The sequence below is a fragment of the Rhea pennata genome, chromosome 6 (assembly GCF_028389875.1).
Source record: "Rhea pennata isolate bPtePen1 chromosome 6, bPtePen1.pri, whole genome shotgun sequence".
Taxonomy (NCBI): Eukaryota; Metazoa; Chordata; class Aves; order Rheiformes; family Rheidae; genus Rhea; species Rhea pennata.
Window position 1 is genome coordinate 33,668,824 of NC_084668.1, and position 57,439 is coordinate 33,726,262.

Consider the following 57,439-nt stretch of genomic DNA (forward strand, 5'->3'; position numbering starts at 1 on the left):
CCCAGGGCCAAGTGTCTGCCCCTGCCTGGGGGCTCTGGGGGCCGGGCTGGAAACTCACTGTGGCCCCACTTCTCTCTCAGGGTCAGCAGAGGAGCGTGTGGAAGAGAAACCCCAGCGCTGTGGTGGCCAGGGCTCTCCAGAGCACTCCATCGACTGGCCCTCTGCTCGCGATGAACCGAAAGGCTCCTGACTCGCAGGAGAAGGGTGAGGGCGCCATGTCAATGCCCACAGCTTCCTGCAGCCTGCAGCCCGGCACAGGTGGTGTCACAGCGGTCTGTGAGCGGTGGCAGGGGCAGGCAGGAGCTCCCCTAGGTCCTGCTGCAGAGTTTGTTCTCTCCTGAGCCAGGAGTGCCCAAGTTGGGCACAGGCGCCTGCTCAGACCCCCCGCCTGGCCTTCTCCCCATCTTCTGCAAACTCCAGAGCATCATTGCAGCAGCTCTGGCCCTGACTGCTCTGCCAGCAAGGCTGAGATAGATCAAGGCCTTGGGGATTGCTCAGGGGTGTGTCCCCAGGCCCTGGCACGGTGCTTCAGTGGTGGTGGCATTTGCTCTGTCCTCTCCAGCATGCATGCAGTGCTGCGGACATCTGTGGGTCGAAGCACGAGCAAAGAGAGCTCTGTGTCCATGAGAACAGCCTGGTGAGTGTCCCTTGGGCTGCCTCCAGATTTCCTGCCCCCCACCCCCAGCAGTAGTCCCTGCCCCACCCACCTACTGAGCTCCTGCACTTCTTTTGTGTTTTCCAGTTTCTCACCAGCTCCCTGTTCCAGCGTGGCAGCAAAGAAGAAGTCTGCGGGTTCATGCCCATGGACATCAAATGGAAAATAAAGAGTGCAACGCAGAAGGTGACAATGTGCCACAGATGGGAGGTTTGTGCGTGGAGAGGCTCAGGGCAGCTTAGCCTGTGGAATGAGCAAGAACCACCAGCATTTCCAACCAGCTCTGGGCAATGCTGCTGCTCCCAGGAGCTCCCTGGCAGCTCCAGTGGAGGCAGCAACCTCGTGGGGAGGGGGCTGTGCGGGATGGGAGCTGGCCTTTGCAGGAGGTGTGGGGCTGGCCGTGCAGACACAGGGCCTACGCCTGACGGCTCTGCTGTGCTCTCTGCAGCACTGCTTTGCTTGCGGGAGCGGGGCGCCGCCATCAGCTGCCAGGCCAAGGGCTGCAGCCGCACTTTCCACCTGCCGTGCGCTTCCAAGCACAGCTGCATCACCCAGTTCTTTGGGCCCTACAGGTAAGGGCTGCCGGCCCCGGCGCCACAGCCGCCCTGCTGCGACGCCCCCATGCCAGCGCTGGCCAAGCAGCCGAGCAAGCTGCATGCCTTCCCCGCTGCAACGCCTGCGAGCGGCTGCCAGGGCCAGGCTGCGCAGGGCTCCATGGCACCCTTTTGCCCTCCTCTGTGGCAGCGTGCGAGGCCTTGGTGCTTCCTGGCCTCGACCCTGACTTCCTTGCTCCCCCAGGTCCTTCTGCTGGGAGCACCACCTGGAGCACACAGCGCTGGCGCATCCCCAAGCAGAAACAACATGCATCATCTCCCTGAAGCCCATGGATGACTAAATCTCCTACAGCACCATGGTGTGCCTGGCCTGCAAAGGGGCCTGGTTCCACCTGGTCTGCATGCAGATTGGAGGCCCTTCCTTGGCTCTGTGGTGGCCAGCTGCAGCACTCTGCTAACACTGCGTGCGTCTCCTGCAGGGACACAGTGTGCATGCCAGCTTTTCCTGCTTCCGGTGCCCACTGTATAAAAACTGCAGGAAATTTCTGCCCAAGATGTTTGAAATGGGCATCCCAATCCCCTTCAGGTTGGTTTTCTGCTGCCCATGTGCCCCACTCCTGAGACAGAAGGGTGCCAGCGTGGTGCTGCCCCAAGGACTCCTGAGGCAAGTGCAGCCCACGGGTCTGCAGCGAGCCCTGGGCCCTGCTTCCCCAGGGAGTTTGCAGTGGGACGGGGGGCCAGGAGAGCCCCTGCGCATGCCTGACACCAGGGCAGGGGAGCCTCACGACTTTCCCTTGCTTCCCCTGCAGAAGATCAGCGGCGGAGGAAGGCAGCACTACCGGGACTTGTACCAGCTGTGCAGCCGCAGCGATGCCGGCCAGTGCCTTTGCCTGCGAGGCAGGGAGCAGACAGAGCCAAGCGGGTACGTCAGCCACGCAGCAGTTTTGCAGTGGCTAGTGCGGCACAGCTGCCGTCCTCTCGGTGTCCGCAGGTTATGCAAGGAGGTGGAGGGACGCCCTGGTGGGAACGGGGCAGAGGGAAAGGGACAGCCCTTTGGCAGGGGGCTGCCAGGGCAGGGGCTGCCCACACCAGTGCTGTTGCCCAAGGGGTCCTGCAGGCAGTGGTGGGTGTTGCTGGGGCTCTGCATGGGCTCTTGGTCTCCCCAAGGGCGCTGGGAACAGGGACGTGGCACTAGAGCTGTGCCAGGCACTGCCCTGCTCTGGTCCCGTGGTGCCTTCCCAGCACCAGTGCCTGCCCCAGCTGCCACCACAACCCACCAACCTGTTTGCTTTGCCAGGCCGTGGGAGCTGCTGCTGTGCTCCTCCTGCACCTCCGAAGGGGCCCATCGGCGCTGCTCAGGCCTGGCAAATGCCACTGCGAGCTGGGAATGCGACAAGTGTGTCGGCCTGGGCCCCAGTAAGAGGCAAAGCAGACAGGAGCCTGCGGGCTGGGGCCAGGGACCAGGCCAGGCCTGGAAGCAGGTGCTCAGGGCAGCACTGGCCAACTGTCTCTGCCCGCCGGAGGGCTGGGGGCACCGCTCAGGGCTCTCCAGCCCCGGGGGCCTGGGGCCCTGCTCCAGACCTTCCTGCCTCCCTTCACAGCCTGCAGCGCGCAGCCAGAGCTGGTCGGACCCAGCACAAGCAGCCAGGCAGAACTGGCAGCGACCTCCAGCTCCACAGCTCCCGAGACCCGCAGCCCGTCAGCTGGGATGGGGCCAGAGAGAAGACCAGGTCACTCCAGGCTATTCCGCCGGTCCCCAAATCCCTACCGCTGGCCCTAAAGACTCCACTGGACAAGCCGTGTGCCAGCTCCAAGCAACAACAGAGCCCCAGACAATAAAATTGTCAGCTGCTCTTTACTGCACTGGGAGCTGCGTTATGTCTCCCTTGGCTTGCTCCTGCTTTGCCTTTCTGCGAGGGCTATTTTGGGGGAGGGGAGCAGTGGGGCTGTGTTGGCGGTGACTGTTGGCAAGACCTTGCCCAAGACCTTCCATGCTCTGGGCGGACTGTGGCCAAGTGGCAAGCAGCTTGGCCACACGCGTCTGGCCTGGTGGCCGCAACAGGCAGAACGGGCTGGGAGAGAGGGAAGGCCATTGAGGAGGCAAGGCACTTTGGTGCCTTTGGAAGGGGAAGGCCTGAGAGTGCTGGAGCTGAGGCCTCTCATTTCTCTGGCCAATCTCTCTGGCCGCAAGGCACCTTTCTCTTGGGAGGGTGGGGAGAAAATCTGGAGAAAGGAAGACGTTCCTGGGCTGTAGAAGGATGTGGTAAGCGATCACTTAAACAAACTGCACATCCACAGTCCATGGCCCCTGCTAGGATACAGCCATGAGTGCTGAGGGAGCTGGCAGAGAGCATTGCAAGGCTACTCGGAATCATCTTGGAAAGGTCCTGGCAATGAGGAGCTGAGGTGCCTGAGGCCAGGAAGAAAGCAACGGTCACTGCAGTCTTCCAAAAGGGCAAGCAGAAGGCCCCAGGAAACTAGAGGCCGGACAGCCTCTCCACCATGCCTGCAGAGGTGCTGAACAGCTCCTCTGGGAGACCATCCCCAAGCATGTGAAGAGGAAGGAGGTGATAAGTGGCAGTCAGCCTGGGTTCACCAAGCGGAAATCATGCTTAAGCAACCTGAGAGCCTTCTCTGTTGTAATGCTTGGCTGAGTAACTGAGGGGAGAGCATTGGATGTGGTCTCCCTTGCCTTCAGGAGAGCTTTGGACAGTGTTTCCTAGTGTTTCCTCCTAGGCGCACAGAGGAAGTGTAGGCTAGATGAGCAGGCAGTGAGCTGCACTGAAAATTAGTGGAATGGTAGAGCTCAGAGGGCTGTGATCAGTGGTGCAAGGTCTTGTTGGAGGCCTGTAGCTAGTGGTGTAACGCAGGCATCAATACTAGCTCCAAAGCTGTCCAACTTACTCCTCAGTTACCCCGAGTTTGCTGATGGTTGACAATTGGAAGGAGGGGCTGAGGCTCCAGAGGGTTGTGCTGCCCTTCAGCATTTGTTTCAGCATTCAGATTTAACCCTTCAGCACTGTTTTCAAGTGAAGACTGTGGAGACATTAACTGAGCACTGCTACCTCTACTACACCTAACAATGGTTTGGGGAGAGCTCAGGCAGAGCTCAGAGGGTTGTGATCAGTGGTGCAGAGTCTAGTTGGAGGCCTGTAGTTAGTGGAGTTCTGCAGGGGTCAGTACTAGGGCCAGTCTTGTTCAGCTTATTCATCAATGACCTGCATAAGGGGACAGAGTGCCTCCTCAGCAAGTCTCATGATGATACCAAGCTGGGAGGAGTGGCTGATACACCAGAAGGCTGTGCTGCCATTCAGAGAGACCTGGACAGGCTAGAGAGCTGGGTGGAAAAGGACCTTGTGAAGTTCAAGAAGGGCAAGTGCAAGGTCCTACACCTGGGGAGAAATAACCCCAGGTACCAGTACAGGCTAGGGGCTGACTTGCTGAAAAACAGCTCTGCAGAGAAGGATCTGGGAGTTTTGGTGGACAAGTTTACCATGAGCCACCAATGTGCCCTTGTGGCCAAGGCCAGTGGTATCCTAGGCTGCATGAGGAAGAGTGGTGCCAGCAGGTTGAGGGAAGTGATCCTGCTCCTCTACTCAGCCTTGATAAGGCTGCATCTGGAGTGTTGTGCCTGATTCTGGGCTCCCCAGTACAAGAGAGAGGGAACTACTGGGGAGAGTCCAGCGTAGAGCTACAAAGATGATTAGAGGACTGGAGCATCTCTCTTATGAGGAAAGGCTGCAAGAACTGGGTCTGTTTAGCTTGAAGAAGACTCAGAGAGGATCTTATCAATATCTACAAATACCTTAAGGGAAGGTGTCAAGGGGATGGGGCCAGGTTCTTTTCAGTGGTGCCAAGCAACAGGGCAAGAGGCAACATGCACGAACTGAAACACAGGAAGTTCCGCCTGAATACGAGGAAGAACTCTCCTGTGAGAGTGACGGACCACTGGAACAGGTTGCCCACAGAGGTTGTGGAGTTTCCTTCTCTGGAGATACTCAAAAGCTGCCTGGATGCAAACCTGTCTTAATATGCTCTAGGAAAGCCTGCTTGAACAGGGTGGTTGGACTAGATGATCTCCAGAGGTCCCTTCCAACCTCAACTATTCTTTGATGGCAGTGGTCTGGCAGCTGCACTAGCTCCTCACAGCACCATCGCAGTGCCAAAGGCAAGAAGAGCACATATGACCCCAGCTGTGTGAGCTGCCTGAAGGGATGTTGCTGCACAGAGCCACAGTGAAGGAGAAGTAAAAGGAGGCTTTAAGATGCCCAGGCTGCCCTACAATTCGGTCCTGACAGAACCGAGGGAGAAGAGACGCCGCGCTCCCAATCCCCCACCCGCCACACGAGCCTAATGGTCGCTGCTTCCCGCCGCGCTCCTTTTAAAGGCGCCCGTTTGACGTCACGGCTGAAGCAGGCGGCCGTTAGGCGCGCGCTGCCCCGCCCCCGAGCGGTTGGTCGCCGCGCGGCGAGCACGTGCCCCGCCCCCCGCCACCGCTCCCCCCTCCCCCCCGCCGGGTGCGAGGGCGCCGATAGGCAGAGGCGGCGCAGGCGGTTGGCGGGGGCGGTTGGCGCGCAGGCGCGTTGCGGCGCGGCGCTGGCGGCTTCCATGAGCAGGCGCTGCCCGCCGGGCGCCGCCTGGCTGCTGCGGGGGCTCGCCGGCCCCGCCGCCCGCTGCCTGGGCAGGAGCATGAGCCTCTGCGGCGCTCCGGCCGCCTGCGCCGCGGGGCCTGCGGCCGGCGGCGGCGGCGGCGCGGGCTTCTCGTCGCGGCGGAGCCCGCCGTGGCTGCGGCTGCCCGAGGTGCCGGGCGCCGAGGCGCACCGCGCCAACGAGCTGCTGCTGCTGCTGCCGCCGGCGCGGCGCGGCCCCGAGCCGCCGCAGCACCACGTCGTCTACTTCCCGGGGGACGTGCAGGTACGGGGGCCTCCGCGAGCCGGCGGCCGCGCCTCAGAAAGCTCGTGGCGGGGGGGGCCGCTGCGGCCGCTGGGGGTAGCGGGGCTCGGCCGCTCCTGGCCTCGGGAGCGGCCCCCCCCCCGTGCGCCGATAGCGCAGACCGGCGTTCCCGCCCGTGCTGGCGTGTTCAAATCTCGTCAAAGGCAATCCAAGGCGCGAAGGTGATAAAATGGCACGATTGAAAGGCTGGGGCTGTCCGTGCAGCCGCTCCGCCGCCATCCCGGCCTCTCCGCCCCTCCAGGCGGCTTGCGGGGGCGCTGCCCCCGGGTGACAGCGCTGAGCGCTGCCCCAGGCGCGTAGCCAGCCTCTGTGCGTCTGCCTGCTCCGAGCCGTCAGTCCGTATCAACAGCCAGCGCCCCTCGAAGGCGGAGGTGCTGTCTTCTTGTTCGCGGGAAAGGCTTCCCTTCTCTGTAACCTAAAAATGCAGAGCCTCGTGGGGTTTTCCTTTATAGGTTATGATGGTCTAAAAAACCTTAAAAAAAAAAAAAAAAAGAAAGAAAAAAAACACTTTTTTTATTATTATTCCTGGGTATGGCTTGTCAAGAGCCTGCATTGTGCTTAGCAAAAGACACTAATGAATATTCTATGCCATGATGAATTCAGTGTTGAGGATCATTAGTGATTCGGAGATTAGTTTTTTTTCTGCCTGTGTCCAGTATGGATGTGAGCAAGAGGAATAAACACTCCCTAAGGCTGAATGAGAGAAATATTTTTCTGTATATAGAAGAAAGCTAATTACTGAAGTCTTAAATCCATTATTTGTAATAAATCAATCAATATTTCTGTAGATGGAAAAAATGCAGCAAAATTATGTATTTTTGTCATTTTAAGCTGAATAATGCTTTTCCTTTGGAGTGAAGGCAACAAGAAATGATGAATAACTCCATTTGCTTATTTTTATTGTGGTGATTTTATGTGATCAAAATTATTAAGCTAGAATAAGTAGTCTAAATATGCCAGTAATTAAACAAACTGTTTCTTGTTCTGGGAGCCTAGCAAGCAAGTGCCTCTGTAATATGGAGTGTTTCTCTGTTAGTCAGCCACAGCCCTTCCATATGAATATTCCTGTCTAGTGTGTGTATAAATATATATACCTACACCACACACACACAGTTGATGTGTTTTCACAATGTACTAATGCATTTTTTTTAATTTTTCAGAACTATCATGATGTCATGTCATGCCACCCAGAAAACTTTCAGTGGGAGCACTGGAGTTTTGAAAATGTTGCTACCATACTTGCTCATCGATTTCCTAATAGCTTCATTTGGGTTGTAAAGTGTTCTCGAATGCACCTGCACAAATTCAGTTGTTATGACAACTTTGTGGCAAGCAACATGTTTGGAGCACCAGAGCATAGCACCGACTTTGGAGCTTTCAGGCATCTTCATGCATTGCTAGTTAATGCATTCAGACTTGCTCAGAACATGCTGTTGTCGCAGAAGAGCACGTATGGTTTCAACAAGGATGCAAAGATAGCTGCTTGTAAATCGCAGCCGCAGTCTGATCCTACAACGAATGACTGTTTGTCCACAGAAAGAGAGAGAGACTATGAATACTCTAATAATTCTGCTGTGAACTTCATTATACCATCTGCTGTAGATGCAGTGTCATTTACTTTGATTGGCTTCAGTAAAGGTTGTGTGGTTTTGAACCAGCTGCTGTATGAGCTGAAGGAAGCTAAAAAAGACAAGAATACAGATGCCTTCTTAAAAAACATAAAAGCAATCTACTGGTTGGATGGTGGTCACTCTGGAGGAAGCAATACTTGGGTTAATTACCCTGAAGTGCTGAAAGAACTTGCACAAACAGGAATTGAAGTTCATGCTCACGTTACACCGTACCAGGTGTTTGATACAATGAGATCATGGATTGGGAGAGAGCATGAGAAATTTGTACAGATACTTGAAGAATTGGGTGTAGAAATAGATGATCAACTACATTTTGCAGATGAAGTTCCCTCCTTAGATAACCATTTCAGAGTTCATGAAGTATTTTGAGACTGTATATATCTCTGTATTCATTGCAAAAGCACTTTTGACGCTGTAAAATCTTGATCTTACAACTTTGAACGGACACTCTCTGAAGAGTAATACTGAATCAGTCTTGTGTTCTTAGTAGATACTGTATATAAATTTCAGTGGCTTAAAAGGGGGGATGGAAATCCCATATCTAGAGCAGATGAAGTCATTTGCTTCCTGGCAAAACTGTTATGAAGAATTATGTGAACATTTATCTCAAACTGTTGGCAAAATTTTTAGCCCTGGATGTCCGAAGTAATATACTGCCTTTAACAGGAGTTAAAAAGTACTGAAGATTTTCAGATGTCTGTATACTTCTATTAACAAGCTTCCAGGTCTGAAAAACTTGGTTTTTGTCAGTAACAGAAAAAGCAGTAGTTTTTTGGCTTAGAGAAAATGATGATTGTTGGAGCAATCTTAGTTATACATTGTTGAAAAGTGTTTTAATTAGGTAACTTAATCTTCTAGTTTTGTAACATTTCTTCTATTAAAAGAAGGTCACCAATATTTACTTTTGGAATAATAGTGCCAATTTGCTTTTGTTCCCTGTTAAAACTTTGCTTTTTCTGTGGCTATAAAATTTCATTAACTCATTGCTTAGTATCTGATAATGAATAGCCTTTTTATCTGGAACTTGAAAATTTTGATATAGCTATGAAGTCACCAAGAATATTCATAAGGGTGTAGTTTATTGCTGTTTCAGCATATTGCTCTTGCTTTGACTAACTTCTGTAAGGACTGGAAGTAATTACATGTATTTGCAATTTGAAGTGTGTTTATTCCTTCTCTTCTGGAACTGGTGAGGATTTTTTTTTTTTTTTTTTTTTTTTTTTTTTTTTTTTGCAAACTGCAGCATTGGTGTTCATCTAAATCGAGCCATAAGTATATGGCATATTACAAACTACATAAAATGTTTTAAATATGTTGACTGTAGGTGTTTCAAAATGCTTCAGATTGTAGAACTATGATAGCTTTTAAATGTATTGCAGTAGTTGCTTCTAGAGCCACCCAAAAATCTATTTTCAGAGCATAATATTTGATACAGGAAAAAAAAATACCATCTAATTAAATGCAAGGCAAGACAAATCAGATACAGAAGATGTCATCTAGTTCAGGCTCAAAACCTGAATGTACTTCAAAAAAAAGTTACTGCAAGGTGGACACAAGAGGGAAATACTGGAACTCTTCTACTGTTGTATGTTTTTCCTTTTATCTACAAACCAATCTTGGAGAATGACTCTTAAAGACAACTGCAGCTATTAATGGTTATCCAGTAGTTTAATAGTTTTGGATTTCCTGAAAGATAGAAAAACAGAATTTAGCAGAACAGTGTGACAAATATAGCTCTAGTCTGAAGAAAAAAAGTTTACTCAACTTAATTCGAATGTTTGATTGCTTAGCAACACCTTTTCCCTGCTTCTAGCTTCCTGTTCCTTTTGTACTGTGGAAGATGGATCTGGGTCATCTTTCCTCTCTTGGCATCATTAAAACTTCCAAGGTTCACTGGAGACAGTGTTTTTGCAACTCTTGCAGAGGATGTGCACATGTTAATGATCACTGAAGAATAAGAAAAGCCCAATGATCTCTTAAAACCTTTTTTTTTATACTCCACATAAAAGTATTACGGGTGATGGAAAGGAATCAGCATACAAAAAGTAGCTTTTACAATGTGAAAATGAATTCTGTAGCTAGTAATAAGCTAATGTAACTATCTTTCAAAAGTAGAAATCTATTTTAAATTATGGAGAAAAGTACAACCTACAAACTAACTGCAATTTTATAAAATAATCTGAAATACAGTTCTATCTGCTTTTATTAAAATCTTTCTTGGAGACTCTGTTCAACCCTCTATTGATTACCTCCTTAATCGACTTTCAACAACTTACGTGTTTCAGGGAAGGGTATTTCTCTCTTTCTCTCTCTCTCTCTCTCTTTCTCTCTCTCTCTCTCTCTCTCTCTCTCTCTTTTTTTTTTTTTTTTTTGTCCTTTTGATATCACAAGCAATAGATGTGAAGACTGCCTTCTGCAAAGGAAATGTGGGTCACCTAACATAGTGTTTTTAATAGAGCACCTATAAATTGCTTAAAATATCTTTAATTATCCATTGTTAAATTTAAAAAAGTTTGTTCTTGCTGCCTCTCAGTTCAGTGCCAATGTTCTCAAAATTAACCAGAGCAACACTAAAATTTGCCCTGTCCAATAATAATGCACATTATTATGTACAGACCAATGTCAAAACAATTCAGTGCCAGCCAAAACAGTAGGAGTTGTTGCAAGCTTTTGAAAATAACTATTAAAATACTGACATTGTCTTCAAAGGTTTCTGGATGGCTCTCCTATGAAAATATTAAGCTATTCGGTGGAGGTGGTTTGCAATAGATGTTAAATAAAATCAGCTCAAGTTTTGCTGCATTACTTTGAAGAATAAGCACTTTCTTGTAAAACTAATCTTGTTGTAAGACTTGGTATTTCAGAGGGAAAACAGGCTGGTTGGTTTTTATTCTTGAAACAGTTGTAATACTGTGTTGGAATGTGCCTCTGTCATTCACTACAATGCATGCTAAAAATAAAATATGCAGACAGTGTAGAAAATAGTGTTTCACATGGGTGAAACCACTCCAATATGAATGTAAAATTGTTAAATGAGGAATGTACAGTTAAGGTTTGTGAATTATGGTTTAGTGGGTGTTTGTGAAGACCTAGGTTTAAAAAAAAAAGTATCAACACCTATTTCATAGCAGCTTTTCTTCAAGGCACGCTTTGTATTTATGTAGTCAGCATCTACTGTTGTAAAACAGCTTACTGGGATCTCGCCTATGAGGGAAAGCTGGCAGGAAGTAAGTGAAGGTGTGAACATTCCTGTTAGGATGAAATGAATCATGGTTTGGAGCGGCCGGTTTCTTTCCCTTAACTATAAAGGCAATTTATAATAAAACTTAGATGTTAATGCCTGAAGTTAAGTGGGATGAGTTCCTGTTCTCATGCCCACTTAGTGGCTTAGTGCAAGACGCTATTCTATTTTGGAATGGAGTAAGCAACGTTATACCTTGTGTCCTTAGTAAAAGCTAGTATGTATTAGCTGGTATAGTCTATATTACGTGCTTGTTCCATGTATGTTAGACAAGTCATTGTTCATACAAAAAATGTCAGCTTCTCTGTCTAAAAGGTTTTAAGCTGCTTCTATTAAAAATCCATTTAAAACAAGGCTTTCTGTGAAATTGTCCAGTCCATACAGCTTAAATGATACTACTTTGTGTTTATCTTAAATACTAACAACTTAGTTAACCTTCTTCTTATCTATATCTAACATAATCATATCTCTGTAACTGCTTCTGCATAAATCAGTATCAGACACTAATTTTGAAAGGTAATTATGGATAGAAGCTGAAAAGAACATTTTTTTTGTCCTCACCCTGATGATGTCCTGTTCCTCCGTTATGTTAGCACTAGCACTTTATGGTAAGCTGTTCTAGCTTGCTAAAATAGCATTATTACTGATAAAGAAAGATGACTAATAAGTGCTATGTATTTAAATGTTCATAGATCTTATTTTAAATATGACTGCAAAGTCAGTCATTCAGAAGTTAGGATGCTACAATTGCGGATATTCACAGATAAAAGTAATACATGTCATGTTATGTTTTCCCAACAGATCCTTTTTGATTTGCAGAAAGAAAATGTCACCTTTTCTCTCATCCAGCACTTCTCATAGTGTTGTCTTTTCTAGTCTTACCTAATGTTGTCTTTTCTAATTCTATTTTTTCTAATCTAATCTTGACATCTCTGCAGATAAATAATATTTGTTCTATGCAGGTGGAAAGTTGAAGCACTGAGATGAAAGTACAACTGTTCATTTGCTCTGAATGTTTATTTTAAATTATACAAGGCCTTATTTTTCATATGCTCAGTGCACAGATGGAACTGTGTATCCACTGTTTCTTGAGATCTGGTTCTAGGGTGCTAAAGTGGGCACCCATGAAATAAGCAAAATAACTAAAAGCTCTGTTAAAAAGATGACTGGACATATTTGACATCACATGGGAACACAGCAGGAAAGACTTGTGAAGTCAGGTTCTCCAAGGTATCATTAAACATGGTCAGAAGATGATTGCTTTTCCCCTTCTCATCTATGTTGGTGTCTATGTCTCTGTCTCATCCCTGTCAAGTAGCCTTGTTTTTATTATTATTATTTCATACTTTTGAGGGTAATCCTCTTCTATATGGCCACTTTGAAAAGACTTCGTGAAGTTATAAAACTAATTTTGACCTGTATAGCATTTTATATCCAGGTAATTTAAACTGCTTTGCAAATGTGATTCTGCAGTAACAGATTCTGCAAAGATAGGCTCATGTTTCGTGGTATTGGAAAAGTCATGGGACGAGTCAACAGGTTTTGTATTTTTTAAATCAGTTTACATATTGTGTTGGCATAACTAATATATCATTCTATAGTACTGACTATGGTGTTTGTTACACTGTGTCTTGATAATACTGAAATAAGCTATAGTGCTATATGTGTTCTAATAAATGTAACATTACTCATTGTGTCGCATGCTGACTTAATGCTAAGTTAGAGACCAACATAGTTGCATCAGCATAAAACCTGTGTAGACCAGTTCTTCAATTCCCCTTACAATAGGAGCCAAGAGCCTCACAATCCTTAACGTTAACATACTCACCTGTACCAGTCCTAGGTAATGTAAGAAATACTGTCCTTATTTTCTAGTGAGCTGAAACAGAGAAGCTAAAGGATAGCACAGAAGAATTTTGGCATTTGCATGTGCTTTTCTGCACCGGCCTCTTAGCTACATCGCTGCCTCAAAGAGCCTGAATTGTCTGGTACCCCCATACAGGACAAAAGCAGAGGTGGATGCCTCAGACTGCAATCTGCAAGAGAGCTTCAAATCGTCTCTGGAGTTGACTTCAGAATCCTTTTAATCTTACAATAATGCTTCCTTTTTATAAGGATGGCAGATGAAAAAGTTACTTCCGATGGCTTTGTCTGTCTTACTGAGCTCTTGACTTTGTTAATCAATATAAGATGCAAGGTGAGCATCTTATTTGAGTAAAATAATCCTAAGTTATTAAGCAAATTGTCAAAGATCATCTAATATCTATGTGACAGGGCCAGGCACTGTGCTTCTCCCAGTGCTAGACATACTGTTTCCGACCAGATTAATTCTAACTGTATTAAAGTAGCAGAACTTACTCAGTATTAGCAACATAATAGCTATGTTAGATATACGTAATACCTACCCAGTAGTGGCTATTGTACATCACTAAGAGTCACAAGGAGAAACTGCTTGAGGCAGTCGTTAAGCTCGACTTAAGGAGCCTTAAGTTAAACCTAGCCTGAGTGATAAAGCAGTGATGGCTTTGTGGTCATTCCGAGTTACTAGGGCTTAATTCAGTTTGTTTCTAAGAGAACCCAGGAAGTGTCAAGTTCTGTTTAAGCAAATGACTTGAAAAGCATTCGTTACAGCAAAAGGGAAAAACATTCTCATCTGCATTTTCTTCATGTGAATGGACATCTCAGGTATTTGAAAAGCCAAACGCATCACTTCAAGCTTTGGAATAGATTTTGCGTCTTTCAGCAGGCTTTCTGAGGACACTTCGTCGTGACTGTTAGCTTCCCCGAATAAACTTGACACTTGAGAGCCAAGTTGTTTCTAGTAGAAGATACAGAAAGACTGCAAAATACAGAAAACAGTCGAGATATACTAGTGTTGGAGAAGAACAAAGCAAGGTTCTTCACATCCCTCGCACCAACAATTTATACTACGAGGAATTCAATTTATAGGCATCAGATGAAGCGATTGCTTCCCTTACAGGCTACCTGCATAGCTCTTCTTTCCCATTTATCATCACGAGGAAAACATTGAGTTTGTATGATGGAAGTTTTAAGCAATTCATATATTCCTTGACATTTGAAGTAAAATGCTTTCACAGCAAAAAAATGTGCATTACTATGATCTATCTTACTATTGCAAGCAATAGCCTCCGAACATGTTTGTCCAAACACATAGAGCAGCACATTTTATATGGTTGAGCAGTCCTTTTAATGTTTTCAATCTGCTCTTAGAAATGTTGACTAGGACCATATCCGAACAACTGAAAAGGAAGTAAGCTGGTCTCTTTGCTCTCAGGAACCACCACATATGGAGATCAGAATCTATCCTCAGTCCTAGAGTCCAACCCAAACAAAATAGGAAAACTTAACGTGCAACTTCTGCTGCAAACTTGTACAGCTATTTAAATGAATTAAGATTTCATCTTTCCTTTTACTAATACTGGAATTTTGGTTCCTACATCTGACAGTAGTTTCCATAGATTGTCTTGTAAAAGTTGCTGTCTCTGAAGATGCATTTTCAACACTAGTGATTCCTTCGTGGAAACATCTAAACACCTCAGGTTGTGATAAACACATTTTGGGCAGAGGAAAAACAAATCAAGTCTGCACAGGAAGCTGTAAGTATATTGGGATCATGCCACATGTAATATAATCTCTACTCTCAATAAAATCATCCTGGAATCAGTAGTCTCATTGCAGGACTATCAGCATGAACGAACTAAGTAGTTTCAATCCTGCATATTTAAAAGAGACTGCAAATATATTCTGCTGCTTCATGACCAACTCAAATCCCTTCACATTAGGCATTTAACTTGATGCCTATATTAATTTAGGCTAAGGTGTTCCTGGAGAGAAGCACATCAGAGCGCACCAGTCTTTAGTACAGGTATTAATGTGAATATTCTCTGAATGTTGAATTGCACTTGTGTTTTCTGGCATTCTCTCTCAATTTGGTCAATAAGCCATTGAAATACTGACACTAAAAGATAGGCATATGGGATTAATATTTTTGTCTTTTAGATATTCACTTGCCAGAAATCTTTACTTCATTTTTTCATACTGTTTGGCCAATTTAGTACTCCTTAATGGACAGATTTTTGATGGCCTGCTTAAGAGCTTGACAGGAGAATATTTTGACATCAATGTTTTCCTTTGATTTCTTTCCACAGCAACCATGCTAAGAAAAATATAAAATATATACTTTCTGAAATCAACTTGTCCTTTGTATTTCACTCAACCAAGAATAAATACCGAATTCTTTCCAGATGTTGGTTTGCAATGAACTTGATTACATTTAAAAGCATCAGTCACAAGTAATAAAAAGCTAGGGGCTAGCCAAGCTTAAACTACCGATTTCAGATACTGTCGATGTTTAATGCTATCTTAACTGAGCTTTCTGTCCTGGACAGTCTACATCACCTAACCGCTCTGTTGAATAAACTGTTTGAAGTGATGGCTTTGAATGCTTAAGACTGTCAGTAGGTGCCTGTTCCCACAGCTTCATCTGTTTTCCGTGATCCCATTGTGATCCCATTTTGCTTTAAGTCATCTCTAAAGGACAAATTCCCACGGAATATCAGTGTCTCTAACTTTGTGTTATTCTAGTAATATATTTCAAGTATGGCTACAACTATTCTCTCACTGTGTTAGCTCAAAGGTAGTCTTTCAATGATTTCACCATTCATTCATCATTGCGCTGCTCCAGTTCCACACCATGTTGCACAGTGGCATGAAAGGGCCAATTAAATTTTTTACATAGTAACTTCAAGATTTGTATCACTAATAACATCATGCCCAAGTTTAAAAAATAGTTTGAAACGTGTTTGCTTGTCGTCTTCTTTGATAGCATGTCAGAACATGTTTTATAACAGTTATTAAATAAAAAATTGAAGAGATTGGCTCAAAGTGTAATGAATAGCACTGACAAAAAACTACTATGCTGTTCTCACTGACCTGCAGGGAATACTTCCTGTTGCTCTTTCTAGAAGATGCATTTACATCACCTCTAGTGGGTTTGCTGACATCTTCTCAGAGAAATTTAAAACTGAAAGGGCAATGGAGAGGGAACAAGTATTACTGCAGAGTTTTCCCATGGGACACTAGAAGGGGAGCATGAACAGGGTTGAGTTATCACCATCTGACTATGGTGAGATGCCCATATTTACTGTCATCTAAAAATGAAATAAAAGCCTTATTTTAAAGCCAGTGATGTGAAAAGCAAATAGATCCACTCCTATAGCACTTGGCTTACAGACTAGTTCATTCAGCGTGGCCTTCTTCCACCCAACACTTCTTACACTTTCTAATCCAAACTTCACTAGTTTAAACAAGAGAATTATTGCAGCTTTCCTACTGGGCTACCTCAACACTTACCTTGCAACTGAGCAATGAGAGGGCTTCATTTGGTCTAAGGTGTTTAATAGTCTCTCTTACAAAAAAGGAGATTCAAAAATAATCAGCACAGCATTCTGGATTCTTGTGGGTTGGCAGGTGCAACCTGGGATCTTATTTGTGGTTTTTACATATATGCTATGGAACAAGTAATATTGAAAATCTTAATGGCACTAACAGGTCACACAGCATTGAAATGCATTTGTTCCACAAGATTTTCCTCCTTTTAGTTTCTCTTGTCCCCTGGTATCCCAAACAGCTTCTTTCCTCTCCCTCTGAAGCACAGCAGGCACTCCTCACCAGTGGAGACACAGGCAGATCACTCCTACACTGCTTGCTGCTCCATAAAGCTTTTCCTTATTTATATCTAAGTGTTGGGGGGGAGGGAACAACACCTGAGAACACCAAGCTGGTGCCTCCTCTTTTGGGAATGAAGGATCTAGAAATGGCAGAATGAGGGATGAGCACAGTACTGCCTCCGTGCTAGCATAGTAAGCTGCCCGTGGTTAGAGTTAACAGAGAAAGCCACGCTGGCACAATGCAGTAACGTGGTTCTGCGTAGCCCTGCAGACTCTCTGAGCCTCCCTGTTCACTCCTAGCACCCAAAGAATATGCTCTGTACACCTCTACAAAACAACTCATAGGCAGCCCTCTGCATTGCCTATCTGACAAAGACAAGACACTTCCCCAGCTTAACGCTAGGGCTCACAGTCCCTGTCTCTGCAGTACACACAAGCAATCCTTAATCACAGAAGAAATTTCGAGAGACCCATTTGTGTTCCCAGATTTAAATTCTGCCCTCAGAACGTACAATGATGCCCATCAGGATCGCTTGGCTGGTTACATTCATGCCTATTCATTAAGATGGCATGATGCCTGCTCACATGGCAGCAGACTATTTTCACTGTGTTAAACTGCCAAGAATAGGTTTAGAAGAATAACTTGCACAGTGTTGCAAGCCCCTGCTTGTCTGGAGCGTAACATTTTTCTGTGCTTTATTAACACAACCTATCTATCCAGTCTAGCAGCCTTTGACAAGTTACAGTTCTCCAAAAACGCTGCTGGAAGCAGCAGACTGACCTAAGTGACAGGAACCTACTGCTGAGATTGTGCATTCTCCAAGCAGCACAAGTCACAACATCATAAAAATTTTAAATGGAGTACAACAGCCTTATTTGTGAGATGCCCAGCTTTACTTTTACAAGACTTCTGTAAGCACCACAATCTGCCAAAAAACAACCATTAGCATATAGGCTCCATCTTGAAAGACACCCGTTCATACGGCACACAATGCATCTCAAATACTGCTCCCAATAGATTCTGCATCTACTCCAACATTATTAAGAACTTACATTCAGAATCTACAACTGTAGCCTGCTGGATTTGCAGGTACATCAATTGCAAATACTGGACAGCTGCAGTTACAGTGATGCTGCCTGCCTGTATTGTGGCAGCCACGGTGGTTGTGACAAGCAAGGTTTCCTGCTCAACACCTTAATCAACTAGGAAAATGGTGATCATTTCCCCTGTGGCCAAGCAGCTGCACAATTCTAAACTTTAATCTTGAATGATCTAACCTTTGCTGTTCTTCATGTCTGCCGCTGCTCTGCAGTTTCACCACAAGAGGGAGCTGATTCCCCCCCCAGCTGTTACTCAAAAAACAACAAACCATTAGTACTACCACTAACCCCCAACTCGGACCTCCACAGAGCCCACCCTGACTTTGCTAAGCTTTAGTAAACCAGGTGGCATTCAGGAAGATGTGAAGTTACTTCTAAGCATACACTCTGTCAGACCGGTCCACCTGTCAAAATTCTTATTCAGAACTATTTAAGCAAAGCACTCCAAAAAGAGTGCAGATACTGCAAACATAGGACTGCAAACTTACCCTATAGGAAACAGATCTTTGGATCAACAAGATCACACAATGCATGTGAAGAAAAATAAGAAGAAATATCTACAAGATAAATATTCACCTACATGATAAATATTCACCTAAACAAAGTTTATCAACAATGTTTTTATTAGTCTTACAGAAAGTGTATTTATGTACACATGGGCAGTATCCATATAGCACATGTTTCTTTAATTTCAGCATTCTAATTTTGGTGACTTGCAATGTGTTATTTTACTTATAATCAGTCCTATAGGCTTTTTCTTGGATACGTAATACCATTCTCCGAGCATAAAAATCCCGGTATTCCTCAGGGAGTTCTTCAAGTGTTTTCAAGGCCCTGTCCAAGATTTGCATAGCTCTAGAGGCTACTATGGGATCTTTATTTCCGTAAGTGTCATTTTTATCATAGCACTCAGAGGGAAGATGCTTCCAAAAGACATTCAGTCCCACTCCAAATTCCTCAGAAATTACATTATGGAACCACAAAGCTGTAGAGAGAAAAATGTCTAAAATGAAAATTAATACAAAAAACTTCCATGTGATTCATAACAAGCATCAGAATCAGCCAAACTAAATCTAGTTGAGGAAAAGCTTCAACAACCTTCTTTTTTTGTTTATTTGCAGAAAATCATTTCCCTTAAAAGATCACACTGTACCAAATTTAAAAAGTTCTCAAAGATGTTTATATCCATCCGTAACTTTATGCAAAAATAACACTCACTGAAGTCTAAAGTAATACTCAGATGTAAGCATATAAGTGAGTGTAAGATGAAAGGGACAAATGTTCCTTGTTCACCTCATTCATCTCCTACTCTACACCAACATATGTATTCTTATAGAATTAGTCCCTTACCTTGCACAGATTGCCCAAACCTTAATGTAAACCACCAGTATCAGTCAGGTCACCCATGCAGAGTTGCTAACTATTTGATGGTAAAGCCATGAGGCTTTCATCTGAATCACCACCACTGTGGTAAGAATGCAAAGATATCTTTGCCTCACTTAGTACATTTTCATAATAAATTTATCATGAAGATATCTACCCTATTTCAATTTTATGCTGAAAGACAGAACACTGCTTGTTGCAGCTTGTTGCTTTTATATGCTGATGACATCTGAAAGGCCTATTCTGAAAAATGAACAAGTAGTTTCTTTCAGGTAGAAAGAGGATCTGCTTCTACCTTCTCAATAATAACCACATTCAGTTCTCAAAGAGCATCTCCTTTTCCATTGATACATGTCCTAGAACACTGACAAAGCTAACACTGTTCTCTGGACTAGTATCTCTATATCACTCAGTAATTTTTAGTATGTTAAGTGTTTCAAACTTCGGACCAGTACCCCTACTGACAAAGTCAAATGAGTATCTGTGCTACACAGAAGAACATTATGTATGCTGACATTGACGTGACATACACAAACTGTACCAAAATGTTTCTTGAAAAAGAAAACCAATGGCAAGCTCAAATAAGTAACAAGTTTGAGCCTAAGACTCTATTTTAAATTATCCTAAAAAGCTACTGCCTTCTTGCTTACTAGCCTGTTTATAATGCCCAAATAATATGAACAGAGTAGGTACTTGCCATGCGCATGAATGGGAAAAAGAAAAGTAATAATAAACAACTTTCCCTGATCACATATATTGTTATCTTAACACAGGAAGCAGCTTAATATTGCTGCTTGTGCAGAAAGATTATTAGGATCTGTCTTTCCATTCCCCAGAAGTGATTACAAACTTCTAAAAGGTCCAGTTACTCTTCCATCCATAATTCTCATCAAGTCATTTGCCTCACAGTTCTGTGCTCAGAGCTAAAGGAGAAAAGAAATGCCACTTCACTCAAATTATGTCATTAATTCTATGACCTGACTCTCCTAATTTCAGATTTCAAAAGTTTTTTTTTTAATATATATATTCCTAGTCTATTAAGATAAAAATTTAGATGCATACAGTGTAATTCTGAGGAAGATAACATTTACAGGTAGATGTAATGGTACCTTTTATTAGGACAATTAGTACAGTTGGAAAAAGTAGACAAATTCTGCCAACATCACTAGATCCTCCTCCTTAAAACATAAAAAATGCTTTAGTGGTCTATTACTGTCCCTAGAAGCGAGAAATTGCAAATCAAACTCTTTAAAACTGAAACATGAGTGAGAGCTATTGGTTACTTACCTGGAATAAATAATATATCTCCCGCTTCCAGATAACATTCATAGCGCTTGGCTTTTACAAAAAGGGGATATTTCTCAAAGTCTGGATTATCCACATCCAGCACCTCTGATTTAGTACCTTAGGAAAGTTTTCAAAAACAATTAACATACATTCTTATGCTCCCAAACAGTAATAAAGCATTAACAATTTATTAGAAATGATATTTCTTGAATCACACACAATACTGGTTCATTGCTCTGTAACTCTTCTAAAAACCAGGCAAATCTGATAGCATTCCTCATATACTGAGGAGACATAAGTTTTCAGCTATAGGAGAAAAGAGTAACTTAACTATCAAACTTCCTCTGATATTTAAAATGCCATTTTAAATCCAGGCAGAGCACTATACTCCTCCACAGTTAGGTGGCAGAACCACAACTAGACAAAAAATATGAATGGCAGTGCTCTTTTGCAAATTTCCTAACCCATCCCACCAAAATTCCTTAGCTTGGACTGACAGCAAACAGCACGTGTAAAAACAGAGTAAAGACAGCAAGTGACTTCCTTTATACCAAACTGCCAGTTAGTGATTTCTTTCCTACAGTGCAGCACTAGTCAGCTGGAAAGGCAACTATGGTCACCAAATTCTGAACTAGATGTAATATACATACCTGATAAATATAAATATGGTGCATCTTGAGGACTATATAAAACAACTCGCTTTTTCCCTGTTATTTGGATTAAGAAGTTATCCATTACCTGGAACAAGCATAGTTAGATGTCAGCCAAGAGTTAAGAATAAATACATAGTCTGCAAATAATCTAAAGCATCATCAGTGCACTATTAAAACCCTCATGTGTTAAGAATCAACTGAAAGAGCACCTACATATAGAATTAACCCACCCCTCAAAAAATTAAGAATTTCTGCTATTTTATCCCTTAATTGCATTTTTTCCATATATGGTTTGCAAAAAAAAAAAGAAAACCCTGCTTTCCAACAACCCTATCTTTTTTTCCTTTAAAGAGGAATCACAGTCTCGATCTTAGAACAACGACACATCATGCTTTAAACCATATAACAGAAAAACATAATGCAGAATACATTTGAAATTCCTTTTCTTTTTCAGTATTAATCCAACTTCATTTTGCTGACTTTTTACCAATAAAGATTTATTTTTTCTCAACTATAATATGAAAAGTACTTTTTTACAACCATATTTATTCAGAAGTACACTGCATGATCTTAGAAGACAATCTTATTTGGAATCTTCAGAATGAAAAATTAAGGTAATTGTGAAGACAAAAATGTTAAAAGTTACTTTGTTTTAGATTTTTAACTTAAATCCAAAATAAAACAGTAAAGAATTAATCATACAACTTTTAATCATTTAGGTATGGAATTTCAGGATTAGATATAAAATCAGTAAGATATTATGCACACAAAATATCTCTATTTAAAATCCAGTACACAGAACATTATACAATTTAAGTGTTTCAAAACATGCAAAGTGTCTCATAACAGATCTTTGTCAAAGAGATTTGCTACTTGCTATTTCAATCCTACAAGGTTAACTGCAACATTTAATGATAAACACATGCATTACCTACATCATAGTGTGTCCACAGCTGCAATCCTGCTGAACTGATGCGGAAGACACTAGAGAAAAACTGTTCCTTTTCAAAATACTCTGGAATCTGAATATCTTCTGCCAAAATAGGAAACTGCTTTCTGATATCTGCAATATCCTGAATCAAAAAAATATAACTGTTAGATGACTATACAAAAACTAAAATAAGGAAGCACCTGATAATCATTTCTCATCATAAGGAACACAGCGCTGGAACTTCAGGCACAGCCACAGAACATTCAGCACTGACAAACAGCTGCAAATAGTAATGCTTTTTGATGGTCATCCTCCTTTCAGTGTTTACTTGGCCACCACAATAAGAACAGCCAGAAAGCTGCTTTGAACTATGATTTCTACAAAATGCACCGAAGCAGCAACAGATCATCAGAAAACTTTATATCACCTTACAACAATGGCTAGAGAATGGCAAGTGAGGGCTTTGGTAACTGGCTAGGCTCTTGTGTAGCAATACCTTAGACACTTAGGCTTAAATATTCTGAGCTAAATCTGGTCACGCTCATTGACCAACTGACCATAAAGAAGTTGTATGTCTGTACTACACAGACAGGAGATGACAATAGGCTTCTTAAAATAATCTTACACTGCTAGCTTACAATATTAGAATTGCAAGCTGAGGGAACTCACCTTTCTAGGATCTTCACCCAGAGATCGCAAATAGTACTTTTCATCCTGAATATAATACAAGAAGAAAGTTACGTCTTCTGATATAAATTACAAGCACACTTAAGGAAAGAGCCTGTTATTTCTCATTAATCTAATGTAGGGCTTTGTTAAAAAATGGTGCAAATAAGGGGCACTCACAACTTCAGCTGCTTTGTTATTCTGCCTTTCCACTACTGCTCTCTGCTGCTTATCTCAAGCAATGAAAAAAATATGTTGATTAACTGAGAGTGAAAAAGAGTGAAATGGGAGAGACTTAAAATCACAAACTGACAGCTGCTTCTATATTGCTCCTTTCTGGATGGATTCAAAGCAAGCATGGATTTTAACTTAAGTTCTTCAGAATACTGAGGCAGGAAGCCATTTCAACTGGCTTCAAAACTTACTGCTTCCTATATACATAAACCATGAAATGCCCATTTGCATTCAGAACTGTTCACTTCCTTATTCACAGTTATCTGAAAAATCAGATACATTGTTTTTGAACATTGTTTTGTAAAGGAAGTCCTATATATGCTCCTCAACAATATGTTACAGTATTTCTGCATTTGTGTTGTGCAGATACAGCCAAACTCTAAAATATCTTCATGACATTTTCTTGCAAAACACCTAAATTACACACTTATTTAAAGCATGGTTTGATTTCTGATTTTGGTGCCAGAACTTTTGCTCACATAAACTGTCTTTGATAACAGAAACAAGACCACTGAAGTTAACCATACTGTACACACATAAAACGATTTCCAAGGAAAGATCTCTGGCTCCAAGCCACACAAAACAGTTAAATTTAACATCAATGGTTTTATTGAAGTGAGACCTTAAATTACAAGTCATCTTTTTTCCTCCAAATACTGGCAAAGATGGAAGAAACTGTGTCACTAAGGAAATTACCTCAGACAGAAAGTACTCTGTGTGTTTGATTTCAGCTGCTCTCTGTACAAATATATCAAAAGGCAGAGTTCTGAAATATAAATATTAAAATTAATATAATGAATCAATGTAACAAGACATGATCTAAATATAAAGTTTAAAATCATAAGCTCTCTTACCATAACTACCATAGCAAAAAAAAAAAAGCAACTTGCCTTATTTTTTAAACAATTTAACACTAATGCGCAGTGAATGTTTGAAGAGTTCTACAAGATAAAAATCCTACACTTAAAAATCTCTCTAGTTTATAGTCCCACTATATAACCAAACAGAGTCAAAGAATCATGTAATTGTTGAGGTTAAAAGGGATGTCTGAAGATCATCCCCCACCTGCTCAAAGCAGGATCAACTAGAGCAGATCATCCAGTCAGGTTTTCAGTATCTCAAAGGACAGAGACTCAACAACCTCTCTGGGCAACCTGTTTCAGTGATCAACCACCCCTGCAGTAAAAGAGGTTTTCTTAATGCTTAACTGATTTCCCGTATTTAAATTTGTGCCCGTTGCCTCTTGTCCTGTCACTAGGCACTCCCAAGAAGAGCCTGGCTGTATTTCCTTTATACTGCCCCATCAGGTATTTATATACATCGATAAGATCCCTCTGAGCTTACAATGTCTCAATGGTCTGAGTCACAGACTAAGAAAGCTATTTAGAGTAAATTAAACTCAAATTCTGGCCTACTCCTGACAGTACTTGATTAAGACTGATGGTTTCTCTAAAAGGATGTATTTTTTAGGCTTGTTTTTTTGCCTATTTCTGTAAAATTGCAGGAAAGCTCAGCACAAATAAAACTGTTGCTGGGCTAAAGGGGAGCCACTGGATCCAAAATGTTTTTAGGTATATAAACGGAAGCTGAACCTTAAAAGAAAAAAAGACTAAAGAGAAACTAAACCACTTCATGGGTTGAACTGTTATATCCTGCCCATTTACATACTTCCCGCTGAAGGCAAAAGAAACTGTTTGTTCTTTACAGCTCTCCAAATCATCATCAGCCAAGAGCGTACTTCCACTACAGCTTATACTAAGGCAAGCCAGTGCTGCCGTCTGCCCTTGCTGTTCTCCCTAGTCATCTCATCTCCCTTATGCTAGCACTAGTCCTCATCTGACCACATGGACAACCTGTTCACAAAGCTAAAATAGCAGGGAAAAACACTCAGATTTCTGCACCAGCTCATTGAGTGGTTGGACAAGTGCAAAAACCAATACAAAGAAAGGAGTAGAATCATGACGCTTACAATGGGACTGCTGTGGTACTTGCATCAGTTTAAAAATCATGGAGCAGTACGTTAAGTCTTTAGAGTCCCTGCTCTTCTAGATCTACTTACTCTCCCTCCAGATAAGAACAAGAGGCTTTCTATGGGAAGTCTACAAATTTTCTAATTTTTTGTGAAGTAGATTAAAGTATTTAATTGTTAACTGCCAGAATAAAGCTCAACCACAGTACCTCTATATACCTAACATACCTGATTAACCACGTCTGTGAATGTCATAGTAAGAGGTTTTATAATTAAAAAGGGAGGGAGGGAAGTAATGAAAAACGGAGTTAAGACAAAATTGTTCAAGTATGATCTCATTTCAAAGGTTCAAAAGTTCAGTGTTCATGCGAGCAGAATATAAAATGAGCATGATTACATGGTGTTTTTTCCCCTTCACTTGCAAAGACTTGTAGTTTGTTTACACTTACAGCACATGCTTCTGCTTTCTTAAAATTTTAGCAGACTGAACACATCTTGTTTCCACTTAGGGAAAACAAATGACAATTAAAAATAAAGGCATTTACCTCTGAAGAACAATAACAAAATGATGAAGCTGAGAGGAACTCTAAAGAAATGTTTTGGCAAGCTACACGAGAGGAACTTTGAAGGAGATCAAAATTCTGTAAGACTCTCAACAAGATTAAAGGGATGGTGAAACGTGTGGAGGCCAGTAGCTTGAACATATTGAGGAATGCACATACTAACATTGAAAAGAGTTCATTTTTTAATTAGTAACATCCCTCTTGGAATAGCATGCCTGCCACATGCCAGCATTCAAAGAGGTTCAGGCATATCATTTGTCAGAAACTAGCACCATTCAATAACTTTGAGAAGACACTACATAATTAGAGTAAAATAGCATACTATCTAGTATCAGGTTTCCTATTTGTATCAGCAAATGCCAGGCTCAACTTTCCTCCAAGATTGCTCTGTCAAAATCTCTTTATATCATTTCTCCATGACATCATTTTTAAGGCCTTTCTGGCCTCTCCTTTCATCTTGTAACATTTATTTATGGTATTAAGATATTTGTGAAATAAAGAGAAGAGGAGGAAATTAAGGACAGTAACTTGATATTCGGTTTCAATTTTTCCACAATAAAGGATCTTCACCCTCCTACTCTCAAACAGATCTACTATATTTTTAAGGGCTCATGTCTTTAAATACAAGAGGCCTTGGAATGAAGTACCTATACACAAAGTTCTTACTGAGGAAATCCATCTGTGGCACTGTAGAAACATGAATCTTTACTTCTTTAGATCCTTCTGCTTGGCTCAGGTAATCTACGGTCCATTTGGTTGTGCAAGTACCCAGTTCCATTCCTTTCAACACTACTGGCTTTCGCTAGGGAAGCGAACAAAAAAAAAAGAATTGCGAAGTGATTGTAGTATCCAGTGCAAAAATCCAGAACTGTTTTTTTCAAACTAAGTACACACAAACAACTCAGCTGAATATCAGGATCTGCAGCACAAAGTTACAACCAAACAACTGCATGAATCAGAATGAAGAATGTTGAAACAAAATGCAGGATATTGTGATACTGTTTCTGTATTTACTGCATGCTATTCCGTAATGGGAAAGGCAATGATACGGAGAGGTAAAGACAGCTTTAATACTGAGTATATTCTGGAGCCACTGAAGCACCTAGCTAGGCTAAGGAACAGTTCAGTCATTCTAGCCAGAACCTAGTAGAAAACAGATAAAAGTCCATACATTTAAGGTGTGGACTGTGGGCTGCAGTAATGCTGTATTTTCCTCAAGAAAGAAGCTCTTTCTATCCATTTTTAAGGCTCATTAATGCTGACAACCATGAATAGGTTTGATTCAGCACACACAAACTCTGACTCTTTTGCTTTCATCAGGACCTTGAAGAAAAAGCAAGCAATAATAACAAAAAGAAATAGCAGTCACAAGTGTTTTGTAACCAGTGTTAACGAAAATCAAGTCACAGACAGATCAACTGCTTGAGTTATTCAGCAGATCAGAAGGGGTTGGCCACCAGAAACTCCTTCCTCCTAAACCTACAGTTATTTTAATAAATCGTGGTGCCTCCTGCAGAAGATATCAAAACCAAAACTGATCATCTTTAGTACCAGGCTGCTAAACCAAACTACTTCCTTTCATTTGTTGAATCCTCCTCTACTTAACTGCTTTATTTTCTGTAAGTAACCTTGACTACTTGTTGTTAGAAAAACATGTATTTTCATAAAAGATAGATTTATTTTATCTTGGGTTTTAAGCAATATACCTGAAGACACATTTTGTTTGCTAGCAGCTCCCTGTGGGGAATGAAATAAAAAGCCAGATGGGTATAAGAAAAAAGTCCTTGGAAGGAGCAGAACCCTCATTTCATTGTCCTTCTCCATGAGGGTAGCGGAGGCCTCTGCAGAGATCTCTGGGTTTGCCTGCACTAGATTTTCTTGCTGGATAAGGACCTTTGTCTCCCAGGACTGCAAAAGTCTCTCTACACTTCTTCACTAGGCCAACAAGTGTTGTTCTGGTTCCTCAAGGCCTGAACGACACTCGCACCTTTCCAGACCCGTACGAGCACATGGCAGTACGAGCTGCTTGCTCCAGTGTCCCCCGCCCGTGCACAGAGAGCCCGTCACCGCCCCTGCCGCGCGCCCGCAGTGGCCGTTACCGCCCCCCCCCCCCCCCGCAGCAGCCGTTACGCCCTTCCCGCCACCGCCACGAGCCCGCAGCGGCCGTTACCGCCCCTGCCGCCCCACCCCCCGCAGCAGCCGCCACGCCCTTCCCGCCACCGCCCCTGCCCCCCCTACCCCGCAGCAGCCGTTACGCCCTTCCCGCCACCGCCGCGCGCCCGCAGCGGCCGTTACCGCCCCTGCCGCCCCCCCCCCCGCAGCAGCCGTTACACCCTTCCCACCACCGCCACGAGCCCGCAGCGGCCGTTACCGCCTCGCTGCCACGCGCGCCCGGGGCAGCCGGAGCAGAGGGAGCGACTTCACGCGGCTCCGGCGTCTCCTCGGGCCCGAGGCGAGAGAAGCCCTGCGCTGCGCCCCAGAGCACCCCGCAGGCCCGGAGTCGCTACCGGCGGCGTCGGAGAGGGCGCGCGGAGCCGTACCCGGGGGTAGATGTCTCGCAAGAACCGCTCCCGCGTGACCCCGGCCAGGCTCGCCACCAGCTCCACCGACTGCTCCCGCCGCGCCATGGCCGCTTCCGCCTCGGCGAAGCGTGTCCGCCTGCCGCCGCTCCCCGGAAAGAGCGGCTCGGGCACGCTCGTTCCGCCCCTCCCGTTCGGTAAGGGACGGGGACATTGAATCCGGCCGTGGTGCGGAGGGAGTCCTGCAGAGGCAGTCGCGAGGTGGGAGACGCAGGCGGCTACGTGAGGCCGTGCGCTCCGCCGAGCGGTCACGACCCAGAGCCGCCGGTTACGCGGCGCCCCCCTCCAGGACGAGGCGCCGAAAGGGGGAACGAGCTGACGCGGCTCTGTTTCCTCCCGAGCGCGCGAGGCAGGGCCCCGGCCGGGCGGGGGCACCGCTGCGGCCATGGCGCTGCGCGCGGCCTCCCGGCGCGGCCGTTGGCTCGTGCGCGAGCTCACCGCGCCGCTAGCGCCGGGGCCTCCTCGGGCCCCGCAGCCGCTGCCGCCCGCGGGGCTCCGCCTGCTGCCGCCCGCCGTGCGGTTCGCCAGCAGCGAGGGGCACGGGCCGGGGGCCGACGGGCCGCAGCGGAAGGTCGTGGTCGTGAGGATCACCAGCCCCGTCATGTGGCTCCGCACCCGCTTCTACTATCTGCTTATCCGCCTCTACTTCGACCCAGACTTCAGCATCGAGGAGTTCACGCGGGGGGCCAAGCAGGTGAGGCCGAGGCCCGCCCTCCCCTCGCCCCTCTTTACCTGCTGCTCCTCGGCGGGCCCGGGCCGGCGGGGCTGCCTGTGCGAGGGCGCAGCCCGTGTCGGGGACCGGGGCTGCCTCGTCTGCGGCGGCGCGGCCCTGGCTGTGTCTGTCATTCAGCAGCCGGGAAGGCCGGCGGCGCCTCATCACTCTGCGGGAAGCTCTGCTCATCTGCTGGACTAATCGCCTGGGAGACTTCATCCAGGTTCCCAACGCGTTCCTGGAAACATATTGCTAAAATGGAACAATCTCCTCGCAATAAAAGATACTGGTTTATGTCAGGTGTCTGACAGGATAGAAATACATGGCACTGTTGGATGCTCAAACTTTGTACTGCTGGTCAGCAAAGACAGGTGTGTGCCTCCTTTTTCAGCTTCTGGAGTCGTAGCACGAGAGAATCTCTTCTCTCCTATTTTATGTGCTGAGTGAGATGTCTTGAGACCACATTATTATGACAGAGCTGAAAACGTGGCTGTAGTGAGCTTCCTGAAGCTACAGTGACACGAGAAGTGTCTGCCCTGAGGAAATATTTGTACAGAATTCTGTTCTCTGGGCTCCAACTCATAGACAGCATTCTAGCCTTGGCTCGATTGGTCTTTGGTGCTGATATCTTGTGAAGTCTGTTGAATTTGCTGTAGATACAAGCCTTTAATTTTATGTTAAAATGTCTTAGTATCTACATTCCAGATTAAAGCATTTTCAGATGCTTTAAGGGAAAATATATCTTTTTATCTGGTTTTCCTAAGATGGCAAAGTTTAGACAGTTGTAGAATTGGTACATATAATTGTTCCTTCAAGCTTATGAACCCTATGAGCATTTGCAACAGCGTATGTTAGAGAGCTAGAGATCTCAAAGCTAATTTTCTGAAAATGAGTGAGTTAACTGCTGTGAAACTTCAGTTATTGAATTTATTTTTTTAGAAGAAGGTGATGGAGACAGAATATTAAAATGCTTGAGAGCTTCAGATCCATAATTAAGAGAGATGAAGAAAATAACACTGAATTAGTTTCAGTGCATGCAGAACTGCGTGTTCTTCCTTGCCCCTATTTTTTATTGTAAAGCTAAAAATGCTGTCAGTATTTCACAGGTACACTAATAGAATACGCAAGGACCTCATCACGTGTAGTTATATCTACAAAATGGGAGGAAAAGAAGGGTTGAGTTTCTTGAGATTTAGAGACTAACTCAGACTCATAAAGAAATTTGTTATTAGCCTGAACTTCGTTTTGAATGAAGTTGGGAGATAGACTGAGAAAAGGGCAGGAGAGCAGACTGTTTACAGGGAAAGATATAGATTGTTTGAATTAATCAAGAGAGAGTAAAAACAAGTTGTATAGTTTACTGTAATGGTTTTTTAGTAAGTTGTGCATTTACTTCCATGTGTTCAAAAGGTTTGATTCTTTGAATGAGACTGAATTTATTATACCTTTCAAATTATTTAATAGAAAAGAGACCTTATATTTTGATCAGATCTTTTTTTTTTTTAATGCTGAAGGTGGCATTTCAATGATGACATGCACTGCAAACACTGAAATCTGCATTCATGGAATATTTGGGTCACTTAATTATGGATTTTGCTGAAGAATTAGCCAACCTAGAATTATCTGTGCACTTTTTTTTTTTTTTTTTTTTTTTTTGCAGGCCTTCTCTCTTGTTTCAAAGTTGCTATCTCAGAGTAAACTTGATCTCCTGGAAGAACTTGTATCGGAAGAGGTAAATACTCAGTTAATCAGCCAATGGATTTTCAATTATGAAATAACACATTCCCACCTGTTGATATCTATAAACACTGCCATTTGGGTGTAATTTGAGAAAAAAAATCTAACACTAAACAGGGCAATTCTGACTGTCTTGCAACTTTTTATGTTTAATTTCAAGGCAGAAAGTTAATATTAAGTTACTGTATATATATAAAAAAATGTAATAGTTCTTGCTATTGAACATAGGGACCAAATGCCAAAAAGACAGGTATAACAGAAAGGGTTGAAAGTGGGTGGGTTCTGGAGGGAGGGCAGAGTTGCATAGCTCTCTTGGTAGAAGCAGATAACACAGCTGAATGTCTCAGTGGGTGCTCCAGAATGTAGGTGACTTTTTTCTTTTTTTTTTTTTTTTTTTTTTTTTTTTGTTCATCCCTATTGTCCTAATAGGTATCCAGTCCCAAGTACATCATGCAGCCAATTATTGGTCTTATCTGGGAGGCCTCAGTCTTGTGTCATGATCTCAGGGGTGTGACTGGCCTGGCTAGTTAAATATCAGTGCTATGTGTTCTGTCTTCTTACGATTTTTTAATTGCTGAAGTTGTCTTGGCCTTCCCAGGGGATGGGGATAGCAGATGCGGCAGAGCCAAGTGGAGGAGCTACTTCAGCTCTGTGTTTACCCTGTTACTGGATGTCAGCTTGACCTGCCCTATTGCTACCCATGCCTTTGCAGCAGAAATTTTGGTGCTGTTCTACTGCATCCCCACTGGACAATCTTATCTCCTCTCTCTGAGCAGAGATAGCAATAAAATGTGAGTTTGTTTCTTACTGTTATTTTGAAAGAGCACCTCCTCTTTCTCTGCTCATCTTAAGTACTCTGGGTGATAACGGCTAATAAAAACTCAGAGCCCCCATGTAGCCAGAACATGCACTGACTGAGGCTGTGATACTGGACCTTTTTTTTTTTCTCTCTCCTTTTTTTTTTTTTTTTTTTTTTTTTTTTTTTTCTTCAAATTTTATGCCTCTTTCTTGTAGATAAAATGGCTTGTAGTGAAGATTGCCTTTTGCTTCCGTATGGCCTCTGGGTTTGCTTATTATTCAAAAATGGCAACTTAAATTAGGCTAAAAGCTGCATCTGAGTTAAAAAAAAAAAAAAAAAAAAAAAAAAAAAAAAAAAAAAACCATTGAACAGCTTCATCGTTCCTTCCTTGTGACTTTTCTGTCATGTGGTGTTTGAGGTGATGCTTATGTTCAATTCATACACTGTACTTACTTTACTTGGCAGTTGCATAGGTCCTTAGGACAATTGTATGCTATGGCTGTGAATGTCACATGAACCTTCACTCTAAAAGCAATGATTTTTCAGTCTTTTCTGGTTTGCAAGTTTCTAAATATTTTCTAATGGGAATGTGGATCCCTGAATTACAAATACCAATGTAGAGGTAACAGAATTGCTTTTCAAATAAATTAATGAAAGATAACTAAGAAATAATTGAATCAAAAGCTAAAGAATATAGTGTGGAGAGAGGGCAGAGCATAAGTATGATTGTAGAAGCAAGCTTAACTGGTATTTTCTAGGCTTATGTGCCTTGCTTTGCAGTTTATGTTTTGGCAGTAACTTTTTTAAAGATTTTTTTAAAAATACCTGGATTTCATTGGCTTTCATTCTGTTCATTAAATAAGTCTTATTTAATAGGGCTGAACTGGGATTGGGAGTGCCTAAGTGCTTTTTCACATCCTCTATGTTGTATATTTAAATGTTAAGGCAATATGGCTCTTTTTATTAACAGCAAAAAAAAGATTGTTACTTCAATTTCTTGATGAAAAGCTAAGTTACATTTTTTTCTAAATTTAGACACTTAAGATTTTGAAGGAAAAAATTTCATTGCTTCCTGACAACCACAGGGATGCCTTAGCAGCTGACATAGATGCGATTATGTACACAACAGAAGGAGATGTTCGCATTTACTATGATGATGATGGTATGTTTAGACTTCTAAAACGTTTCATCTATGAGCAATCTGATTTCTTGGTTTTCCTCCTAGCAGGCATTCTCCTTACAGATGTCTTTTTGAATTCTGTTTTTCATTCCTTGTTCTTCTACTTATAGTTTCCTTTGTGTGTAGTTCTCTGATACCCTTTTAAACCAGAGCCTGAGACATTACTGTTAATGAATCATGATACTATTTTGACTTCTGTTTACGTTTTGCTTGTTCTTCCTCTTTTCTAATTTTGTATTTTTACATTACTTGTCCTTGCTCATCTCAAACCACTCAAAAAAACCCAAACATACTTTATTATTTTAATGTATTTATATTGAATTTTAAAAATTATTTTAATTTTGCAAGAACAATTATGTTCTATACAGAAAGCTGTTTACTTGAACCATGAAAATATATCTTGCAAGAAGAATAACGAAGACTAGATAATGAAATGAATTCTGTTATTTTCACATCTCTGTTTTTGTGGAAAATATTCTGTTCTAGGACATCTTGATTTTTAAACTAATGATGAGCTCAAAAAGGTTTTTCTTTTGTTTGAATATCAGCATTATGGACTTGATTCTCTATCATACACAGTTGAGGTGGTTCATAGTCTGAGCATGGGTCTTTCAGTGGGCATTTCAGGTTCTCAAACCCAGTAAGTTTTTTTTCCCCCCTTTTTGGGGTGAGGGGTTTGGGATTTTTTTTTTCTCTCTGTATGTTAGTCCCTGAGTTTCAGCTCCTCTGCCCTATACTTTTATCAATACTTTTGTAGTATCGATAGTTGTCTTTGGAACCTGTAGTAACCAGCTTTTTGTGCAGTTTGACTTTATACCATGTCAGGCAAAACTCATAATGAATTACATACCTTTTTGCTGAATTTAATTTTATTGTTGCTAAACAGGATGAATATGCTTTTAAATAGCTTTATTGTTCATTATTCTGTCATGTTTTCTTTTTGGTTAAAGTCATTTGCTCTTTCTGGGTCTTAGTAGAACATATGCTGGATTGCAAATAGGAATATTTGACCAATGATAAACATACATTGTTCAAAACATCTAACTTATGCTTTGGTTGTATTTCCAACAGGAAGAAAATTTGTTAGTATACTGATGCGGTTTTGGTATCTGAATGGTGCTAACTTACCTGATGAGGTACCAGGTGAAGCCAAAGTATTCCAGATTATGTTTGGAGATGAAAGTATGAAAGAAAAGAAACATCTTTTAACAGCAAACTACGAGTAAGTTTCCTTGTCCTTTTCTTCGCTATAAACTGTATATAGACATATAGATGGGCTAGCTGTGTGGAAGCTAGTCTGGGAAGTGGAAATATTCTCAGCAGGACAGTGCAGTGCAAAATGTGGTATGTTTTGATTTAGCTTGCTTCTAATCTAAGTGAGCTCTCATCCAGGTTTCCAGTTTTTATTCTAGGGGTAAATTTTTAAAATAGTCATTAAAGTCATCATGCTCTTACCTTGTTTCTGAGTTTGAAATTAATGGGAACTCTTTCCCTCTCAGTGTGGGCAGTACATGGAGCATTGAATAGGATTTCTGATTCTTTCCTATGCTGCTCCTGCAGCTTTCAGGAAGGAGGCCAGTATCAGTCTTTGGTTCCTGTTTCTTGCAGTACAGCTAACACCAATGCAGTCAAGCCAGGCAGTGAAGGGCAGTGCTGATGAGTTGTCACTTGCCGCACAAAAGTCAGTATTTCAATTAGCTCAATAAAGTAGCCCATAAAAGAGGAAAATATGTAGCCGAATGCTTTCCACAGAAAGATAGAAAAAGATAAACATTGTCTGGTGTTTGGATAATTCATGTGGTTGTGATCTAAATCCTTGAAGCACTTGCTAGTCAGGTAGATGGATTTTCATTGAAATGTTTATAATGTCTGTGTTAGTTTACTACATCAGATCAAAGCAAAAATACCTGCTCAGTTGGCAAAATGTATTAAAAATAATGTTCTCAGAATTTGGAAAAAGTGAGGGGTTTAGTCTGAGAAACACAGTATGTGTGACAGTATGTGTCATAATATGTGTGACAGTGACTTCTAAACCCACATTTGAATAGGAGAAACTGTGGGATCTATATAACATGGAGTCTCAGAGTAAGAAGCAATCTGAGGACAAGAATGTTTTTCTCATGGATGGATTTTCCTAGATTCATCCCTTAACCATTATTCAGCATCTTCTTTAGAGTTGAAGGCTTCTCACATCCCATTAACCTCAAGAGCCTTCACTTAAGGCATTAAGTATGAATTTCTAATTCCTAGCAGAGAGTTATCTTTGCAGGTAAGCGCTCCTTCTGCTATTTATGGTATTGGCCTAAACTCAATGGGCAAGGATACTAGAGATTTTGGAAGCTGAATGTTAGTGTAGTATTTGGATGTTTGGAAAAGGCAGTTTCTAGGAGCAGTCTAGTGTGTAATAGCAAAGCAATGAGGTTACACGGCTGTTGTCCACAATGTACAGGTGACTTGGGAACGTGGATGTTGAGCTTTGGTTTCAGACTTACCTTTGAGTGACAACCAGCCAAAACTGATAAGGTCAGGGAGGAAGGTATTGATGACTACAAAAGGAAGGGGGAAGACTCTATGAAAACAGAGAGTTCATGTTTTCATTTTCTTGTCAGCAACTGTGGAATTTTCATTTAAAGAGATTTAATACTACTTATGCTACTTTAGTACTAGCTTGTTTTTTGTTATTTTTCTGAAAATGCATTACTTCTAAGTGTTTTAAATATAGTTCAGTGAAAGTGCAAATTTTCAGGTAGAGTTCTTAGCCTGCGGCATGTTCATTTTGCTACACAGTTGCCACCTCATTAAAATGAAACCCTTTATTTACGATGAAGATTTGCCCCAAAGCTGTATTCAAGGTTATTGCTATGAAAAGTTGGCACTGTGTTGAGATCAAGGTCTTTACTCTTGCTGCTTGATCCCTTCCGTGGGATCTGAGCCAAAACACTTCAAAGTCAGTGGAAGACTGCTGATAAATTCAGTGAACTTTATTTCTTGCAATGGGAGTAATTTTGATTTTCCATTTTGGGCCATAAGCATGAGAGCTTAATGAGCTGTTACAGGAATAATGATGAAGTAAAATGTTTCTTCATGTTTTCTTACTGATGTTAGTAGCTTTTTAAGGATCAAGTGAATTTTAATAACTCTTCACTTACTATGCTACCTTTTCCAGGTTTCAGAGAGAATTTACAGAAGGAGCAAAACCAGACTGGACTATTACACGGATTGAACATCCAAGGCTATTAGAATAAATGTCTTCTGCAGTGTCTTTGTGTACCCTTATAAATGGTCTGACATAAGACATCAGGCATTTTATTGGTCTTTTTTTCCTTCCTCCTATCTCACCCAAAACAGGGATGGATTTTGTATATTTGTTTCCCAGAAGTGTATCTGAAATTTATACTATGCTGAAACATTACAATAAAACTCTTTCCCTGGAACAGGCTAATACAAATTTAATTGATACTAGCACTCATCCAAGGCATTTGCACAGCACAGTTCTGCACAGGCCAGTGTTATGAGTATGCCAACTTCTTTCAGTCTCAGAAGAAATGATGCTACTTGGAGATAAATAGCATTTTCATGGCTGGTGGCTCTCCTGAGTTATTTTCATGTTTCTTTTTTCCCTAGGGACTGTACAGTATTTAACTGAATAATATTTGAGATGAAATAGAGGTAGATGGACTTCTTAGATTGTCTGGCATCAACTGTGCATTTTGAGGTAATTTTGCTTTTGAATGTATTTCAGATAAAGAAAGTTAGAGCTATTATTAGTGTTCTTTCTCATTCCAGTTGCTCCTGTACCAAACTTCTAGCATTGCACTGGGAAAATGGATCTCAGATTTTTTTTTGACAGTTTTGACAAGTAATATGTCCAGTATTCCTTGCAATTCAGTAACATGCAGGCAGTTCCAAATTTAGAGGCTTAAGGAGAAAAATTAATCTAAACTGTGAATTAAAAAGGGGGCCTTACCATGTCAAAGTGAAGCTAAATGAAGTCCTCTCTGTTTGTTGGAGAAGTAAGCATATCATTAAAATCAGATACTGCTTTCTCGGAACAGCTATGTCCATGGTCTAAGTAGTTTGAGATTATCACGTGCAATTCAACAGGAGTTCATGATAACAGTTTTGTGTCCCCATCTCTGTTTTAAAGAGAAAACTAAACTTCTTGCCCAGGCATGTTGAAAGGATTTGTATAGTGTTTTGAAGTATAATCAATGTGATTTACAGGAGCTGTGATTGGAGAGTATAAATTAAACTTCAGCCTTAAATAATGATGATTACTTTGATGAAGTAATTTAATGACAAGAATTCATTTTTATACAGTAAAAAAGACTAAACTATTTCAAATATGTGTTATTCAGAAGAGCCATCTTTATATTCAGGTGTGTCTGTTTTCACATTAAATTAACAGTTACCCATCTAGAAATGCTGGTATATCTTAAAATTTTTAATTCAGTGTACTTGTATTTGACTGGATATCTCAAAAAGGACAGTCGTGACATAATATAGGGGATTGCCCTGTTAATAGTGCTCCATTTTTCAAAATGGAGGTAGGGCATACACTTCAGTAAACAGTTACAGGCTAGCAGTGAAGGGCTAACAGTGGTTATAATTGATATTATTGATGTCAGTATCAATTGATAATAAATAATAACTTGGCTATTAATCAATTTATTGATTAGTAAATTGATAATAAATTGATGTTGTTTGTAACAACAGCCTGCTTTTGTTCACTATAAAATGGTGACTTGATATGAACATGCTCTAAGTTGGTAAGAACACAATTTTGTTGAAGAATAAGATATCATTTAGAAATTTATATGTACTATCTTATGTACTTACATACATAAGTATTTATATGTATTATCTCTCAAAGTTCAGTTTGTTTTGGTTTGGGTTTTTTTGCTAAGCTTCCGTAAAAAAAATCTTATCTTGGAGACTACAAATCTCTATCAAATACAAAACTACCGACAACCTTAATGTATCATAAATATAGCTGAAAGGCACCTAGATTACTAAGCATACCATACTGGAAAGAACGATTTGCTTCTACAGTGAATAAAGCTGGTGTAATTAGAATAGATTTACATTCTAATAATGGTTTCCAAAAATAACTTCTGGAGGAATGGACAAATAAACTTAAAGAATAGAGTGTTTAAATTTACAGGAAGTTTTGTTGGTTTCTTTTTCACCTGCCATCCGTAAATTCTCAGTCTTGTAGCAGATGATCTTAGGAATTACTCGGACTGAAGTGAATGTCAGTGAAGAGCATTTGGCATCTTACAGGATCAGAGCCTTATTTGCAATTAAAGAGAGAGTTGTCTTCCTTTGACTTTTTTTCTATTTTTTCCTTAAGTTAGTAGTTAGTATTTTCAGTCACTGTGCCACATTGAGCCATTTATATATGGCTTTATATATTATAAGAAAAGGTGTATATAAATACCTTTTGTTCTTCTTCAATGGATAGGGTTAACTCATGGAAACAGATTTTTTTCTTCCATGTCATTTGTTTATATAGAACAGAAACTGCTGTTTTCTACATAGCTAGCCTAAAATAGCTACCCTAACTTATATTATTTATAAGAAATTAGTTGGTGTCTTCAACATAGCTCATAGTGAATAAATTTGTGTAGGTTGTAAAGACTGTTCCAAATTCTCAAGGCGAAAAAGAGAAGGACAAAACAGTTAAGTTGGTTTAATCTTGATCTTGGCAGACTTCCTAAGACTCTCAGACTAAGATGGAGGAGCAATTTCCAGTGTCATCGTTCTAACACTTTTCATTAAAAATACTAATATTAAGTGTTACAGGATTTTAAAAAAGAGCTAAAGGAAGTGTTTTGTTAGATACCTCTTCCATGGTTTAGAAATAAGCAGCAGGCACTCTGAGAAGTATGCATACAAAACTGTGTGGGATTTTGTATGCTTCCTGCCAGAGTAAGGCCAGCAAAACTGTAATCCAGGATTATATACTAGGAGTTTTACATAATATTAAAGAATGGAAGCCCCTGAGGATGCAGAACAGGAAACACTAGAATGGTGTAAAGTTCTCTGTGTCACTGCACATTAGCACTCTTGCTGATTTGTCTCAGCCCTCATCTTAGAAATCACATTGTGTAAGAATTTGAGGTTGCTTTATTTCCCTTCTTTCTCCTTGTCTGGCTTCTGTTTCTGTTGCTGTAGATCAGGGAGGACAAGTAAGATCTAACTGTAGTTTACAGCCTGTAGATGTCCACACATACTAATCAAAAATATTGCTGCTTTAGCTTGCAAACTTCATCGTTCAAGCCGCAATAACTCTTGAAAACAGGATTACTAGGTTTGGTAGTGATTTTTTTAAGATAAAATCTTTAATAGCAAGGTTGTTACCACTGATTCATTTTATACAGAGCAATCAGGTGTTGAGATGAATAGGCCTGAAGTGGGGATGCATGGATTAAAGATGCCATATTCTCCCCTTGATGAACTTACATTTCTTTAGGTTCTTGTGGAATTCAGGAGTGCTTTGGTTATTTACATGGTCATCCCGAACCATGATCATGCTTACTAACTAGACATTGCTTAAGAGTAAACAGCTGCTTGGCACAGTTTTGCTGCATGTGTCTGTAAATCTTGACAAGCCCTAGCTAAATCTGGCCAACCAAAACGCTGTTAAATTTGCACATCCCATTCACCAGTAGGTGGCCTTGGTCACAAAGCTATTGTGGATGTTGAGTGACTACCATTAATGAAAAGTGGAAAAGGAATTTGAAAAAATGGTAGGGACACTGGTTCCCATTTAAGCACTATTTGAATCATTTAGATTTGTCTGATTAATTATCTTTATATTCTTACTGGCTTTGATCCGAGTCAACCGTAATGTCTGTTCTCTCTGTGCAGTGCATACCTGTTTTAAAGTGGCAGTCTAACAGCATTTTGAATATGAAAGTTCAGTTGTGTGTGTGAATTTACCCATGCACCTTAGTGTCTGATAGATAGTAGCAAATCTTGGTTTTGTGTTTGCTTTTCAAAATATATTTATCATGTTGATTGTGATTCCTTTCCCTTCTGTCCCAGTGTTATTCTGATTAATTTGAGGGCCACATTCAGCTTTCTCCATCCAGTCTTTAAGGCATATTCTGGCTTAACCTTACACTTGCTTCATGTTATGCTTAGTTAATTACTTTCAGATCTCCTCTTGTAGCTGGAAAGCTGCTTAGTACTAGAAGTCACATTGTTTGTCACAATAGTAATGATATTCCTTCAAATCTTAGTGAGACTTGTGTTTCTCCTTAGTTACGTGACTTATTTAAACTTGGGTTTCTATCCCATGTGCTTCAGCCTCATCAGCTGCAGGTGTGGCCTTTGAGATTCTTTATAGACTGTACTGACATGATGACTCCCATGTTTATGTGCTGGGATACAAGCTTGAGCAAGAGGAAGTGCTTCTTGTTTCATGCCCTCCTCTCAAAGGGACGGGACAGCTTGGTCTCTAAGCTATGGACCGTGCGTAGGCACAGGAGGAGGTACATGGCCATCAGAAAAGCAAATATTGCCTATACAGCTGCTCTTTCGTTCCGCCAAGGGAAGAGCAGCTGAGCCAAACGGAGCTGTACAGTTAGTAATGACCCAGTCCACAGTAAGTTGTATGTATTTATCCCCTTGTCTTTTACTCTTCTTTTCCACTGTTGGTCTGCTGTCTTTGCATTTTTCTTACAACCCTGCCAAATAGGGTGGAGGTTGAGTAAGTTGCTACGTACATCTACAGCTCAGTTTAAAACACCCACTTTGCCACAAATCTGTCCCATAAGGACATTATTTGAATCCAATGACGTATGCTTTTCCTAATATAAGGCCTTGCTCCTACTGAAGTCAGTGAGAAAACTCACTGGTTTTAATGGCAGGTTTTTCTCTGCCTTTGAAGTTATTCCATTAGAAATAGAGGAGAGCTAAAATTAGAAACACTATTTTCTCTTATATGCCGTTTCCTGCCTCCTCTGCAGTCACAGAACAGAGCTCTGTTGCGCGGAGCTTGGTACTGTAATATTCAGAAAATGAGAGGGAGAGGGACAGGACAAGCATAGCGAAGTGTATGTGTAAACAAAGTCGGGTCACAATGATGTCAGGCTGTCAGGACAAGACTGTCTACCTGGACAGACCTGCCCTTTTGACAACAGAAGCCTTCCATCCTTGATTTGCTGCTGTTGCAGGGTCACCTGGTAGAGGAGATGGCATTTCAGCAAGGATGCAGCTCTGCCTCCAGGACATGAGAGATTCAGCATGTGTAGGGAGTCAAGTGGTAATAAAGTTTTTCCACTTGATTATATTTTGCACTTGACAGTAGCCTTTTAAGTAGCAAGCTATACTTGTACTTTGATGTGTGTATGAGGGAAGAATCTTGAGTTTCCAAGATCAGAATGGCAAACATTCTTAAGCTTGCAGAGATTTCACAATCTGACTGGTGAAGCACAGGGGAGGCTGTCCAGGTAAAGCTGTGGTAAGTCAGATGAGCTGCACGTTCCTTTTGCCTCACACTAATTACCAGCTGACACATGCCTAGAAAATGTTGTGACAGTCCCTCTTTTCTGAACTTTCTTGAACCGCATGACGAGTGCAACATCTGCAGCTATTAAGTACTAGCTCTCAGTTCTGGAGACTGACGTCTCTGCGGTGCAATGTGAGTATGTGGATAGCCATTAAAGCCCACGAGTCCGTCAGAATACAAACTTTTGTATTCACTGGTGTTGTTATTACTGATTCAGGACCTTCAAGCTTCATATGTGCAGTACAGCCAAAGAAGATTGTTAATGGAGATACTAGGTTTTTATAATGTGTGGATGTTTTTATAAACTGAGAACTGATGAATATGAATAGTGAGTTGTTTTGTTTTATGCTGTTGTTTTGCTTTTGAAGGAAACAGGGCGTGAGGGACTGCAATATAAAGCAAGGAACAAGCTGATGAGAAAATGAGTTTATGTAGTTCGTAATTCATGCCATGCAAGGCATTGACGGTTAAACAGGTGAACAGCTAATCGCTGCTGAATTGCGCTGAGTGGTGCTGACTTGAGCTGGGTAAAAATTAAATCGTGAAGAGGTCTGCCTTGGATTGCCAGTGCCCTGAAATCTCTCATTTCTTGTATGGTCAAAGTACACATGTTATAATCTGTGATGAGCTCTGTTAGCCCCTTTGTGCTGTCTGATTACCAGTGGAGTGACCGTCTTTTAGCTCTGTCTGAAGCCCACCTCCCTATAGCAGCATCTCCTTAGGTGTTAGCCTGTTTCCTTCTTTTTTGTCATTATTGCTCATTGAGTCAGCCTTTTTCTCTGAGGTAGCAGGTATTTTTTCATAAATGCCAGGTGGGACCAACTATTTTTTTTAAATCCCTTTCCTTTATTCCCCAGAATTGCTTTTACTAAAAATCCAAAGGATTAGCACCTTATCAGGTTTTTACAGATCTGCCGCTGCAGCTTCTACCCCTAAGAGTCACATGATATCACCAATCCTCTGGGTGCAGTGTGCACTGCTCACTGGTATAAGTTAGGATTTCCATTATCAGTACACAGAGTTCTGTATGGCCTTCCGCTGAGAAGCTCTTTCAGAGGACACCATTCCTGCTGCTGTAGTTGAATCTCTGCCCCTGGGAGTATGGTGCAGCTCGGCAGTGAGAGAATTAAGCTACATGATTACACTCCTGCTGTAAGGTTGCAATCCTCTGTCTTTCGTGGCTTGGATTCGAAAATATTAGATTAGGTATCTATTTAAAATGTATTCTGCAATGCAGTTTCAGAAGCAAATGGACAGGTCATGTTTTGAGTGTGAATTTAGAGCTCCATTCTAATCATGCTCTTTTCTCATCATTTTAAGAGAAAGCCCTCAGCTTTCTCCTAACATATAGAGCTCTGCATTGAAACGTTAAGTTTCTTAGGTTTTATGATTCTGCTGTGAGTCAGAGAGGGGTTTTCCTTTGTCATTCCTATTGTGGTGTGGATTTCTTGTTATTTTGGGTTTTCTTTCCCCCTCTCCTCAATATCATCAATTAGCCAGGGCTAGAAAAGATATTCTACTGGTGAGAGATGGTAAAGATATTTAAAGGGGGGGGGAAGATTATCTGATAATCATTCTCACATATTTAGGATTGTACTTTTAGATTCCACATTGGAAAGGAGTTTTTCTGAATGTTGGATTAGTAAGGTTCACTGTTTTTCTTTGCAGTGAAGGCTCTTGACTCCTGATAAATTTACCTCTGTGTAGCTCACCAATAAGTTCCCTACCCGTATGACATTCTTGGGTACAGCAGGTACCTCAGAGTCTCTTGCAATGCACAATTCAATCTCTTACTTTAATTTCATGAAAGCGTATGGGTTGCAGGCAGATGCAGCTGGGTAAAATTTGTGCCTGCATTATACTGGCGATGTGCTTAAGTGATCTAATGTTTCCTTCTAGCAAAAGCTGTGAAATTATAATAGATAACAGAAGAAGTAAACAGCGGAAGGGAAGCAAAGGTGGATGGTAACACAAGATAGAGTGAAGAGCTTCATACAGTGAAGAAGCTCTACGTATTTTGGCACTGAGAGTCTGAAAGAGATTGAAAGCAGAGGCTTTGACAGCTCTGAAATGGAAGTTGGTTTAGAAAAACCTGAGCACAATAAAAGCATTGGGAGAGAATTTGTGTTCTGACTGGATGTTGTTCTCTACCTGCTGATCTCTGCTTAAGGCATTTGAATGAAATTTTAGAGAAAAAATTATACCTTTGTAATTCCTTTTGTCTGGACACCACCTCAGAATCTTGTGACAAGTTTTCTTTACGCTAGTAAGATTTGCAATCTAAATGGACAATAAAGTCAGTTTTATTATATAATAGAAGGCAGTATAATCAATTATTCCTCATAATTGTGTTATGATGAAGAAACTAGGCGTAGAGGATGTACAGCGACTTGCCCATGCTGTGAGGGAGATCTTCAGGAAACTTAAAAATGTGAAACTTTTTAGCCCACTATCTTCATTTGAAAGACCCTGATTCCTTCTCTTAAGCAGTAGTCAGTGCCTTCTCATGAAGCTGATGCATTCAGTACACAATAAAATGAACTTCTTGCTTTTCTACTTACGCGCTTTTCTCACAACTCTCTACTCAAACTGCAGATCATGCATTTGTGCAGCAGGTAACCTGAAACATTAGCTGATGATTCTTGTTCATGCGTGTATTAATCTCTTTGGAATCTCAGAATCATTTGGTTGTCTTGGCTCAAACATCTCAAAGTCTCTAATAGCCTAACCAGAGCTGAGTACACTGCTTCAGATGAGCCTACAGTAGTTATGTGGTGTTAGAATAATTTCCTCTAATTTATATGTTACTTGTATTTGTGTATTCCCAGGCTTGGTTTGTAGGATCTCATTTCTTTGTGCATCTTAGCAAAGAATATTTGAGAATTTTTCCTAGTGTTATTTCTGACCCTGTGTGTGACCAGTAATGATTTTCAGCCTTCCATCCATGCCACATTACCACTGTAGTCTTTCTCTGCTTTTTTTTTAAGCCTCTGTGTTCCCTGTCTCTCCAGTATATTCAGCATGCTGTTCCCTTCTTAACTGTTCCTTTTGCTTTCTTTACGGCACATTAAGAAATTAATTCATCCTATGCCCAGAATAATCTACGTGTTTGACAGATCATGCTCAAAACCGCTTAAAAAAAAAAAAAAAGAAGAAGAAAAAGAAGAAGAAAGTTTACAGATTCAAGCATTCAAAAAATGCCAGAGAAATGCCAGCATTAAAGTTTCCTGAGTTTAGATTTTCACAAGCTCTTACCTTGCTACTTATCTATATCTCTTTGCTAGGACACACCTAGCTATCATTGGAAGCTGAGCTCAGTCTAGATGCAAGCAGTTCTGAAAATTCATTGGAGTACCGTGTCAAAGTACGTGCCCCCTGTTGCACATGTCTGTAGTCATGCTCTTCCTCTCTAAATAGATGTTATCCTATCTTTCATTACAGTTTAATTGATAAGTAAATTTTCTGTGTTCGCTTGAGCATTAATCTAGCCAATTGTGTAAGCACAAAAGTCCTAGTTGTTTTCATGTTACCTTCTATGCTGCTTTACTGAAACAGTGCCTCTTTAAGCTACATTCCTGTTGCATGATCTTTCCTTACTGCTAAAATTTTTCTTGAGCTTTCACTAGACATCTATTTAATAAAGAACCCTCCCTATACCGTTTGGGTACAGTATGAGCTACAGAGAAAAGAGGATTTAATTAGCTCTGTAGCGTTGCTTAGTTTCTACTTAGCTGATTTGCTGGACTTTGTGGTTTGCAAGAGCTTTTGTGTGGGAGTTTGGAATCCCTTTCTCATCTCCTTTAAATTCTTGTTTGCATTCACAATAGGCTGCCTGTTTTAGTAGTCTTCTATATTTCTCCCTTGTGCCCTACATTTCCTGTTTTCTTTGTGAGCAGCATCGTATGTAATTGTTTTACCATTCTTACCGCCTTCATGAATGTTTTGAGGGACTATTTTGGAGCCCTTATTCAGATATTCATCTCTCTCCCAACCACAGTAGATCTCCATATTCCCCAGTTAGAGTCCTGGACAGGGCTGGTTTGAAATCTGTGTATGTGCTTTCATGTCTATTGACATTCTTCTTGCCTGCATTTCTTTTGTGTTTCTTTGTGAAGTCTTGACAGTGCTATTGCAGTGTGCCTGCGGTGTGAGTCTGTGGTAATTTGGAGCATAAAGTAATCTAAGGGAAGTGGCTTGATGCTGTCACTTGAGCTGTTTTTTAAACTGCTAGTCCTGATTTTTAAGATCACATCTAGATATGTACATTTTTCCAAGTGCTGTGTCCAACACGATGTTTCATAAAAGCAAAGCACTAACCAGGTTTGTAATTTCTCTCATTAGGGCCCCAAATGCCCAAGGTTCTTCCTGCTTCTTATTCACAAGGCTGAAGTCACACACAATTAATATCCTGTCTTTTTAACATGAATTATTTTATTGAATCATATTTTATTCATGTGCCTTTTCTCATATGGGGTTCTCTGGTGTACTTCAAACACTTGTATTACTGCTACAGTCTACTGTAGTAGTTTGAGTTAGATTAATTTTGTATGCTTATTAATTGTGAAACATCTGTGCTTTTGTGTTTTTAAGTACTGTATTTTCAACACTTCCCCTCTTCTGTTTTTTATTCCCCCTAGAAATTGTCCAGAAGTATTGTATTTTTAGTGGGCGTTTGAAAGTCTGGTCCTTAATGTAGGTCAATGATCTTAAATAGTAACACTATATAGTAACACTATTTGTAGAGGATTTAAATGTAGTATGGTTATTATCATTTGTTTAAATAGGTTTTTGTAATTTCCATCTCATTGTTCTTAATGCCTAATTCCATTCCAGTATTCTTAACTGGATGATTTCCACCAATGCAAGCAAAAGTGATGCCAAGTGGACAAAAGGTCACTGCAGGAAAACAGCAGTGCTGTCCCTGGGGAGAGAGCACTGAAGAGTGGTTTGGATTTGTAATTTTTCCCACTTATCCCACACATTGTCCTTGTACGCAAGCTACCACATGATTGATGCTGTAGTATAGAAAAGGTATACATCACTCCTAAGAAGGTAGCATATACATACAAAAATGTTCATACATGTGCGCCCAATACGTGAGCCATTGTAACTGTCTTGCTAAATCGCTGAGAAATGAAAGACCGTTTTTGCCCATGGCTTTTGCAGTATTTTACTTATGTTCATTTACAGATGGAAGTGGAAGGTGTTAGGGAGGAGATGTTCCTGAAGTTCTTGAATATCCAGGTTTACTTGCAGAGCCAACAAGAGAACACAGCTCTCCAGTCTCAGCCTGTTGCATTCTCTGTCAGGCCATGGTTTGCCTCTAGTATATGTGCTTCATTGGCACCTGCTTTTAAAGCTAAGCGTGTCTTTGGCTTGTTTGGGGCATGATAGTTCTATATGATCTGATGAAGCTCTGTCTGACCTTTTTCCTTGTGCTAAATGATTTTTACTTATTGTTGTGGTTTCAGATTATGTCTAATAATTGATCTCGTGAAAGGACTTTCTCAGAGTGATTCTACAGGTCATGATAAATAGGGTTTGATACTTCATATTACAGAAGAAAATAGTTTGGGTAGTATTTTTAATTTTTTTCCCAATGTACTCATCATACCATCTGGACACAAAGGCCATATCTAGTTACCTACTTAAATACATACATTAAGTAGGCTATGGTGAGACAGTATGTGTGCTGAAGTTAAGCATTTGTTTTGTGAGATCAAGGCCAGATGCATTTCACAGGATTGAGCCCCAATGAGACAAACAAATCATAACTGTAACTGAATGAGTACCTTCAGATCACATCTTCCTAGCTGGACTTCTGTGAAGGACTGGAATATACCTTTTATAAATGGACTGCAGCAAATTCAAACAGTGAAACACACAGCATCACACATGCAGAAGCAGAAAATAAGTCACTTGTAGATCTTTATACCAGGATGTCAAACCTCTACAAAGACCCTGATCCTGACATTAGAATAGAAGCTCAGCTCTTTGAGCTACTCTAAGTCTGAATGTGCCCCACGTGTTGAGTTTCACTTTCAAAACTGTATTATTTTCTAGGAAGAATAAGGAAATGGTGAAGAGAAAACTGTATACTGTTTGAATAACATTGAAAATTAGCTCTTGCTAATGTTCTTGCAGAGTGCAAGTTCCATTACGTATTGGAACAGAACAGCTAAATAGTTCTTCATAGCTTAGCAGGTAATGGATATTGCTGTTGCAGGATGAGAATAAATTAAAATGTTATATGCAACAGGCAGTGAAAGTTTAAGCCTGCTGAATCATGTTTTTTCATGACTTTTCATTTGTCTACTGTAAGATTTTCTGTGTATAACAAAATAGACAAAAAAGTCCTAATTAATTAATCCTAATTAAAAATAAATTAATTAATTGTAATTAAAAAAAACAAACAGAAAAGTCTCTAGTCTGTAGGACATACATACATTAAAGTTCAGAATAGGCACTGTTGTACAGGAACTCAAACTCCAGTTTCCAAAAGTAAGTATATAGGAATCAGACTGTTAAAAACAAGTTGAAAACGCTTTCCAAAATGTTACATTTGGACTCTTTGTTTTTCTTTCTTTCCTTTTTTTTTAAAAGAAAAAAAGAAAAAAAAAAGCCATCTGATTTTTTCCAAAGGCTCTGAGTAACTAGAGTTTTCCGTTGATTTACTGAATAGTATTAAGCAGTTGCACTGCTGGAGTCAGCTCACATAGGACATGACTCAAAATCCATTCAGAGTCTTATAAATGACTCCCTTTGATTTCAGCCTGCTTTAGAGTACGCTGCAGTTCACTGAGGAGCCTGGGCACTCAGCACTGTGAGGTGCTGCTGAGCGTGCTGTCCCCAGTCCTACAGAGTACTTCAGAAGAAGTACCATGGACTCGCATAGCTTTATTCTTGCGCTTTAAGTTTCGCAGGTGTCTAGGAATTTTGCTGATTTTTTTCACAGTTTATAACCAGAGTGCCTGACAGACTACAAGCATTGTAATGCCAGTTTTAGATTCCTTTAAAAAATCTGAGTCTTAATTCCTAATTTGACAAGATTTCTTAAGAACAGTTTGGACCATGTTCTTGAGTTTTATCCTGCATGATACTGTCACATAATGGGAGCAATGACTTTCTGCTCTTCCTCCGCATGCCATTCAAAACCCAGCTTTGCATGACACCAGACCTGTTCTACGCAAGCATGGTCTTAGAGCTGCAGAATAGCCTCTGTTGCATTACATGGGGTTACAGCCTGGCTACCCAGAGCAGCTCCATCCTGGTTTCCTCTGAGCAGCAGAGCTCTCCAAACTAACTCTCCTCAAGAATCAAACAGTGTTTGTGCTTCACATACTCCTCTGACCTGTATAATAGATTAATGCTTCCTGTTCTAATATTGATTTAAGACTTAAGTATTGGTGGCTTATTTTTCTACACTGTAATTCTCTTTCCTATTTAGCAGTCTTCTGGGATATGCAGACAGCCAAATTCAGACTTCCTGGCAGTCAAGATAAGGGGGGGGGGGGAAAGGCCTATCTGGAACAATGATGTAAAAGGGCAGAGATTGAATTGCAGTGCAACACACAGTATTTTGCTTCAGCAATCTAATTACATGGTGTGCTGCACAACTAGCTGAAATAGAAGAAATGCAGCATTCGTTTGCTTGCAAGCTCTCTCCTTTCTTTGTTAGATTACCTCAAAGCTTCGTCGTCTTCACCTTCAGCTTCATCTTTCTTTGACCCAAATTTCTCATTAACTGTTCCTGAAACATTACAAAAGGAAAGCAGAAGGTAGTTCCTGATTCATATGCCTGTCTGATCAACAGTTGTGCCGTTTTTAGGGAAAAAAGTACCCCTTGGTGACAAAAACTCACTATGTAGTAAGTACCCCTCCACTGTGGAGCTTGATCTCTGTGCTTGAACAAGTGCTTGGGCAACCTGGTGACTACCGATCAATTTTGTTATGTCAGATCATCATCTTTATAATTGTTGGTGTCTTGGCATTACATGCTGACATCCCAATATTACTGACCACAAGCAATCAGAAATCTTGAAAGTGGCTTTGTAAAACTTTGTAAATTTGTAAACTTAATTGAAAACCAAACCAAACCCTGACACCTGACTGCTCTTGGTTTGTTTTATTCAGGCTTCTGGGCTTGTATACTTATTAAAGGCACCTTTTTTGAAGCTTTTCTCTGCAACATTGAAGGCTAGAAGTGTATACCTTCCAGTGCCACTGGGGCTGTCTCCAGTGCACATACTTCTAAGAAATAGGGCTTCAGGATCTATGTGAAGCACAATAATAATCATAGGAGTTGAGAATAGAGCTGACTCATGTGCTTGCATCTGGAGAGTTTATATAGGCATGAGCTCGCTGACCAGCCCTACCTGCGGAAACAAAAAGAACTTCAGCTTTACCACCTGTGTGCTGGCATTTGAGATTTTCTTTGCTCTCATGAGTGCTCTGTACCTTACTTTAATGAGGTCTTGGCAGCGTTGTCTAAGCTGTAGCTCTAATCTTGTTAGCACTCTGTGAGCAAGAACTATTTAAATGCGGTTCTGCCTGTTGCTGTCTCCTGAGGCTTCAACTTTGCCACTTTTTCTGGTTAGGGGGGAATTTGAAGTAGCTTACTTTGTGTGTTTTTTCCAGTCCTATTTAGGAAGGGAAAAGATCTCTAATCCTGACACAGGAGAATATGAATACACTGAAAACAGAGACAGTCTCTCAGTATTCCTCTTTAGTATACTTTAAAAAAATAATTGATCATTAACAAAACTGACCACTAGTTATTAAACTACATTTCCCATAGGGCCAGAGTACCTAATACCCTCCTGGGTATAAGCAGGATTGACACCTGACTTTTTGCGGGGTAGGAAGCTCAGAGTGTGGAAAGATGCTTTGTTCCTGTGTGGCAAACTTCTGCAAAATGTTTGATGCACAAATGAATAAAACGTGACTTTGTATTTAAACTACTCAGTTTATATTCCTCTGTCTACAATATTCTAGGCAATTTTTGTAATTGTTACCTAACTTATGTCTCACTAGACAAAAAAAAAATGCTCTGTGGAACTGGATCACTCTTTTAATAAACAGAAAATTGTCTTGACCAGTTTAATTCTTGGCCTAGGCTGAAATCTGCATGATTCATGTATACTACACATGTGTGTATATACATTTATATGCAGATGTGGAAGGGTAGAGGAGTTAAGAAGGATTTTGAAGTAATTTAGGGAAGTTTTAAAGAATAAATTCCTAACTCTAAGCCCTCCTGTTAAGTGGAATTTGCATTACTACTTGTAGACATTTGACTGAAAGAGGCAGGCTTCAAAATTAAAAAGTTTTTTGGGGAGATTAGCTTAAGGTAACTGGGATCAAATTGTTAAGCATGTTATTATTGGTTAATGTCACTGTTAGAGGATCTGGGAAAAGCTTTTCTTTATGACCCTAAGAGTGTGCTCCTGGCTGCCTGAATAACTAAATATCCTTTTGTGGAGGTCTATGCATAGTCATTTTAGTTTCAGTTGAACTTTAGGTTGGTAAATCTGTCTGTTAACTCTTAAAAAGCCATTCTACTGGCTTATTTTTATTATTAAAAATAAAAAAACAACAATCTCCCCTTTCTACCGCAGGACAGCCACATCTTTTGCTGGACATTAGTTTTGGCATCATCTATTTGAGATGCTCATGTGAAGGGTGCTGCAGAGAAACAGTGGATGTCAGTGTTGTGTTGAAGCTATCAGTCAGTTAGAATCACAGGTTTTGTGGTGCAATGTTTTAAGCTATGCAAGACCCTAATTCTCATCTGGCCTGTACAAGCTGGCTTATCTAGTTTGTAATGGAGTGGTCATAACAAGCATGGTACCTAACTCCTTCCTGAAGTGCTTTCATTTCACGGAGTGGGGCAGCTAAGGCAAGGGATGGAGCAACAGTATTTCAGGCTAACTGGCTTTACAGATTAGGGAACCTTGCCTGGGAAAGAAATGAAGCATAAGATGTAATTAGGTTAGTTGAAGAGGAAGCTGATCTAAAATGCTGCAAAGACTGTGCAGCTCCAGCTGAGGCAGACATGTTTGCTTGCTTCTCCCAGATGACTTCCTATGATTAGACTGCATTGACTCAGGCTGAAGAAGAAAAATGTCTTGAAAGACATTTTTGGGAAGTTTTTGTTGTTTCTGTATGGAAAGCATGTTTCTCCTTAGCATCACAGTTGCGTTGTGTTTGTCTGCACTGACTTACTTGAACTGACAGTTTATGAAGAATATGACATGCTCCCTGGTGGTAGCGTTTATCCATTCTCAGTTTCTTCCAGGGACATGAATTGCCTTTCTTGTAAACATAATTCCTGGAGCTGGAAGTATCAGGGAGAAGGGGTTTGTGGGTGGGCTCTTCGATATTCCCAGAATCTGCAGAATGCCTTTGTGTCTAACAGTTCTACCTGAACTTTTGCTCAGAATGAAGAAGGGAAGATTTACTGAGCAGCAAGGAAGAGCTCTAACAAGTGCGAGGAAAATATCACAATGTAAAATATCTCTAACCTGACAAGTCCTGGTAGCTAGAACAGAGCTGTGTATCCTTCATAATGTCATGATTAATTGCACAAGATTGTGATGTAAAACTTAAGGCTATCCTTCTAAAGAGTTCTTGCCTAAACTAACACTTCTAATGTTCCCAGTACAAACTATTGCTCAGAATGCTGTACAAACAGCCACCCGTCACTTAAAAGACCAAGGAGCATGATTTTCTGTAGTGATAGATGTGAACAGTACTAACATGGACTGTCCAGTGCTAAATTTTTGGATTTTGTTTGCTTGCTTACTGCTTACATTATTGGCGCAGTGAAGTTAGCTTCCTGAAGAAAACATTTCTTTGAATTGAGCAGAAGGAACTGATACCATTTTTGACATGAAAGTTCAAGCGTATTGAACCTTGGATGGATGGATGTGCACAACTGTCAGTGGTTAAAGAGTGTTCAAAATTTATTTTTCATTATTTTGTGTTAAGATTCAGATGATTTGAATTTAGACCAAAATAGTCTTTACTGTAACTTTGGGGTAACTTTGGCTTTGTATATTTATGGAATTGGCCTGTTGTTCATTCATGTAGATGCTAGGAAAGAGAATTCAAGCACTGAAATAGTTACAGAAAACTGGTAACTATATTTTGCTGTTTTGATAATCACCATCTTTTTCCATTAGTGAAAAACTGTCTTAAAAACTTCTTGTATTTGATGGTCGGGGTGTGAAAAGCCTTCTTGGGTAAGTAAAGCAGATAATAAATGAACAAACACTGGGCAAAAAGAATCAGCATACATTTCTATAGAAGAAAAATATAACTCAGATAATATTTTAATTTTTTTTTCTCTGTACGCTTTTCTCTAGATCAGTATGTGAAAATTATGAGCCTGGCTTATGGTTAAAGGAAAGTAGGTTAGGGCATTATTTCCTCCCCTGCAGTCTCTTTGAACTCCTTTACGTCACTCCTGTTATCCAAAGTTGTAGACACCTGGAAAATAGAAAGACTGTCATCTGGTTCATAGGATGACCAGTCATACATAACAAATAATTGTTAATGATCTTTTTACTATCATGTACAAATGCTTTTGTACATGAACCAATTTGATAATACATTTATAAAAAGCATGCTTAATTCAGAGATAATACAAAAGACAATTCATCTTATGGATGTTTTTTGTTTTTTTGTTCTAAGTAATTTGTCTTAGCTGGAGATGCTTACAAAAGTGTTGATAAAGGACTACAAACTGATGTTTATTTTCTTACAAAATTTTATAAGGATAATCTTGATCTTGGACATTTTTGTAATTACTAATGTTGATAGGGATTGTTTCAATCTTCTGTGGGACTAATATAAGAAGTAGTTTCATAAGGCAATGCAGCTGTTTAGAAAAGGAAATTAAATAGAAATGCTGTGTAATCTAAGAAGCTGTAGGCAGAATTTAAGTTAGCAGGCAGCTTTCATGCAGGAAGAAATGTTGCAAGGTCACTGTGTCCTCCATGCCTCTTATTTGCTTAGAGAATTTAAGGAATTCTTGATTATAGTAGAAATAAAGACTTCTTATCTGAATCACAGCATGTATCAACATGATGCCCTTAACATTATGTTTTGGAATTAGATCTTTAAAAGTGAGAAAGACTTGAAGACTCATCTTAATAACAAGATTTTGTGCTTTTTCTTTTCCCTGATATTTGATCAATCCTTTTCAAAATGTCTCTTTAACTAAAATTTCTATTTCCTTGTAATAATGTATTATAAATACATTTTAAAAACCCAAATACTTGAAAGGAAACTATGTTTGAATGAGGGAAAAGTGCCTTTCCTCTTCACTGTGTTTGTGTGGAATAAATATCTTTATTGCCCTTAGATCCTCATCCTTGACAACAGTGTATAGATGTTTTCTTGGAATCTTCTTCCAAATAGCATGCTACATGCCTGTGCTGCCATACCCCCAAAACCTCAGAAGCATAGGAGATAAAATGTACCTTCCACCACTCTCTGAATGTTATTAAAGATTAGGCAGACTAGTGTGCTTCCACAGTGAGCCTGAGAGCAAGGTCCAGAGGCAGGCTCTGAAAAGAGGCTCAATGTATATTGCCAGCAAGTTTGTAACACTTGACACTTCTTTAAAATCCCTTCTCAGAGAAGAAGAGCACTTAAAATAGACTCTTTTTCTGTAATGCTGTATGTAAGTTATTGCCAATCAACTTCTTTCCAAATTTATTGTTCAACATTCTGTAAAGGGAACCTTCTCAACCAACAGGGAACCCCTACTTCATAAAATACGAAGGAAATGTGCTCAAACCAAGGAAGGAATTCTCCATTTTAAAAGCCAGACAAGGATTTAGAGGTACAAGCAGAGAAGTTTCTTATTGTATTTGTGTATTTTATATTTCAGTCAGTGTACCTTTTTATGTTTAATCTAAATATACAAAATCATGCAATGTTATTCTGAGGAAAAGGGCTCTTGTTCTGCTTATATTTTTCAACATCTATGTTTAATAAGAAGTGAGACTGTGACTTATTATTGAAGGCATAGCTAACCCCAGTAACTTAATAACAGCAACATCTCTGTTTCTTTAAGCCTAAAGCAAGCTCATCCTTTGCCTGTTCAATATGAAAGCATACTGTTTATGAAGCTCTAATCCCCGTGTCTTACGTTGCTTGTCTGCATTGTGTAAGCAGTACAGAAAAGCTCGGCAGTCTGTTGGCGCTCCCTCGCAGCCACTGCCGTTCACAGGGCAATTCTGAAGAGTGCTGGTGACGTAGCAAGCGGTTCTGGGCATGGGGCAGAGCAGGTAACGGCAGCTGTGCTGCCAGCTGCAAGATTAACTGTGTTGTTTGGGACCTTTAAAGGGGTCTTCAGGCCTGTGTTTCTATCGCTGGTGCTTTATTTCTTCATGGCTATGGTAAGATTGTTTGCTTCTACTTTGGAGATTTGCTGCAGAGGAAGCAATTTTAAAGGTATCACATAGATTACAACAGCCTTTCATACTAATTCCATAACTGTCACTTCTTGGTGGAACTTGCTGTGCAAACATAATACTGTCCTCTTCAGTAAAATGGTAGCTGAATATGTGGTGAGGCCCTCAAATGCCGCAGTGCTGAATCCACGTGGGAAATGCCGTGTGGTTCTCTGCCGCTGTCTTGGGGCAGAAACATGTATAAATGGCCAAGTCGGCTTTCACCTGCAAGACCTGAAGTTGGACTTTACACAGTACTTCGACACTGAATGAAGCTGATAGCTGCTTAGCAAAATTTTCAGTTGTGCTCAGGCTCCATTTATTTTCACAGTTTTAAGTACCAAACCTGGATAGGTGGTCTTGAAAATCTCAGTAGATATCTAAATAACTTTGTATGTCTAAGCCCCTGGTCTTTGGGCAGAGGCGGTAGGGACTTGTGCTTTTGTATTCACAAATATGCTTTTGAAAGCACAAAATAGCTTCCTTGTTAAGCTTTTTCTCAGCTGAAGCCTGTATTTTCCTGCATTACTTTCTATACAAGGCACAGCTGATAATGGTGGGGGGGTTTTTTGTTTTGTTTTGTTTTGTTTTGTTTTTTGACATTTCAATCTTTATGCGGTATTCTCAGCCAAAGCATTTAGGATTCTTACCAAACCTGCAATTACAGAGAAGAATAATAAACGGAATAAGAAGTATTTCTAGAGAGGAATCATAAACGTGACAAACATGATCAAAGTCCTGACTCTACAGAAATGTCCAAGTAACTTCTGTATGGTCACAGTTTCATCCTGTATGTGGTCTTTTGAAAGACACGGCAAATGAACTTGAAAACATTTTATACATTCAGATTGCAAAGAGGAAGCAAATAAGAGGAAAAAATAGGCATTTTGTCTTCTATAAAGGTGGTTTCCTTAGAAGATGGCTGTAGTTTCATTATTTCATAGTAAGAAATTTTTCCAAAACGAAGTCTAGCCAGGTAAATATTATCTTCTCCTTTCTTCAGGTGGCCTTCTGTTTTCAGGGTTGCAACATGGCTGCAAATATCCTTACTGTCTTTAATTATCCCCTCAGCTTGCAATATTTTTGACACTGCTGGCTCTTTCTTAAGAATTTCATATTGTATTTGCCCTTTCTGTACAGTTAATTTACCATCACCTTGTGATCAGGAATCAAAACTGCAGGCCTCAAGAACATACCTCAGCTCGTCAATTTTGTCAAAAGTCCAAAGATTAAAAAAAAAACGTAGATGATTTTTAGATGTATTTATCGGTGTTGACTAACATGTAAACCCAGTGGTTGTTTAGTTCATTGAGCAACTCTAGGTTTATGATCAAGTGACTCATCCCTGTATTCAGTCATTTGGCTGCATGCCCAGAAGTTTGTCATTTGGCAGAATGAGTGATTTGACAGTACTGTTCCAGCACTGTGTGTGTGCTTGTCTGCACACGTGCCTACAACTATGTACAAAACTAGCTGTTTGCAAACCTTGTTGTGTCACGCACCATGTTTTAAGAATGACAGTGTCCTATTCATGTGCCACTTCCATTCATGACCTCTCTTCCCAGGCTGATCATAGCTCATCCTAGTGGTGAGCTCAACCGGTATTTTTATTTGTAAGAAAGATTATAAGTGTTTCCTGTGGCTTTAGCTGTTTTTAGTGCAATAAGCAAGTTATCTTGCTTGAAGAAATTCCACATTTCCCTTTTTCACTCTTCCTCTGTCAGGAGTGTTACCAGGCACTGTGCACCTCTTTCTGCTCCTGCTTATACCTGTAAATCACAAGTAGCATCACTGGAAGCAGTGAAGTCGTACTGGAATAAGCTTGGAGGAGTGAGAGGAAAGTTTCTACTGTGATGTGTCCTCCTCCTGCCAAAGAAACCTGTATGTGTGTTGGTTTCTTTCCCTACCTTTCTATCACTCTAATCCTATGAAGTGCTTTTACTTCACTTGATAGTAAATAAAATTTTTTAGATGTGAACTTAGATTGCACAAGGCCCCTGCATGTCAGAAATATAAACTGACCTTGTGTGCCCCTAGTCCATCACAAACACAAAGTAAAATGACTTAGGTTAATCTACCATGAAGGCATTTAGGCAGATGATAGTACCCAATTTTGGGGCTGTAGCTCTTTTACTGTCGTGGAAACATCCTCTTAGTTTGCATAGAGCCCATAGATATTTCAGTTGTCGAAATATAAACCATGGGACTGTCATAGCTGGAGCTGTGTAGCTGATGTTTGCTGTTTGTTATTGATCAGCCTTCTAATATGCATGACAATGAGGAAGACTAACTCAGATCACATATCCTTTCTCATCTGTGCAGGTTCAACCTTCTTTATTGCTGTTCATGTTGTTCTTTCTTTCTTACAGGCATTATTTTTCCTAGCAGCATTTTGGCAAACTGTGCCCGGATAAGCATTCAGTTTATAGTAAAACATGGCCATTAATGAGATAAGAGAGCAGACAGGACAAAAACGATGTCTTTGTTTTTTTCCAACTGACCAATAAAAGCATGAAGGCAGTACATCTCATCCATCATGGTTGTCCTGGGACTTACAAGTCAAGCCTCCGGGCTGTGATTGCTGTAGATTTTGCTGCAATAAGTCGCAGCTATTTTTGTTCTCGTTATCCTCAACTCAGAGATTTTAAGCAGCTTTTCTTTATCCTTACTTCCTCTCCTGCAAATTATATCAGGCCTGAAGTTGCTTTCAAGTTGCATTTAGTGCCCACCTATGGGCTGCATGTCTTGCTATGGATTACTGGAACATTTCTGCTCTGGACCTGACTGGAAATATCCTGGGCTGGAGAGTGTAGGCTGTGTAAATCTGGATTTGAAAATATGTTGATAGTGTTTGACTAAGTAAAAACTGTATGGAGATCGCCTGACTCTTCTCACAAAAGATGTCACCAGCAAGGAGTCATGGTCTCTGTTGTTGTGAAA

General features: G+C 41.0%; 3 protein-coding genes across 4 annotated transcripts; 2 read left to right on the top strand and 1 right to left on the bottom strand.

Annotated features, from left to right (window-relative positions):
- The first annotated feature begins 5,817 nt into the window (after positions 1-5,817).
- Positions 5,818-8,953, top strand: C6H2orf69 (chromosome 6 C2orf69 homolog). The gene is made up of 2 exons (XM_062578359.1): positions 5,818-6,123; positions 7,323-8,953. Exons 1-2 carry the CDS (start codon positions 5,818-5,820, stop codon positions 8,160-8,162), a joined length of 1,146 nt encoding a protein of 381 aa, XP_062434343.1. The 3' UTR covers positions 8,163-8,953.
- Positions 8,954-18,430: 9,477 nt separating this feature from the next.
- TYW5 (tRNA-yW synthesizing protein 5) lies at positions 18,431-28,165 on the bottom strand. Of its 2 annotated transcripts, none has more exons than XM_062578360.1 (8): positions 28,052-28,165; positions 26,159-26,313; positions 23,676-23,745; positions 22,749-22,793; positions 22,084-22,221; positions 21,146-21,233; positions 20,496-20,612; positions 18,431-18,810 (listed from the first exon to the last, which is right to left on the bottom strand). In XM_062578360.1, the coding sequence occupies exons 1-8, from the start codon at positions 28,136-28,138 to the stop codon at positions 18,554-18,556; spliced, it is 957 nt and encodes a 318-aa protein (XP_062434344.1). In that variant the 5' UTR covers positions 28,139-28,165; the 3' UTR covers positions 18,431-18,553. The 2 variants fall into 2 exon arrangements, with proteins under 2 accessions (XP_062434344.1, XP_062434345.1); XM_062578361.1 differs by lacking the exon at positions 28,052-28,165 and adding an exon at positions 27,883-28,045 and having other exon boundaries at positions 18,431-18,828.
- A 300-nt stretch (positions 28,166-28,465) lies between these two features.
- Positions 28,466-35,952, top strand: MAIP1 (matrix AAA peptidase interacting protein 1). The gene is made up of 5 exons (XM_062578684.1): positions 28,466-28,784; positions 30,463-30,534; positions 32,374-32,500; positions 33,590-33,740; positions 35,685-35,952. Exons 1-5 carry the CDS (start codon positions 28,476-28,478, stop codon positions 35,761-35,763), a joined length of 738 nt encoding a protein of 245 aa, XP_062434668.1. The 5' UTR covers positions 28,466-28,475; the 3' UTR covers positions 35,764-35,952.
- The last annotated feature ends 21,487 nt before the right edge of the window (positions 35,953-57,439 follow it).

Bases quoted from the DNA above. Each gene is read 5' to 3' on its own strand.
- C6H2orf69 (XM_062578359.1), top strand. From the start codon at position 5,818: ATGAGCAGGCGCTGCCCGCCGGGCGCCGCCTGGCTGCTGCGGGGGCTC. The intron at 6,124-7,322 runs GTACGGGGGCCT...TTAATTTTTCAG, and splicing joins ACTTCCCGGGGGACGTGCAG to AACTATCATGATGTCATGTC.
- TYW5 (XM_062578360.1), bottom strand. From the start codon at position 28,138: ATGGCGCGGCGGGAGCAGTCGGTGGAGCTGGTGGCGAGCCTGGCCGGG. The intron at 23,746-26,158 runs GTACTTCATTCC...TTTATATTTCAG, and splicing joins AGTAAGAACTTTGTGTATAG to AACTCTGCCTTTTGATATAT. The intron at 20,613-21,145 runs GTATGTATATTA...AACTTTCCTAAG, and splicing joins ACCATATTTATATTTATCAG to GTACTAAATCAGAGGTGCTG.
- MAIP1 (XM_062578684.1), top strand. From the start codon at position 28,476: ATGGCGCTGCGCGCGGCCTCCCGGCGCGGCCGTTGGCTCGTGCGCGAG. The intron at 32,501-33,589 runs GTATGTTTAGAC...TATTTCCAACAG, and splicing joins CATTTACTATGATGATGATG to GAAGAAAATTTGTTAGTATA. The intron at 33,741-35,684 runs GTAAGTTTCCTT...TACCTTTTCCAG, and splicing joins CTTTTAACAGCAAACTACGA to GTTTCAGAGAGAATTTACAG.